Here is a 72,089-nt window from a genome sequence, read left to right as displayed (position 1 = left end):
AGAGAGACAGAGAGAGAGAGACAGAGAGAGAGAGACAGAGAGAGAGACAGAGAGACAGAGAGACAGAGAGATGGGGAGGAAGGGAGGGAAAGAGAGACATCTACCAGATAAGCCTAGTCTCTAATTTTCTAATGTTTACCTAGGCTGAGTGGGTCAGACTACCTGGATCTCAACTCTGGACTAGGACATGAAAAAGCTAGAACACTGAGTTGGTAGCCTAATTGCTCAGGTCCAATGTCCTCTTAGGTAAAATAGGAGAAAAACAATACATTCTCTTGAGGGTTGTGGGTGAATTCCATGAATTCACTCACAGAAATTACTTATAAGAATGCTGGGCTCCCAGTGGGCCATGTGATGAAGTTGATTCTATGATTAATATGGATGTCCATTATTAATGTAAAGACATCATATATATTACAGGACCACAGTTTCTCCAGTAGTAATAGTGCATGCTTTAGGAGTTAAACCATTTACAGATCATCCATGCCTTCTGTTACTAGTCCCCATGGTTCCCAAGTACAGGAAATAGTGATGATCCTTCCATATTACAGAGAGACACAAAAGGTTTTTTCACACTGTGTTGCAAATATTACATGATTAAATATTTTGAACTCTTTTGAAACTTCTTGAGAGCCAACAGGATATTATACACAGAAAATTATACATCTGATATCACTAAACAAGCCAGAAAATATTACTTAAATATTATGTAAAATTATCTTCTATGTATATAAGGTATATACAAAAAATATAGTTTTTGAACATAGCTTTGAGCCTCGCTCCAAGACAACTCACCAAGTATATGCAAATATTTCATAGTTTGAAAAATTCCAAAGTTTGAAAAACTTCAGCCTGAAACATTTTGAATCAGGGACACTCTACCAGCATGCACCTCATTGCCACAACATATGCACACCTCTACCTTTAACTTCTCAAAGTTTCCTCTCTTCTATTCACTATCATTATTAAAGATAAGGATACTTAAGAACGTTCATCATAAAATTCTTTGAGATATAATGCTGTATGGTTTGTTTTCAGTACAAAGGTACATAACAGGTTGACAGAACTTTCATGCACTACAGATCACTTACTTTTAAAAAAATAGTATCCCTCATATTCCTACCCTTGCATATATAAACTAGTAAAAAATTAAAATTTAGAAAGGGTTAAACAAAAATATTTGATCTCTTCAAGAATTTTATGATAATAATATGTTAAGAGATCAGTTTTGTTCTATGATATAATTTTAATGTGGGAGGGTAAGAAGTAGGAAATCATTGTTCTGTGAGTCGTGTTGGTGCCCAGATACTGAAGGCTCTGATTATATTTGGAAAGCCTCTGCCTTATCTAAAACAGCCTTCTTGCACATAGATAGCCCTTCTAGCATTTTCATCTTCAAATAGGGAGGGCTCGATGGCTGTGCAGTATCAAGACAGCACTGGCTGTGATTCCTGACATAGTTTGGCATTCCAAACAACACGCTGGATCCCAGTGTCCAGTTCTTCTGATGTCTCTTTTAGTATCCCTCTTTTGAAATATTATTTTGGGTGTAAAGCTTGGAGCTGATTTCTGGCCCTTGAAGAGATTCTGTGTTACCAAATAACTTTTTAAATATGGTTCACTGTCTTGCCATATATCAGGCAGAGTGAATTTCCTTTTTAGCTAAGATTGCTGACTGATCCAGTAGCCAAATTGGATCTGTTTGAGTTAGACACTTGAAAAGCAAAAAATGAACAGCAATAAGAAGATTCCCATGGACTCTGACCAGTGTGTAGGTCAAAATTTCGTTAATCTCTAAGAGTCAGCCTTTGGAAAAGATATGCTTAAGTTAGAACTTGATCCCAATGGAGCAAGGCTCAAATAATGATGCTGGAAGCTCTATCTGATAAGGAAAACATTGAGGCTATTTCTGCAGATAGATGCCTCTAGGATTGACGGACGCAGAGGAAATTCATGTTCTGATGCCTCTGTGGATCCAGCATGCTCATTTTCTAGGGTCATTAATTAACCTTGGGGAATTACAACATGAAATGCAATGTAGGATGGTATTGCAATGTGTACTTTGCAAGACCTAAACTACAAAGCACTCTCTGAAGTCCATAGAAATTACCTTGAATCAAATACCAACATGCTGTAATACATGTTTTTACTATAAATAAAAATATAATATTTAACATCGTAGGAAGGTGTGTTGGCTTTTTTTTTTTCTCTTTTGAACTTCAAAGTTGTTAGTGAAGTGTATTGAGCATGTGGATAAAAGTCAGCTGAGACGACACTGATTTGCCTTGAACTCTGTCCACAGCTCGTTCAGTCAAGGTTATCTTTTCCAATTTCTGAGCTTATCACTTTCTCATTTCCTTACTCTGTGCTCACCTTCCTGACCTGCTACTCTCTGGGACTGCTTTACTCACTCAGTTGTATGGCTCAGATCCTTATTTCATCTTCACTCTGGGCTACCAAGATTCTTTCCTGACTTGTTTTCTCCTAGTAAGCCTCTCCAACCCATGACTCAGTAGACTTGTGTGGCTGCCTAAACTATATCCTTAGGATAGAATCTCAGAAAATATTCATCAAGTAAATTCACTGTTTCAGAATACCCCATTGACTAAACATAAAAATTATCAGTTTCTAGTATGTTCTATGTATTAGTAAACACATATTTTTAACTTTTTTGAAAATACTTTCTACATTTATATGACTTTTTATTCTGAGTTAAAGAACATGCTTAGAAAGCAAGCTTAAAAGGCCATTGATAGTTTGTAAACTTTGAAAATAATAGTTAATTGCAATGTTGCTGTTCATAAGCTTATCATATTTCTAGCATTACATGATTTAATAATACTAATTAACATTGCTGGGCATAAACCTTGCAAATAGGTGGTACTTCTCATAATACTCAATGAATGTAGAGAACTGTGACCTCATCAAAAGGTACCAGAATTAAGTGATTAGGTCTGGGACATCCCCAGTTTATAAGTAAAATAATGTGTTTTATATTGTAAGCATTGTATCACAGCATTTGAGAAAATAATGTATCATCCTCTTTCTTCACAATTGTCTCATGTATTGACAAAATACAAAGGAATGGATTCATCAAAGTAGTGACAGCAGGTGGCCTTTCAAAATTTAGCAACTAGAAAATTATTTCTATCATTTTATGTTGCTTCAAATATTAATGAATAGTCCCAATGATAATTAGCAATTTCCCTAATTATAGAAAATTGGCACTTCACAAATAACAAACTCTGATACTATTTATTATTGTGCCTGTTTTCCTATTAATCTTGAAATGCAGCAATTATCACCAGAACTAAGTAGGTCAAAGCATGATGGACTTTGGATAAGCAACTGAATATATCCATCAAAAGGTTCAGTGTCAAGAAAGTTCAATGTGAGTGTTTGAAGATAAAACAGTAGTGACCAATCCTACCCACCACAGACACTGCAGATTTGTTTGCTTTTGGCCTGGACTCTGCAGATGACATTAGTTACAAAACCTAGACAATTTGTGTCACCATCAGTAAGAAGAAACCAAAATGAATGTAAGTTTATAAAATGGAAAGAGCATGTACAGTGGAGTCACATTGGACCTTATGAGGCTATCAGTATTCATTTTATTCTAAGCTGAACCAAGTTTAGAAGATGGAAATTATCCAGCATCACGAGGTGAAAAATAATGAGTTCTTTCCATGTTTAATAATTTCTGCCATGCAAAAGTTTTACAAATTTAAGTCATATATATGTGAGGCGGTATGCTTGATATGCATCTTGATGTTAAGACAGAGGTTTAGCAACATTTCACTCCTCACTTCATTATGAAATGGGACCAACAAACATACACTTAAATCTGGAAACTAGGAGGGTGCAAATCACCTAGTTTCCATATCATAATGAATCCATCAGTAGTATTATCAATGTTTCTTAATTTTACTTATGAGAAAGTAGTCCTCATAACTTTATCAGTAAAAGCAGATAAATAAAAGTGTCCTTTAGCTTTCTAAAGTATTTTTTTCAGAACTCAATAATTACGAGTACAGAATCAAGGCTACAATATCACATGCCAAATAGCATTTTTCTGAAATGTGTAAAAATCAATCCACTAAAAGCCAAAACAATCAGAAAGCTTTCTTAAATTAAATTGAAATGTGGCATATATGTCATTTCTATCACAACAGGTAAAAGTGAGGTCAATTGAAACCTTTCATATAACTATTATTGTGATAAATAAAACTACAGTCTCCTGTCCAAGGAGAGTGTTAGCCGAATCAGCAATTGTGATATAACCATATTCAGCAAGGAGAAAATTTGTTTTTCTACGGTTTGAATTACTTACAAAAATTGATAATTATTAAACAATATTCAAAATCTTAAAGAATTACTACTAGTTATGTTTTCTTTTCACATACTATTTTCAGTAAAATTTAAACCCATGTTTGAATTTAAAACAAATTGCATTATATAACTCAGTCATAGAAGAAATACTAACTGAAATGATGCACATCAAATTATAACAATTAAATTGCAAGAGGGGTTGGGAATTTAGCTTGGTGGTAAAGCGCTTGCCTAGCAAGCACAAGTCCCTGGGTTTGGTCCTCAGTTAAAAGAAAAAAAAGTATATAAATTGCAAGAAAATTTCTTCACTAACAATAATTTTGATATAATAAACATCAAAGTTGTGCCAGACAGTGAGAGTATCTCCAGAAAATTTATGTTTTATATTTTTATATTAGAAAATAGAACAAATACAGAAGATTGTCTTATCTGTTATCACTGGGATGGGAGTCCCTTGGTCCTGTGGAGGCTTGATGTCCCAGGATAGGGGAATGCTAGGCCACTGAGTCAGGAGTGAGTGGGAGTGTGGGTGATCACCCTCATAGAGACAGGGGAAGGGAGAAGGAAATAAGGAGCTTGTGGAGGGGAAACTGGGAAGGGGGATAACATTTGAAATGTAAATGAAATAATTAATAAAATCACTCATAAAAAGATGTATATTTTGCATGATAATGCTAGAGGACCAGAAAGTTCAATAGCATGGCGTTGCCATGCTGGCCTCTGATGAAGATCTGTATAGCTTTTTATGGTACAAAGCAGAAGGAAAGACAAAAATGGGCAAAAAATGAAAAGGCATGTGGAGGCAGCCTTGCCTTAGAGTGCTGTCATGATACTTCACCCATTCCAGCCAGAACTGCTCTGATCCCATGAAAAGCCTTCTTGATTTCTAAAAGATCTATTCTCCCAAAGCTACCCCAATACTAACCAAATAGCACCAAGACTTTTAGAAGAAACCCAATCCAGCTGTCAAGGTTTGATATGCTTTTTCTATTTTAGTTTCTTATATTATTAGAATTATTTGAATATATGTACACATGCCCCTTACTTGTTTTTATAAATATATGTAAAGAATCAATATCATGATAGATATCCAAAAATATAAATGTAATACATTCAGTCATTTCTCAATAAATATTTTTGGGATGGGATGTGGTTGGCTTAAATTTTGTAAACTACAGTTGAATACTTTCATTTCCTCATATTGATATAGACTTATTACTAGAACATACAAATAATATTTTCATTTCAAAATGTTAACTAATATGCTAGGAGTCAATTTCATTTATAAATTCTTAATGAACCAAAAACTTTGAAACTTTTAATAGTATAAAACTCTGGAATATACGTCCAGGAATTTTTGTGGATATTAATCTAGGAAAACACTTAAGGAGCCACTATGATCTACCAAAAATCAAAGACACCACCATCATTGTAGGACAACTAAAAGCATCAGAAATTCAGTTGTATTTGAGTGGCTTTGTCTTTTTGCCTTATTATGTGATACGCCAAAAAAAACCCTCTTGTTATTATAATATTGACATTAAATAATGTCCCCAATGTCTTAAAATATTGTTATTTTTTGTGATGAGTTTTTTGTTTTAGTAGGTATTACAACCAATAACACTTTCTTTTTACAGTGCCTAAGGTAAGTATCTTATGTGCTCGGGGACAAAAAAAAAAGCTACAATAATAATTTTTATAATCAAAACTAGACTTTTTTTGAGATTTATACTGAGATAGCAAAAATAATCTTAATTTACTTTAGTTTGTTTGAAATGAAAGAAAAAATTAGTATACTAAAGTAGATACTCAAAAAAATCCATTGTTCAATCCGTATGTTCAAATGCAGTACTTCAGCTCAACATAAAACATCATTTTAGAACCAGTATCACTCGGGCCAGAAGAATGACTGTTGAAGATGAAGAGTAATGTCCTTTTCTCTTGCTGACTGGGCTCTGCTAGAGATAATATATTATTCATTCTACAACTGCTATATATCTTTCAAAACCATTATATTTAAAGAAAGTTACTGAACATAAAATACACAGAACTTCTAAGATCTTCTAGAGCAGTGGTTCTCAATCTTCCTAATGCTGTGACCCTTTAAAACATGTTGGAGGGACCACCCATGATAAAGTTAGTTTGATGCTACTTTGTGAATTTAATAATGCTACTGCTATGAATCATTATGTATATATAAGTGTTTTCCAATGGTCTTAGGTGATCCTTGTGAAACAGCCATTTGACACCCAAAGGGTGCATGACCACCAGGTTGAGAGTCACTGGTATAGACTATTATCTAGATTGTGCACCTCACAATAACTGAACGTTCATTCAGGCTTTTGATTTAATGAACAATGAAGTAAAGCCTAGACTTCAATTTCTGAGTTGTTAGTTAAGAAATTAATCAGCTATCCAGAAACTGGGCTAAGCACTTCCCATTTCATCAGGATTTCTGGTGTTATATACATGTTTAAATAATCCATGGGAATTAGTCTTATTCTAACCTATAACTTACAAGTGAGCATCTAATTACAAAGTTACTTGAAACAAAACTGATGGCTTGATGTTTAGGTCTTGTTCTATATTTTTTTTTCAGCCTCAGCACATTTGACAAAGGGTAGAGAACTGAGTGGTGTATTTATAGTGTGTGTATTTAGCATGGCTCCTGTTTCCTTGCTCTCCCACTTAAATCTAAGTCCTTTGAAAAGTAATTGCTTAGTCTATGAACATGTTGAACTCAGTATTCTTACTATATAATCTATTATTATGTAAGAAAATAACTTTGGAAAATAAAGAAAGACAACACATTCCCAGAGGCTTATAGCTGGTTTCCTTCAGTGTCATAATACAAGGTGTGAGATATCTCTTCTTGCACATAGCAATTTCAATAAAATTATTGAAATTCATGTTGTGAGCATCACTAGTCACCACCTTGCAAATTGTTTGTATGTATGTATTCTTCAACAGAGAAACTATATTTGTAGATATAGTGAGAGCTGCCTATTTATGAAGTCCCAAATGGATTTTCCTATGGCAAAGCCTATTATACTACAATTATAATTCTGTGCCTTTGGGTTCTGAAAACTTTGTATTCAGAAGTTCGTGTTATAGTTGTGTGCAAAGATTCTTAGCTGGTGTTTCTAAAACAGCAGTAGATGTGCCAACTGGCACATGAATAATTTTGTGAAATGAAAGAACTATATAGTAAGTATAAAATTGCTTCCTGGAAAATAAATGTTACTTGATAATTTGGAAGCAAAGAGTAAAGTAATTTGAATTATAATTTAATCTTACTTTGTATTTAAAAATATACAGTTGTTTTGTGAGATAGAATATTAAATGTATATAAATAATGTTGCTAGCATATATAGATATTGTCATTGGTTAGGTCTTGTTAGGCAACCATTCCTAGTAGATACAATCTCAGAGGAGACTTTACGATCCAATGGGCTCTTATAATCTTTTTACCTACCTTTTTTTTTTTTATGTTCCTTGAGCTTTGGATGTAGGAGTTGTGTTGCTGATGAGATGAGCCACCTAATACAAACTTGTTAGCCCTGAAATCATATACACGTAAACACCAAAAGTGGACTAAGCAGGATATGTGTGTGTGTGTGTGTGTGTGTGTGTGTGTGTGTGTGTGTATGTGTGTGTATAATAATCTTTATGTAACAATATGTGTGTTTGTGACAAAAACAATAATAAAGAAATCATCAATTTTAGAGGAAATGGGACATGGAAGGATTGCATAGAAGGGATGTGGGAGGAGTTGGTGTGTGGAAAGTGAAGCAGGTTAAGTAACAAAATTGAATTTTAACTCTAAATATATTTAAAAATGTAAGTTGCTAGGTTAGACCCTATACATTAGAGTTTTGGGGATGCAGAGATTATGTTAATGAATTAGTAAGGATTCTTTGGTTTGCTCATTTTATGGCAGAAAGTATCTAGTGGGGTATAAATGTCTTGCTTATCAACTGCCTAGACAAGACAATTGTGTGAGCATATATTCACAGTCAGAGTTTCTGATTACCCTGAATTTTTAAAATAAGTAATGAGAGAACATGTAATTTATGTGCAAAATACAATTATTTCTATTACATCTCAATTTTTTCTTAAATCACAGCTCTGCTCTGAGCTTCTCCATGTGACTTGGTCCCTTTCTATGTGTTATATGTTCTCCTTTCTTAAACTTGTTTGTGTAGCACAGGGCAGATCATTGTGATGATGTTTGTATTATAATCAAAACTCCACTAATGTTATGAGTAGCTGCTGACTTAGCATCTGAGCTAAATAGAAAGAAGTCTTTAAACTTGAGATTCCATATTGTCTCTATTAAGCTACATGTAAGTGCTTGAAAAACATTTCCAAGATATATATTTTTAATCTCATTTAGAAATTTTATCTCTTCAATGTTGACTTCATTATTTTATCAAAAATGAGTTCCAAGACTATAGATTAATATGGGAAAAATGTCAAATCTGAGTACAGCAGGCAAGAATTTTAATTCTAGAATCCTGAGATTGAAAACATCTGATCCTAAGAGCAAACCACACAGTTGAGAAATTCCTGGCAAGGAGTAGAACACTGAGTAGTTTAAAGCATCAAACGGAGTGTTTTTACCACATGATGCTCCTTTTTCAATACCAGCCCTGAAAAACAAAAATACAATTAAAATTCAAGAGATAAAATTAAGAAGATGTTTATACAAATAATGTATTAGTTTAAATTAGTTAAATACTGGCTAAGTGATAGTTTTTGTTATTATCTTATTCCCAATTCATGTTCTGCTTCTAAGAGAGTCCCAATTTACATTAAATTGTATAATCAATAAAATGAAAATCATATAAAAATAAATATTTACTAGTTTAACTTTGAACATAAATAAGAGTTTCCTTAAGACAAAATTCTCTCTAATAAGATATAAGTAGAAGGATTCTAATTATTAGAAAAAATTGTGTGTGATATTGTCACCCCTTCAAATTTCCAACTGCTTTTGATACATTAATGTTCTATATAGCCTGGAAGCAGCCATTCTGTAAGAATGTAGTGTCAAACACAGACTAAAAATATGTGGTAAGTGTTTCTCAAATGATAAAATGACCTAGAAAAATAACAATACACCTATAGCATCTCGGATTCTAAACTTATTATATAAAACTATTAAAATATATTGAATTGTGCTCCTATTGTGTTTTAACTATCTAATATCCTATATTGTCTCATTTTCTAAGTGCTTGGTGTCAAACTACTGACTTTGGAAGATTCTGAAAACTTGAGAGTCAAGACTTCACTTGAAGAAATAGGTCTTTGGAAACAGGTCTTTAAGGATATATTGTCTTTGGACACTTCTTTTGTAGTCTGATTCCTGGTGAAGCATACAATAAACAGCTCATCTATGTCATGTATTTTCACATTTCTAGGATGTTATACTCAGGTACAAGGGAACAAATGGCCATAACTAACACTTCTCAGACTGTGATATTTTTCATACTTGAGTTTTTATAGCAGGTACTTTATTTGCAGAAGTTTAAAGCTGGTTAATACATCTACCATACATGGGTTTGTTTCTGTTGTGTTTAATCAGACACATTCTTAGCCAATAAAATATCACTTTTCTAGATTTTCCAGTGACTCATAATTCATAAGAGAAGCAAACTAAAATAATTGTTTGCATTAAAATTTAATACATTTAAAGGGAAAAATGAAGAAAATTAGGAAAGAGGATAAGAACAGTATAATGATATATATGTATGAAAATATCACAGCCAAACACATTTCTTTGTTTGCAAAAATAAAAAAATATATATAAAAATTTTCTTGACACAATTTTAAGGCTGTGTTAACAGTGACATCATAGATATTTCATTTAGCACCTTTATTTTTATTTTATTTTTATAAAAATTTTATTTTTTTTATTTTTGTGCATGTTTGCACGTACACACACACATATGTGGTACATGTGTATATATGGTACATGTGTATAACTGCTCCCAGAGTGAAATTATGAGCTTCACAATGTTGGGACTTGGAACCAAGCTCATGGCTATTAAAGAGCAGCAAGCAGTATTAACTGATAAATCCTCCTTCCAGCTCTACTTGACTCTTAAAACTCATCCCTAACTGATGGTGAAAATGTAAGTTCATGTGTTCATTAGAGAGAACCTTGTTAATGGTCCCTAAAAAAAATAGAATCATAAAAGACAGCAACCCATTATGATAGTGAAAGAGAAGGAACCCATTGTGAAATCAAAATAATTGCTCATCAGTAGTGAATGAATGATTGAAATGTCATGTTTTCAGACAGTGTAAAGAACAGGATCCCATGGAAGAGGTGACATTATGGCTGAAGCAAGAAGACATCATGTCAAGTGAAGCAATCTAGAAAGAAAAATACAATTATTGCATGACATCTTCTGCTTGTAGAATTTACAATTTGAACTCAGTGAATATAAAATAAAAGTGGTGAGTCTCAGGGTCTAGAATAGGAAACTGGGAGAAATCTTCATTAAATGATATAAAATTCTATTTAGAAAAAATAAACTCAATATTGTGCAATCTGATTAATACAGTTAATATTATTATGGAGGACATTTTCAAATGTTTCTTTTTTGATTCAGAACAGCCCACTTTTATTGGATATTTTATTTACATTTCAGATGCCATCCCCTTTCCTCATCCCACCCCACCCCAACCAGAAAACCCCTATCCCAAGCCTCCTTTTGCTTTTTGAATTTATACACTTTTTAAAAAAATGTTAATTGAAGGCTTTATAAGTTTGGTAATGCTCAATAAGAAGTGAAACCCAATACCAGTGAAACCCAATACCAAACCTAGATATATCAACTATCTTTGACTGGTGGAAACACGTGAATATCTGTCTCCCTGTCTCTCCCCGCCCCTTCTCTCTCTCATCACATGGCTTCTCTTCTCCTTCTTCTCCTCCTCTCCTTACTCCTTCTCCTCCTCTCCTTACTCCTTCTCCTCTTCTCCTTACTCCTTCTCTTCCTCTCAGTACTTCTCCCACCTTAGCTCTTCCTACATATCACCCTTCCTGTTAAAATAAAACTTTTCTCTCAAAATACAATTAGAGCATTATTATGCTAATTTGTACCAGTGAGGTACAAGATAGTCCTAATACCCAGTCCAACATTTTGTTGACTAACCAGAACCTCTGTCATCTATCCTAACTAAAACACTTAGTTCTGAACCTGACTTTTTTCTTGGCTTTAGGATGAATGTCAGCTGACGACCATCCACTCAAATCTTTTCTCTCAAGGAAAATAGCCAGGATGGGCTATGAGACTATAAGTTTTCAACCCCATCAGGAATCCAGAATGACTGAGTTAACCAAAATTGTGGGAAGCACAAAGCATAGCTTCTAAAACTTAGCCAATTTATAGAGACATCTGAACACCTGGACACTCCCTATACTACAAAATGTTGGAGGATCTGTTCTTCTGCCTTCTGGCCCAGGATCATCTGACAGACTTTAGTGCTGCAGAATTATTAAGGGCTGATTACTCTGTCTAGGCAGATATAATCAGTCGACTATTCTGCAAGTGTGTCCTTTTCTGGACAGTGATTTGTCTGTAGATGGAAAGAGGCAATTCTTGTCTAGTGGCTGTCTCACCACAACTGGAGTAACTCCAAACATGCTCAATTTCTTCTTAGAATTCAATATAGGAAGCTGTCCGGAGCAGACAGGTCTCTAATGAAAATGAACATTAATACTGAAATGTTTGTCATGTCAATTCTAAGGCTTTCTGATGTTTTGAAAACCAACTATCCATGTGAGGTAATCTGGACTGTTGTCTGTTAACTCCACTCAGCTGTTTCTAAATAAAACATAGAAAACACCCTAACAATAAACTCCAAGGAATCCCTTATCCCATCCCCACTCCTTCTGCTTCTATAAGGGTGTGCAGCAACCTACCCCCCACTCCCACCTCCCCACCCTCAGATTCCCTCCCCACTCAGATTTCAGCCTTCATGGGACCAAAGATCACCTCTCCCACCTATGCCCAACAAAGCCATCCTCCCCTACATATAAAGATGGAGTCATGTGTCCCTCCATATGTGCTCCTAGGCTGGTAGTTTAGACCCTGGGGAACTCTGGCTGGTTGGTATTGTTGCTCTCCTCATGGACCACCAACCCTTTCAGCTCCTTCAGTCTTCTCTCTAACTTCTCCATTGGGAAGCCTTGATCAGATTAGCTGTGAGTATCTGCCTCTGGTATGTCAGACTCTGGGAGACCTCTAAGGAGACATCCTTATCAGGCTGCTGTCAGCATTCACTTCCTGTCATCCATATCAGTGTCTATTTTTGGAGACTTCACATGGGATGAATACCCAGGTGGAATGGTCTCCATACAACCTCTCCTTCAGTTTCTGTCCCACACTTTGTCTCCATATTTGCTCCCTTGGGTATTCTGATGCTCCTTCTAAGAAAGACCTAGGCATCCATACTTGTTCTTCCTTCTTCATAAGCTTCATGTGGTCTGTTAGTTGAATCTTTGTTGTTTCAAACTTTTGGGCTAACATCTGCTTACCAGTGAGTAAATACCATGTATGTTTTTGTTGTGATTGGGTTACCTCACTCAGGATGATATTTTCTAGTTCTATCCATTTACCTACGAATTTCTTGAATTCATCATTTTTAATAGCTGAGTAATATTCCATTGTGTAAATGTACCACATTTTCTGTATCCATTCCTCTGTTGAAGAGCATCTGGGTTCCTTCCAGCTTCTGGATATTATAAATAAGGCTGCTACGAACATAGTAGAGAATATGTCTTTGTTATATGTTGGAGCATTTTCTGGGTATATGCCCAGGAGTGGTATAGCTGGGTCCTCAGGTAGTGCTATGTCCAATTTTCTGAGGAACTGCCAGACTGACTTCCACAGTGATTGTACCAGCTTGCAACCCCACCAACAATGGAGGAGTGTTCCTTTTTCTACACATCCTCCCCAGCATCTACTATCACCTGAATTTTTGATCTTAGCCATTCTGACTGGTGTGAGGTGGTATCTCAGTGTTGTTTTGATTTGTATTTCCCTGATGACTAAGGATGTTGACCATTTCTTAAGGTGCTTCTTGGCCATTCGTGTTTCCTCAGTTGAGAATTCTTTGTTTAGCTCTATCCCCCATTTTAATGGGGTTATTTTGTTGTTCGGCATCTAATTTCTTGAGTTCTTTGTATATATTCGATATTAGCCCTGTATCGGATGTAGGATTGGTAATGATCTTTTCCCAATCTCTTGGTTGCCATTTTGTCTTATTGACAGTGTCCTTTGCCTTACGGAAGCTTTGCAATTTGATGAGGTCCCATTTGTCCATTCTTGATCTTAGAACATACATTGGTGCTCTGTTCAGGAACTTTTCCCTTATGCCTTGGTATTTGAGGGTCTTCCCCAACTTCTCGTCTATTAGTTTCAGTGTATCTGGCTTTATGTGAAGGTCCTTTATCCACTTGGATTTGAGCTTTGTACAAGGAGATAAGAATGGATTAATTTGCATTCTTCTACATGCTGACCTCCAATTGAGCCAGCACCATTTGTTGAAAATGCTGACCTTTTTCCACTGGATGCTTTTAGTTTCCTTGTCAAAAATCAAGTGACCATAGGTGTGTGGGTTCATTTCTGGGTCTTCAATTCTATTCCATTGATCTTCCTGCCTGTCTCTGTACCAACACCATGTAGTTTTTATCACTACTGCTCTGTAGTACAGTTTGAGGTCAGGGATGGTGATTTCCCCAGAAGTTCTTTTACTGTTGAGAATAGTTCTCACTATCCTAGGTTTTTTGTTATTCCAAATGAATTTGTAAATTGTTCTTTCTATCTCTATGAAGAATTGATTTGGAATTTTGATGGGGATTGCATTGAATCTGTAGATTGCTTTTGGCAGGATGGCCATGTTTACTAAGTTAATCCTGCCAATCCAGGAGCATGGGAGATCTTTCCATCTTCTGAGATCTTCTTCAATTTCTTTCTTCAGAGACTTGAAGTTCTTGTCATACAGATCTTTTATGTGCTTTGTTAGATTCACTCTAAGATATTTTATTTGTGGCTATTGTGAAGGGTGTCATTTCCCTAATTTCTTTCTCAGCCTGTTTATCCTTTGAGTAGAGGAAGGCTACTGATTTGTTTGAGTTGATTTTATATCCAGCCACTTTTCTAAAGTTGTTTATCAGGTTTAGGAGTTCTCTGGTGGAAGTTTTAATGTCACTTAAGTATACTATCTTATCATCTGCAAATAGTGAAATTTTGACTTTTTCCTTTCCTATTTGTATCCCTTTGCCTTCCTTTTGTTGTCTAATTGCTCTAGCTAGGACTTCCAGTACTATATTAAATAGGTAAGGTGAGAGTGGGCAGCCTTGTCTAGTCCCTGATCTTAGTGGGATTGCTTCAAGTTTCTCTCCAATTAGTTTGATGTTGGCTTGCTGTATATTGCTTTTACTATGTTTACGTATGTGCCTTGAATTCCTGATCTTCCAAGACTTTTAACATGAAAAAATGTTGAATTTTGTCAAATGCTTTCTCAGCATCTAGTGAGATGATCATGTGTTTATTTTTTCTTTGAGTTTATTTATGTAGTGGATTATATCGATGGATTTCCAAATATTGAACAATCCCTGCATTCCTGGGATAAAGCCTACTTGATCATGATGGATAATTGTTTTGAAGTGTTGTTGGATTCAGTTTGTGAGAATTTTATTGAGTATTTTTTGCATCAATATTCATAAGAGAGATTGGTCTGTAGTTCTCTTTCTTTGTTGGGTCTTTTTGTGGTTTAGGTATGAGCTTAATAGTAGCTTCATAGAACGAATTGGGTAGTGTTCCTTCTGTTTCTATTCGATGGAATAGCTTGAAGAGAATGGGTATTAGGTCTTCATTGAAGGTCTGATAGAATTCTGCACTAAAACCATCTTGCCCTGGACTTTTTTTTGGTGGGGAGACTTGTAATGATTCCTTCTATTTCTTTAGGGCTTATAGGACTGTTTAAATGGTTTATCTGCTCCTGATTTAATTTTTGTATCTGGTACCTGTCTAGAAAATTGTCCATTTCATCCAAATTTTCCAATTTTGTTGAGTATAAGACTTTGTAGTAGGAGCTGATGATTTTTTTAAATTTCCTCAATTTCTGTTGTTATGTCTCCCTTTTCTGATTTTATTAATATGGATACTGTCTCTGTGCCCTTTGTTTAGTCTGGCTAAGGGTTTATCTATCTTGTTGATTTTTCTCAAAGAACCAGCTCCTGGTTTTGTTGATATTTTGTATAGTTCTTTTTGTTTTTACTTAGTTGATTTCTGCCCTGGGTTTGATTATTTCCTGCTGTCTACTCCTCTTGGGTGTATTAGCTTCTTTTTGTTCTAGATCTTTCAGGTGTTCTGTCAAGTTGATAGTGTATGCTCTTTCCAGTTTCTTTTTGGGGGCACTTAGAGCTATGAGTTTTCCTCTTAGTAGTGCTTTCATGGAGTCCCACAAGTTTTGGTATTATGTATCCTTATGTTCATTAAATCCTAAAAAAAGTCTTTAATTTCTTTTTTTATTACTTTTTTGATCAAGTTATCATTGAGTAGAGCATTGTTCAGTTTCCATGTGTATGTGGGCTTTCCTTTGTTTTTGTCCATATTAAAGATGAGTCTTAGTCCATGATGATCTGATAGGGTACAAGTATTATTTCAATCTTTTTGTATCTGTTGAGGCCTGTTTTGTGACCAATTATATGGTCTATTTTGGAGAAGGTACCATGCTGAGAAAGAAGGTGCTGAGAAAAAGGTATATTCTTTTGCTTTAGGATGAAATATTCTATAGATGTCAGTTAAGTCCAATTGATTCATAACTTCTGTTAGTTTCATTGTGTCTCAGATTTGTTTTTGTTTCCATGATCTGTCCATTGCTGAGAGTGGGGTGTTGAAATCTTCCACTATTATTGTATGAGTTGTATGCTTTAAGCTTCAGTAAAGTTTCTTTTATGTATGTGGGTGCCCTTACATTTGAGGCATAGATGTTCAGAATTGCAAATTCCTCTTGGTACATTTTTCCTTTGATGAATATGAAGTGTCCTTCTTTATTTTTTTATTACTTTTGGTTAAAAATCGATTTTATTTGATATTAGAATCACTACTCCAGCTTGTTTCTTGGGACCATTTCCTTGGAATATTGTTTTCCATCCTTTTACTCTGAGGTACTGTCTGTCTTTGTCACAGAGGTGCGTTTCCTCCATGCAGCAAAATGCTGCATCATATTTATGTATCCAGTCTGATAGTCTATGTCTTTTTATTTGAGAATTGAGTCCATTGATATTAAGAGATATTAAAAAGAAATGAATGTTGTTTCCTGTTATTTTTGCTATTGGCAGTGGAGTTATGTTTGTGTAGCTATCTTTTTTTAGGGTTGTTGGAAGATTACTTCCTTCCTTTTTCTAGGTTGTAGTTTCCCTCCTTGTGTTGGAGTTTTCCACCAATTACCCTTTGAAGGGCTGGATTTGTGGGAAGATATTGTGTAAATTTGCATTTGTCATGGAATATTTTTCTTTCTCCATCAATATTTATTGAGAATTTTACTGAATATAGTAGTCTGGGCTGGCATTTTTGTTCTCTTAGGTTCTGTATAACATCAGTCCAGGATCTTCTGGCTTTTATAATTTCTGGTGAGAAGTCTGGTATAATTCTTATAGGTCTGCCTTTATATGTTACTTTACCTTTTTCCCTTACTGCTTTTAGTATTTTTCTTTGTTTTGTACATTTGATGTTTTGATTATTATGTGGCGGGAGGTATTTTTTTCTCGTCTAAACTATTTGGAGTTCTGTAGGCTTCTTGTATATTTATGGACATCTCTTTCTGCAGGTTAGGAAAGCTTTCCTCTATAATTTTGTTGAAGATATTTACTGGTCCTTTAAGTTGGGAGTTTTCCCCCTCATTTATACTTATCATCCTTAGGTTTGGCCTTCTCATTGTGTCTTGGATTTTCTGTATGTTTTGGGATAGTAGTTTTTTGTATTTTGCATTTTCTTTGACAGTTGTGTCAATGTTTTCCATGATATCTTCTTCACATGAGATTCTCTCTTCTATCTCTTGTATTCTGTTGGTGATACTTGTGTCTATGACTCCTGATCTTTTTCCTTGGTTTTCTATCTCCAGGGTAGTCTCCCTTTGTTATTTCTTTGTTGTTTTTACTTCCATTTTTAGAGCTTGGATTGTTTTGTTTAATTCCTTAACCTGTTCGGTTGTGTTTTCTTTCAATTCATTAAAGGATTTTTGTGTTTCCTCGTTAAGGGCTTCTATCTGTCTACCTGTGTTCTCCTTAAGTTCTTTGAGAGTATTATTTATGTCCTTTTTAAAGTCCTTTATCATCATCATGAGAATTGATTTTAATTCTGAATCCTGCTTTTCCAGTGTGATGGGGTGTTCAGGGCTTGCTATAATGGGGGAACTGGGTGGTGATAATGCCATGTAACTTTGGATTCTGTTGCTTATGTTCTTGAGCTTGCCTTTCACCATCTGGTTAACTCTAGTGCTACCTGTACTCGCTGTCTCTAACTGAATCTTGCCTTTCCAGTTATCTTGCCTGTGTCTGATCTCCTTGGGGTTCAGATGTCACTGTGATCTTCTCTAGCTGCTCTGAATACAGTGGTACCTCTAGGATGTCTCAGGATAAGGTGCCCACTGTTCTGACTGCAGTGGCTCCTCTAGGATATCTTAGGATATGTTGTCTGTTGCTCTGAGTTCAGTTGTTCCTCTGCCACTCTGGTTTCAGTGGTACCTCTGCCGCTAAGGGTTGAGTGGACCTTCCAGAATGTCTGGGGCAGAATCCGGTGTCCACACAAGAGCAGACCTGGCAGAGGTCTGCTCCATGCCTCAGATCCAGGAGAGGGGCAGAAGTGAAGTGCTATTCTTCATGGGCGGGGATTGCATATCTGGTGGAATCTGAGCACTTCAAGCACCCAGTTATGGGCATAGGGCTGTGTGTGGGTCTTCCTACCCATGGCTCTGGGATCAGCGGAGCCTCCAGGATGTCTCTGGTGGAACCCGGTGTCCACACAAGGGCAGACCCAGCAGAGGTCTGCTCCAAGCCTCAGATCCAGGAGCTCAAATGTTTCTAAAAAGCATATATTTAAGTGTTCTCAACATATATATATCTCCTCTCTTATTTTATTCCATTCTACATGAACATTTTAAAAATTATAAAATATTATATATACATGCTTATAAACCTTTTGCTGAATTAAAACTTTTGTAATTTAAAAACTACTTCTAGTGTTTTTGGTACAGGAAGTTACTCTGCAGGCTACCAAAAGAGAAATGTGAACACCATCTTAGCCAAGAGACCATTGACTTACAATCTGCCCTGCCTAAAAATTATGCTGGAACAATGGTTGCCTAAAACTTGGGGGAGTAACCAACTAATATCTGATTTGATGTCAGGTCGATTCCACAAGATTGAACCACTGCTTTGGTGACTGACTAAAAACAAAAAAACAAGATAGCCAGCGACCTAGTGTAAAACAAATACTACTTTTTTTTTCCTTTTTTTATTGGATATTTTATTTACACTTCAGATGTCATCAACAATAATGACTTCTAATGGTATTCTGATATGTGTATCAGGGCCTTATTCAGTTTTCATTGGAGAAGCTTTCTCCTGGAGCAGATGGGCTCAAATAGAGACCCACAGCCAGAAATAATCCAAAGAAAGAAACACTGAAACACACAGTTCTAAGTGGGATATCTCCAACAAGTCTTACTCCTCAGATCTTATTGAAATGTATAATAGAGGGGCAAGAATGAGTGTAGACTCCAGAGGGATTGGAGAACAAAATGATAAAAAGACTTTCTTATTCTACTAAGAAAAGCTTTTAGGAACTCATAGAAGGCACAAGGCAAACACAAGTGTACACCAGCTTCTCTGCTAATATACTGTAGATCTCAGTTTACTATTTTTATGGGCCTTCTGGGTGTGTGAATTAGTAGGTTTCTGATTCTAGTTTCTTATCTTGGAACTCTTTACCTTCTTTTGATTTGGAATTTCCAACTTAAATTTGATAGGTTTTATTTTATCTTATTATATTTATTTTTCTAAAAAATTTTGAAAAAACCACTTTCTCCTTTATAGGGAGATTAAAGTAATGTTTATCAGATAAAACTATTGTGTGAATTCAGTAAGATAATCTGTGACTATTACCTGAGAGAAAGTAAATACTCTGGAATTTTATCCATTACTATTAGCTGTTAGTCATATCACAAATGGAACATCACAGATTCAACAAATGAAAAATAACTGTAAAAAAGAGTTAACCATTGATTTATTATTTATTATTTATTATTCAATACAATTAGAAAATTTAGACAAAGAAAAAACACCAACTTTAATTCAAAAAGTAAACAATAACTATAAAACAGTTAACTATTGATTCATTAATGAATTTAAGGATCTAAACTGTTTTTTTTAATTCTCTAAATTTTCTAAATAGTATTGAATGAGTGATCTATTATTTCAAATGAAAAAAATCACCTTTTCTTGGTGTTAGCTGCTGTTACATGTGAAGTATAAAAAACTTAATGGCACCTAACTCTATAATGTTTATTCCCATATGTGCATCATGGCTCATATATTACTCATAGTATTTGCAAATATTCATAAGCAGTTAAACACATGACTTTATTTATATAAAACCCCTAAAACTAAGGCACTACTGCAAGTACTGGGCTGGAATATAACAGTGGCAGTCTCCTTCTGCTCCAGCCTAGTGGTTGCAATAGTGTATGTTCTACTGCCATGGAGGGTTTACATGTGCCACATCTGAGATGATTCATAATAAGTAGTTAGCTTTAATAACTGTCTACTACAGTAAATGTTAATCTGTACTTTTGCATGAAAATTGCCTATGTGCTTTTTGACAATGCAAACAAGATGTGGAATTAATTGAATTCCTACTAAGCTTTTACTTTATCTTCTGTCAGAATTCTTCAACTTTCTGACCTTGCCTCATTTGAACAAAGCCAAAGACTTGTACCAGAAAAAATACACCTAAACTTTTCAAGTGATTCCATGAAATTATTTTCCAAAAAAATATGAATATTAAATCATGAAGTTTGAACAAAGGAAAATTACTTCAGAACCCCATTATTCTTTCTTTCACTGCTTCGGCTCTAGTTATGCATTGTAAGTGGCAGGCTCCATAGCATACATTTGTAAGTTTCTCTTTCTCTCTCTCTCTCTCTCTCTCTCTCTCTCTCTCTCTCTCTCTCTCTCTCTCTCTGTCTCTCTCTCTCTTTCTTCCTCTCTCTTTCTCTCTCTCTCTCCCCCTTTCCCTCCTGTCTATATATTTGTTCTTCTTCCTGCACTTCTTCTACTTCACATTTTCCTCTCTTCTTCCTCTTCTTCTCCTTCTCCTTTTCCTCCTTCTCCTTCTGCTTCTGCATCTTCTTTCTTCTGTGTGATTTTTCCTTCACCAGTGTTCAGAATATCAGATAATGCCTAGACATATGTCCACAAACATACAAGCAAGAATCCATTGATTAGAATTCCTCTTTTCCATGCACTAGTAATACCCTTGGCTATTTTCTTAAACTCTTTCAGTTCTTCATATTAGGTTGTAAATGATTGCACTTTCCTCATATAGCCATTGAAACAATACATAAATACAACTTCAGAGAATTACTTCATATCATTTTTTCTGAAATGTTTTTCATAATTTTTTTTCATTCATAAGCTTTGCCTTCATTAAAATGGATCAGATATTACATAAATTTGTTAACAGGCTTTGGTGTCCTGGCACAAGCTGCTGCTCCAGTCTGCGGGTCACGGTTTAGCAAGAGAGAGAGAGAGAGTGGGGATGGAGGGGAAGAGACACGAAGAATGGAGACAAGAAAGAGGTTCTGATCAAGTCTCATTTATTGAAGGGAAATCCAGGGTATGTATACACTTTTGCCATGTGCCTTGTAGGCGTGGACACCACATGCGCCTTACAGGTGTAGATAGTGTGGATAGTGTGTGCCCCATGTGTGTTGCAGGAGTGGATACCACATGTATCTTGCAGCTGGGGGCACTAAACAGCAAAACAAGATATGTAGGAAAAACAAGATATTTATCAGAGTATGCTTAGCTATTGTAGGCTGTTAAAAACAAGTCTTTTGTCAGAGTATATGGCTTGAGATGGCTGCAAAGATGATAGCTGCTCTCTGCTACAAGTCGGCTCCTAACCGGTCCGCCTTTTTAATTTTTTTCAAAAGGGAAGGCTGGGAAAACTTATGGAAACTGTGTCTGTTTTAGGTTGCAACAAAGGACCCCCGCCTCCCTTTCCCATCTTTGGATACTCAACAGCCATTGGTTGAGTTCCTGTCTTAGGATGGTCAGGCCTTCCAGTTAGGGGCAAGGGTCTTGAAGTGTTCTATTACCCGTCATAGACTATCCAGCTTAGCGAGTAAGTTGGGGGTTAATCCTTGTCAGTCTTGATAACAGAGGTCTTAGAATTCCCTACTTCCTGCCTGTAATAATGGACCTGTATGGGTTTCATTTAAATAGCATCTATCTGTTGTACAAAAGCAATCAGTCTGTTGAACAGCATGAACCCAAGAGACAAAAGACTTAACAATGCCTGAATAGTCAGTATAAATGCAACACTCTTTTTTAAGAGTACCCCACTAAATTATAAGTTGGGGAACCAAAAGTCCAATAGAGCCACTCTGGCTGCATTGAGAACTTCCCAAGTCAGATTTGCTGGATGATCTGTTCCAGTTTGAAGGCCTTCAGGTTTTCTGCAAAGAAAAAAACATATGCTTCTCAGGGGTTTTCTCCTTTCTGGATTTGTTATTGTTGTCTATTTTTTTAATCAGTCTCTCTGAAAACCAGCATGTGGCATCTGCAGTTTGGGAATATATGCAGACAGAACCTCTTCCCTAAATAAGCACTGAATCTGGCGATTCCAGGTTCCAGTTAATGGGTCCTTACAGAGGACTGTTGTAAAATTCTTTATGGTATCAGGATGCCAGAATCTATTTGCAGCAGATTTTCCTTCAGAATCCAAAGTTAAAATAAAGAACATGTGATGAAGGATATTCCTGGGAGATCCCTTGGTAGGGTACCATTCCCCATACCTAATTTTTTCAAACTGACATTTAATGGCTTGATGTGCCCTTTCTACCATACCTTGGCCCTGTGGATTATATGGAATATCCATTTTATGTAGTATTCCTAATTTTTCACAGAATTGGTGGAAACTGGAGCTTGTATAATCTGGGCCACTGTCAGTCTTTATCTGTTTAGGAACACCCAATACAGCAATTGTAGTGAGCATGTGAGTGATCATATTTGCTTGCTTCTCCAGTGTGTGATGTTGCATAAATGAAACCACTGTATGTATCTACACATACATGTATATATTTCTGATTTGAAAATTCATTATAATGAATAACAACCATTTGTCAGAGACTGTTTGGTATCAGTCCCTTTGGATTACACCCAAATGAGGAACTGGTAAAAGTGTAACACATAATTCACATTGCTTGACAATTTGTCTAACATGTTCTCTGTTAATTTTAAACATGACCTTTAAAGTTTTAGAATTAAGGTGATGTAACTCATGAGCCTTTATGGCCTGATCCAAGTTAAATGGCTGATCTAATAAAGTCACTGTGGTTACACGCGTGGCTGGGACTAGATCTGCCTTGGTGTTTCCCTCACAGAGAGGACCTGGTAGCCCAGTGTGGGCTCTTAGGTGTCCTATAAAGAATTTACACTTTCTCCTCAAAATTAATTGTTGACACTGTAAAAACAAATTGGCTGCTTCTGAGGAATGCTTTATTTGTGCAGCAGTTTCTAACAGAGAGATAGATTGAACTATATATGAGCTATCTGTGTAAATATTAATGGTTTGGTTTAGAAATGCTTGAAGTACAGCAATAACAGCATGTAATTCAACCAATTGAGCTGAGACAGATGATGTAGCAAAGGAGATTATTTGCTCTTTAAAGGCATAAGCAGAGCTGTTCCTGATGAGGAACAATCAGTGAAAACTAGCAATGCTTTCTTTATAGGCGCATACAAAGTATGAGATGGAAAAACAAATGCATGGCAATTACAAAACTGAACCAATTTATGTGGTGTATAATAATTATCTAGCTGACCACCAAATGAGGCACATGCAATAGGCCAGACTTCAGAACTCTGCATAAGCCAATCAACCTGATATGTTGTATAGGGTTGTACTATGACATGAGGATCTTTTCCAAAATATTTTTGACTGCTATCTCTGCCTAACATAATCATATCCACTACAGCTGCATAGTATGGATAAATAAATTTTTTAGGGGATGTGGAAAGATGAACCCATAATATGGGTGTAGTTTGCCAAAAAAAAAAACTGCAGTAGGAGTTAATTTAGTGTTAAAAATAAGAAAATATAAAGGCTTAGAATAATTAATATGAATTACAAATTGGGATGAAATAGCACTCTTTACCTTCTGTAAGGCTTTTCTACCGTCCTCTGTTAGAGCCCTGTGAGACTTAGGGTCAGTATCTCCTTTGAGAATATCAAACAGAGGCTTCAATTCTCCTGTCGTGAGTTTCAAATATGGTCATAGCCAATTAATGTTTCCCAATAGTCTTTAAAAACCATTAAGTGTCTTAAGGGAATCAGTCCTCAAGGTGGCCTTACTATTAATAATACATGCGCCATTAATCTGAAATACTAAATAAGTATATGGATCTTATAAATGTACCTTTTCTGGTGCTATTTGTAACCCTGCAGTTTGTAAAGCTGTTTTAAGATCATCAAAACACTGGAGTAACTGTTTTCCATCTTTTCCTGCTATTAAAATATCATCCATGAAATTAATCATGTAGATTTGTGTCCACATGGTTCTAACACCATCTATGGTAGAGGCCACAAATTTTTGGCACAAGGTAGGACTTTTGGCCATACCATGAGGCAAGACCTTCCATTGAAATCTTTTCATAGGTTCTTTAAAGGTTATAGTGGGAACACTAAAAGCAAAGCGCTTTCTATCATCAGGATGCAAGAGGATATTAAAGAAACAGTTTCTTAAATCTATAACTATTTTATAATAGCCTAAAGGTATGGTCACCTGTGTGGGCAGCCAAGGTTGTAAAGCTCCCATCCAAATTATGGTTGCGTTAACAGCCCTCAAGTCTTACAACAATCTCTACTTTCCTGACTTTTTCCTAATGACAAATATTGGGGTATTCCAGGGAGAATTTCTCTCTTCTAAATGTCCTGCCTGTAATTGCTCCTGCACTAGCAACTGGGCAGCTGATAATTTTTCAGTGGTTAGGGACCACTGATCCATCCAGACGGGCAAGTCCCCCTTCCAGGTGATGAGATCTGCACAACACCTTAGGCGTGCAGCTGAATCAGTAGCCACCATCAAAAATACCCCAAGCCTCTTCTTCCAGTTTTACCATGGACCTCAATGGGATGAGTAATCACACCTTCACTTTTTCTTAATCCTTTCCCCATTAAGAATCCAGAGTTTATCATATGAGATGAGATTACTTCATTAGGACTGTACATAATCAATCCCAACTGGGATAAAGTTCTTGGCCCTGGAGAATAATTGGAAGGCCTGAGATGACATAGGGTTGTATATTTCCTGTATTTCCTTTTTTATTTTTCCATGTCAGCACCTCAGAGCTTTGTTGTGCGTTTTGACTTTGGTCAATACCCCATAAATTGGTTAAGCTTGGGGTCAGAGGCCAGGTGGCAGACCAACCACTTTGTTTTAGGATAGTCACATCAGCTCCTGTATCAATCAAGACTTGGAATGCCTTCCTATCCAGCCATAGTGTCATCATAGGTTTTTGTTTAACTATAGGCTGTACCCAGTATGCATCAGAGGAACCAACGCCTTAATCCCCTCTCTTAGGACTCTTATATTTGTGATTAGTAGGAAACAATGGCAGTAATAATAGTTGATCTATCTTCCTTCCTGTAGGAATGGTGACTATATTCTGAATTGCCTTGGCCATTATCTTAATCTCACCTTGATAATCATTGTCTATAACTCCAGAAAAAATTTGTAGTCTCTGCATAGTAGCTCTGCTTCTTCCCACTATCAGGCCAAACACATTTGGATAGAGCAGTCCAAACACTCCAGTGGGTAAGGTCTGAGGTCCCATTTCTGGGGTTAATACTGTGTGGATGGCAGAACTGAGGTCCAGTCCTGTGATTCCTGGTGTTGCTCAACTAAGTTCAGAAAAGGATTGTTGTTTGCTGGTATGAAACTGACTGCTCCATAAGCCTGTTTTGGCTTGTGTTGGTTTGAAGCCTGGAGCTGGCCCCTGTTCCCGTTCCCCTGATTATGGGGAAGGGTGTTTCCTTATGCATCATTTTTGGACCGACATTCACTAGCCTAATGCCTTCCACATTTGCAAAGTGAGCAGTGCCCAGGCTGTTTTCTGGGGTGTCTCTGGGTTAACTCATTTTCTGCCTTGCAATCTCTTGCAAAGTGTCTAGGCTTGCCACATTTAAAACAGGCCTTTTTTGTCTCTACTTGCCAAAAAAATTTCTTACTGATTGTCCTTACATGGCAGCCACCATAGCTAAGTTCTGTTGGTAGGAGAGACCTATGTCAGAACAGAGTCTGATATACCCAGTAAGGTCTGTCTTTTTCCTTTAGGGTCTAATGGCCACTTGGCAGGCAGGATTAGCATTTTCATATGCAAGCTGTTTCACATAATCTATACCTGCCTCTGCATTACCAAAAATCCTCCCTGCTGTTGTCATTAATCAATGAACAAAAGCAGAAAATCATTCATCAGGCCCTTGTCTGACTGCTATCAAAGATGCATCAGGGTCTCCCTTTGCCAGGAGTTTACACCAAGCCTTCATGACTGCATTTTGAATTTGAGCAAATAAGCCTGGGTAGTATTGCATCTGGTTATTACTAGAAGCAAATTGCCTTTCTCCTACCAAGGCATCAAAGGACCAACCATTGCCTGCCTGAATATTTCTCCTAGCTGTCTCTTTACAATTCTCATGATACTCTGATTTCCAAATAAGATGGTTACCACTGCTAAGAACTGCTCTCACTAAAGTATTCCAGTCACCAGGAGTCAGCCACTCCTCTGTGACAAACTCTAAAATTGTGAGAGTAAAGGGAGCAGTGGCACCGTATTGTGATACTGCATTTTTTAAATTCTTTAATAATTTGAAAATTAAACCCTGTGTGATGTCTCCAAGCAACCCCTTGAGCATCTCTGGTCTCTGATACAGGGAAAGCCTCAGAGTCTCCCTCCTCTGGTTGATCTGTGGCTAAACTAAAGCTAAAGTACAGGGACTGTCTTAGGACTTCAGGTTGAGGAATGGGACCTCTTGAGACCTTTTCCCTGTCTTTAATTTTTGTAGCTGCTTAATTAAGTCATGATACTCTTTTTCTAACTCTATTTGTTGTTTAAGAAAATATATTTTTTCTTGTAAATCCTTTCTGGGATCTACAACCACCATCTCCATACCAAGTGCATTTGGAGTTGGAGGTGCATAGGGAGGGGGCCTTCAGGAAGAGGGCCATTCAGGGTCATAATATTTGACTACCTCTTCCTCTAGGTCAGCACAATCTGGCTCTGACAAATTGTCATCAATCTTTGGTTGTATTTTGGATTCTAATTTCAGATATATACAATTCTTTTTATTTTGAACACGAAAGACAGCATTCAAACAATGAAACAAAAGCAGTCAATTAACACACATGAGCAGAAAACAACAAAACAAAAACAGAGTTGAGTTCAGACTAACTTATTTCTTGCCCCATTTTCATTATCATGGCTTACCTTTCTCGACGCAACATATTTGTGTTCACCTTCTGAATTTTCAGTCAACACTTCTTCCAGTAATGTCCCTCACTGGGTCTCTCGTTCTTGCTACCTCTCCTTGAGCAACAAAATGTCCCACCCGAGCTGCTGCTCTGGTCTGCAGGTCAGGGTATAGCAAGAGAGAGAGTGGTGATGAAGGGGAAGAGACTCAAAGTATGGAGACAAGACAGAGGATCTGATCAAGTCTCATTCATTGAAGGGAAATGCAGGGTATTTATACACTTTTGCCATGTGCCTTGTAGGCGTGGATACCATGTGCGCCTTGCAGGCATGGATACCACATGCACCTTATAGCTGGGGGCACTAAACAGAAAAACAAGATATGTGGGAAAAACAAGATACTTAGCAGAGTGTGTTCAGCTGTTGTAGGCTGTTGAAAACAAGTCTCTTGTCAGAGTATATGGCTTGAGATGGCTGCAAAGATGATAGGCACTTTCTGCTATGAGTTGGCTCCCAACACTTTAGATTAAAACCAAAGAGTAAAGAGATATTAGAAAAACTATAGCTCCTGGGCCTTCTAAAAGTAAACAAGAACCCAGTCCTTCAAACTATCTAACAATAATTTTTTAAATTACTCTTAATTATTTCCCCTACGTAGTTAAAAGCATTTCTTTTTGACTGGGTTACTTTCAAAGGAAGACTTGAGTATAATTTTGTTTCTTTTCATACTCTATGAACCAAGAATAGAATCTCCAACATTATATTCATTTCCTTATACATCCTATAGTTGCACTTCAATAAGAGCCATGTTAGTCTGCCAGATGACTATAATCTCTAAACATTGAAGATAGAGGTAAGTAAACCCTGGAGCAAGCTTTGTAGGTAGACTATCTTAAATGGCAAGTTTAAGGCTTAAGAGAAACCCAGTCTCAATATATAAGAGAAAAACACTGAAAATAAACTGATATCTATGTCAGGCACCTACACATACTCTCAGACACATCTAATTGCACCCATATACACATGTGTAGGCAAACCCATGTAAATAATGCACTCAAACCTGCAAATCACACACACACACACACACACACACACACACAGCTTATCTAATATGTGATGTGAAATTTTGAAGGCAAGGTATATTGACTAAATATATAATGGAAATGTCAAAATAGTGCTGCTTCTGTTGTTGCTTTATCTCAAGACAGGGTTTTAGAATGTTAGTCTATTTGGTCTGGATCTGTGCACACTAGGATAATGTCAATCTTACAGAGATTTTTCTCTGCCTCTGCCTTCTGAGTGCTGTGACTAAAGATAAGCACTTCTATGACCAGAAATAAAATTAGTATTGAAATAATTCACATTAAGAATTGCTAACCAAAAATGCCAAGTATCATATACATTCAAACTACATGTATATCAAAGGTTTGTGACTTTACATTAGACTGCCTGCCTAGCTTATATGTCTTGAATTCAGTTCTTAGTGCTATACTAGAAAGAACAAGGCATATAGTCAGTGGTGTAAGTTGTAATTTTTTTCTCTCTTAAAAATACATTTCTCAAAACAAAGCAAATGCACACAACAGGAGAGCATGACAAGAAATAATCAAACTTGGGGCTGAAATCAATAAATTAGAAACAAAGAAAACAATTCAAAGAATCAAAAAGCCAAGAGATGATTTTTTGAGACAATCAACAAGATAAAAAAACCCATATCCAAACTCACTAAAAGGCACACACACACACACACACACACACACACACAGAGAGAGAGAGAGAGAGAGAGAGAGAGAGAGAGAGAGAGAGAGAGAGAGAGAATTGTTGAAACTAAGAAAGTCAGAGATGAAAAGAAAGCATAACAAGAGACACCTAAGGAATTCAAAAAGCCATGCATGGTATGTACTCACTAATAAGTGGATATTAGCCATAAGGAAAAAAAAAAAGTACAGAATACCCACGATATAGTCCACAGAACTTTTGAGTTAAACAAGCTAAAGGGCCCAAGTGAAGACTCCTCAGTCCCACTGGGGAGGAAGAAGAAAGCAATCACAAGTTGGGAGGGAGGGAGGGACCTGGGAGTGAAAGAGAATGGGGTGGAGTCAGTAAGGAGGAACTGAACATGATCTGGTATTGGGTGGGAGAAAAGGACTGAAGCCCTGAGGGCCAGCAGAAAGAATAGAAAGAGTCAACCTAGGGAGGAAGGAGGTTGGGATGATCCTCCAGAATGCACCAGAGACCTGGGAGGTGAGAGACTCTCAGGATTCAAAGGGAGCATTTAGATGAAATGTCCAACAGTAAGGAGAAGAAACTTTAGATTTAGAAAAGAAGAAAATTTAGATTTAGATGAAATGTCCAACAGTAAGGAGAAGAAACTTACAGAGCCCACCTCCAGCAGAAAGACAGGGCATCAAATGAGGGAGGAGGTTGCTAACCCACAGTCAAAACTCTGACCCATAATCGTTCCTGTTAAAAAAAACTTCAGGGATGGAAATGGAGAGGAGCCTGGGGAAAAGAAGGTCCAGCAACAGGCCCAAAGTTGGATCCAAACCTAGTGGAGGTCTCAAGGCCTGACACTATTACTGAAGCTATGGAGCTCTCACATAAAGGGACCTCTCATGACTGTCCTCCAAAACACCCAACAGGCAGCTGAAAGTTTCAGATAGAGATATTTGCACCCAACCAATGGACAGAAGCTGCTGGCCCACTCTCTCCATATCTATATAGTATAATATTTAAAATACTAGTTAGAGGATTAATCCAACTAAAGGAGATCAAAGGTATATAATGTTAGACATGAAGAAATAGAAGTATCTCTATTTGCAGATGATATGTTGCATATATAATGACACCTAAAATTCTAACAGAGAACTCTTTCAGCTGATAAACACCTTCAACAAAATGGCTCAATACAAAATTAATTAAAACAAATCAATACCCCTCCATTATACAAATGATAAACAGGCTGGAAAAGAACACCCATCACAATAAACACAATATAAAGCATCTTAGTGTAACTCTAACCAAGCAAGTGAAGACCTATATGACAACTTTATCTCTCTAAAGAAAGAAGTTGAAGAAGATATCGAAATATGGAAAGATCCCCTATGCTCATGGATTGATAGGATTAACGTAGTAAAAATAGCTGTTTTACTAAAAACAATCTGCAGATTCAAAGCAATTCCTACAAAGCCTCCAACATGATTCTTTACAGATCTTGAAAGAATAATACTACACATCATAGGGAAACCCAAAATCCAGGATTGCTAAAACAATCTTATACAATAAAAGAACTTCTAAAGGTATCACCATCCCTGATTTTAAGCTATACTTCAGAGCAATAGTAATAAATGCTGTGTGGATTTGGCATTAAAAAAAAAAACAGACACATTGATTGATGCAATTGAATTGAAAACCTGGAAGTAAACCCACATACCCATGGACATTTGATTTTTGACAAAGATGCAAAACTATACAATGAAAGAAATAATCTTCAACAAGTGATGTTGGTCTAACTGAATATGTGTATATAAAAGAATGTAAAGAAATTCATATCAATTGCCCTGCACAAAAGTCAAATCTAAGTGGATAGAAGACCTAAACATAAAACAAAACAGTAAATCTGAAAGAAGATAATTTGTGGATTAAACCTGAACACATTAGTATAAGAGACAACTTCCTGAACAGAATACCAATAACTCATGCACTATGATCAAGATGACCTAGTGAAAGTAAAAAACAAATGTAAGGCAAAGAAAACTATCAAAAGATAAAATGGCAGCCTTCAAAATGTGAAAAGATAATCATCAACCATACATTTGAAAAAGGGATGATATCAAAAATATATGAAGAACTCAAGTAACTAGATTATTAACAAACCAAATTACTCAATTTAAAAATGGGGTACAAATTGGAACAAAATTTGCAATAGAGAAATCTCTAATGGCTTAAAACACTTAAAAAAATGTTCAACATCTTTTGTCATCAGGGAAATGCAAATCAAAATGACTATGATATTCTATCTTAAACCCATCAGAATGGCCAATATCAAAATCTGAAGCTACAGCATATGCTGATAAGGATGAGGAGCTATGAGAACACTTTGTCTATTGCTAGTGGTTGTGCAACCTTGTACAAACCCTTTAGATATCAATTTGATAATTTCTCAGAAATTTGAGAATAATTCTGACTCAAGAACCAGCTTGCTCAAAATATGTCCATCCATACTACAAAGACACTTGCTCAATTATGCTCATAGCAGCTCTATTCATAATATCCAGATACTGAAAACAACCTACATCTCCCTCAACCAAAGAATGGGTTTAAAAAATATGGTACATTTACACAATGGACTATTACTCAGTTACTATAAATAATGACATCCTGAAGCTTGCAGTAAAATGGATGAAACTAGAAAAATTATCCTGAATAAAATGAGACAGAAAGAGAAAGTCAAACATAAATAACAGGATAACTATGCTACAACCCATAGACCCAAACAAGTTAAGTGACAAAGAAGGCCCAAGTTGGGATTCTTGAATCACACTGAAAAGGGAAAATAAAATAAACATCTGGGTGAATAGAAGGAGAAAATGGGGTGGGGTAAGGATAGTTGAGGGGACCAAAAGGATTAAATTGAGGGCAGACAAAAAGACTATTGAGGAGAAAAACCTTGAATCAGTTGGGTTAGTGGGTATCTCTGGGAAGAGCTAGAAACTTAGGACAACGGAATCTCCCATCAAATTATAAGGGTACCCCTTTCTAAGAGTGCTAGCAATAGAGGGTATGGAGCCTAAAAAGACCATCTCTTATAACCTGAAAAGAGTTCCAATGAAGGCACAGGGATACCAATCCAACTGCAGACCCTTAGACCTATAATGTTTCCTGCCAACAAGATGTTCAGGTATAAAGGTAGAGCAAAAATTGGAGGAAAGGACAAGCCAATGACTGGTCCAACTTGAGACATCACCATGAGAAAGAGCCTAGCACTAACACTATTAGTGATATTCTCCTATGCTTCCAGAAAGGTGCTGAGAATAACTGTCATCTGAGAGGATTCATTCAACAGCTGTTGGACACAGGTGCAGAGACCCACAGACAAACATAAGGTAGAGCTCAGAAAATCTTGTAGAAGAGGAAAAGGAAAAATTGTAAGAGGAAGAGAGGAGAAGGATATCACAATAAAGCCTAAAGAATAAACTAACCTGGGACCATAAGTGCTCACAGAGATTGAACTATCAAAGACAGAACATCAGATGGATCTAGGACACAATAGTAGAAGATGTGCCTAATCTACTACAGCTTGGTAAGTTGAGATTCATGGGAGCTCTCCCCTTTTCTAAGGGAAAAGGAGAATGGGAGGATGGCAGAATATCAGGTGAAAGGGAAAGAATTAGAGGAGAGGAGGAAGGGGAATATGGGTTCAGAATGTAAAGTAAATAAATTAATTTTTAAAAAGATACTTTAAGCAAATAAATTTAAGAAGCTATAGCCAGAACTGGAGAACCACATAGATGTACCTTGATGGAGGAATGGATAAAAAAAAATGTGGGACATTTACACAGCCATTAAAAAAAAAGACATCATGCATTTTGCAGGCAAATGCATGGAACATGAGAATATCATCCTGAGATAACCCCGTCCCAAAAGGACATGTATAATATGTACTCACTTATAAATAGATATTATCCATAAAGTACAGGATACTCTTGATACAATTCACAAACCCAAAGAAGCTAAACAAGAAGGAATGCCCAATTGAGGATGCTTGAGTCTGACTTAGAAGGGGGAAATAACAGTCATAGGTGGCAGATAAAGGGAGGGAACTGGGTGGGAGAGAGAACAAATAGGGGAATGGATGGAGGTTGGGATCAAGTATGGGAAGAGACAGGAGAAAGGGCCAGAGGGCCATGAGAATGAATGGAAACCTGTGAGGGTGACCAGTAGGGGGACCTCCAGATTGTGCCAGAAACCTGGAAGGGAGGGGCCTTCTAGGAATCAACGGGAATGACTTAGCTGAGACTCACAGCAGTGGGGATATGAAACCTAAAGAGGCCACCTCCTGTAGTCAGGAAGGAACTCCAATGGAGCTATAGGAACTCTAACCTACACAGAAAACATTCAACCCCAAATTTTTCCTGTCTGTAAGAAATGCATGTGGAGTAGAGACTGAGAAAATGATCAGTCAATAACTGGTCCAATTTGAGACCATTCATGGGCAAGCACCAATCCCTGACACCCTTAATGATACCCTCTTATGCTTGCAGACAGGAGCCTAGTTTACTGACCTCTGAGAGGCTTCACCCAGCAGCTGAATAAAACAGATGCAGAGACCCATAGTCAAATACTGAATGGATCTCAGGGACTCTTATAGAAGAGTTGCGGAAAGAAATAAGGACCCCAAAATATGTCTCGTTAATGTGGCTGCCTAAAGAAGACCTGCTGAGTGCCTTGCAACCTCATAGGAAGAACAACAATATCAACCAACCAGACCAGTCAAAACTCCCAGGGACTAAACCACCAACCAATGAGTGCACATTGTGGGACCCATGACTCCAGTTGGATATGGAGCAGAGGATTGTCTTATCTGGCATCATTGGAAGGGGAGCCCCTTGGTTCTGTGGAGGCTTGATGACCCAGGTTTGGGGAATGCTAGGGCGCTGAGGGCAGGAGTGGGTGGGTGGGTAGGGGAGCACCCTCATAAGGGCAGGGGAAGGAGGAGGGGATAAGGGGCTTGTGGAGGAGAAACTAGAAAGATGGATAGAATTTAAAATGTAAATAAATAAAATAACCAATAAAAATCGATTTACAAAGAATAGAAAAAGATCTGAACAAGAAGTACACCAATAGACATACTAACAGAGAAGAGTTAAATCTCATTGGGACTCAGTCCTAGACAAAAAACTATAGGCAATTAAGGACTGTTGAGAGCATAAGAAATAATATCACAAAGGGAAGAGCACACCAACAGGTTATTAAATACCAGTACACACTAGTAATATTATATGGGATGAACATTTTGTAGACATACATAAAGAATATATATATATATATATATATGATCAACAATTTTTAAAGTGCAGGTTTAATAAAGAGAAAGTATGAGAAAACAAGAGAAGGGTTAAATAAAGGAATGGAAAAAATTGTCACTATATTTTAATTAAAAAATAATTAAAAAAATAAAAAGTATGATTTAAAGAATTTATGAACTCATAAAAGAAAAATATACAGATCATAGAGAAATAAAATGAGGAGAAACGTAAATATGCAGGGATAGAATTTTAAGAAGACACTTGGGACAAAAGAAGATATTTATTTATGAAAGAAAGCAACAAATACATGCTAAATTTTAAAATATAGAAAAATGTTGCAAGAAGTTTAATATTGACATACAAAGAAATAGAAAGCCAAAATAAATAAAAAATTTGAAAGATGATCCAACATCATCATAGTAAAAACCTAACTACCTCAGGCAGTCTTACACAGTGACTTAATAAAATAAATCCATTATTGCCATATGGTGTTTTTATTTGTTATAGAAGTATATTCTACTATGTTGTATAGGACTATAGGCTTGTTTCATAAAAGGTTGAGCTGAAATTTACTTTACTCAACAGGAGAACTGATTTTTAAATAATAGTTAATTTGGTAAAAAGTATTTTTAGATTTTTATAGCATCCAAACAACTTGGTTGAAAGTATGTAAATCATGGAAAAGGCTAAATGTTACAGATTTGAGCACTTTAAATTTTTGCATGTTTTTTAGAATACAGTATATTTAAATCATTTTTTCTGTTTCTTTCCTCCCTCCAAATAAACCCATGTCCCCTTTGTCTTGTTCTTTTATAAATCCATGGCCTCTTTCTTTAAATTTTGGTATGTGTGTGCATGTAAGTGTGTATATGTATGTGTGTATATTGTAAAATACATATTTTTACACACAAATGTATATAAATATGTATTTATATGCATATATACATATGTTTTTACTAAATATGTATATACATGTACATGTATTTCTAAATGTGTAAATGTGCCTGGTCAGTGTATAAACTGTTACTTACAGACTCACAATTTGATATAGAATAACCAGTTGATGTCTTCATCCCTATGGTAGAAGTTTTCCTCACTCTCAGTGTTCCTTAGTGGCCTTTAATGTTCTTTTTCTAGTGTTGAGGCCTGATGGTCTTTTTTTCTTGGTATGTTAGCATGTTTCTTGGTGTTGCCTGGTTCAGATAGTTCTAGGCAGCCTCATAGATAAGCGGAGTACTCTCCCTTTACTGAGATCTGAGCACTTTAATCTTACAAAATCAGTTAAAGAAAATATACCTAATGTTTGTTTAAAGACATCAATCACAATCACAGACTAAAGCAAATATCACATTTTATGCCAGAATATGTATCTTAAAAATTAGTAAATCTTCAAAACCCCTAGAAATTAAGAATTATATGAGTTTTCTCGACCTTAAAGCGATTCTTTCAGAAAGTGTCAGACCAATTAATTTCAATACATTCTACTAACGAGACAAACAAAATCACATATTTAGTGATTAATAGTTTCTGAAATATTGTAATTTCTGGACACTGAATTAGGAATGCTGAGAAAAAGTAATTAGTCAGCAGCATGATTGTCTTTAGCTAATCTGAGAGAGCTGCCTTCCCACACATTGCTGTTAACCTTGATACCACCTGACCAAGTGAGGAAAGGTTACAAATGTCATCAAAGGTGCATTTATAGATCCGACGAAGTTGTAAAATTTTTCAGATATGAAGTTCTAAAAGTGAACCACTCATAAATAATGTTAATAACTACTGAAAAATCTCAATAAAAATTGTAGTACTTCTGTCCTAAATATGCAGAGGTCTATGGTATATTCTTATGAGAAGCGTCAGCATTGTAAAGCTGTAAATTACATTGAAATTACTACCAGAATTTTTAATAAACCCACACACTGGATATTATGCACCTATAGAAGAATGATCTAAAAAGAGCCAAGGACTTTGTTAAAAAATAAAACATTCTGAATACTTTCATTGTGGATATAAATATGCATTAATTACTTACAACAATATGGAATACTCATAAAATAAATACATTAAAAATAATAGCCACAGCCAGGCAGTGGTGGCGCACACCTTTAATCCCAGCACTTGGGAGGCAGAGGCAGGTGGATTTCTGAGGTCGAGGCCAGCCTGATCTACAGAGTGAGTTTCAGGACAACCAGAGCTACACAGAGAAACCCTGTCTCAAAAATCAAAAACAGAAACAAGCCAGAAACAAATTGTTATGATATAGAACAACCAAGTAATTTGGGGGAAAAGTATAATTAAGAATAAACTGATAAGGGATTAAATATTTGTTTAATAAATACTTTAGGAAATTTTTCTTCTCTATTTGGAATTAAATTATGCCAGACTTGTTTTTGTTCAAAAGCACACTTGTCGATTCTCTATCTGACCAGCAGACAGGAATGATGCAACTTGGAGTTCTCAACGCACTTTATTCAGGATTCTTAACCATTCTCTCTTTCTTGAAACCTCTCTTTCCTCTCTCTCTCTCTGGAAGCCCTTCTGTCCTCTCTTTCTAGAAGCTCTTCTGTCCTCTCCTCTCTCTGGATGCCCTTCTGTCCTCTCTCTGGATGGCCTTCTGTCCTCTCCTATCTCTGGATGCCTTTCTGTCCTCTCCTCTCTTTGGATGCCTTTCTGTCCTCTCCTCTCTCTGGATGCCTTTCTGTTCTCTCCTCTCTCTGGATGGCTTTCTGTCCTCTCCTCTCTCTGGATGCCTTTCTGTTCTCTCCTCTCTCTGGATGCCTTTCTGTCCTCTCCTCTCTCTGGATGCCTTTCTGTTCTCTCCTCTCTCTGGATGGCCTTCTGTTTCAGCCCCTTAATGGCGGTCATTTTATACCCCTGCCTGTCCCAATCAGCACCTTCCACATGGGCATGCCTCACTGGTGTACCTGAAACAGCCCTATCCTGCGTGGCAGTGGGTCTGTGCAGTAGTTCTGCGGTTGTGGCTCAGTTAGGGAATAGCGCGCGGTGTGCAAACCACCAAGAAGCGGAGCTCGAGTGCACCCGCTCCTCACACACACTCTAATGAATTGAAGTTAAAATAAGAGAAATATAAAGAACACAAAAACTGTTCTTGAGTTAAACAAAACAAGAACATTACTATAGGCTGTTGGAGAATAGCAAATGTCCTCAAGCATCTGCATATAGAGTCAAAAACACTAACTTTTCTATGAATTCTGGACATTGACTGAATGCAAGACACAAATAGAGTATTGTCTTAAGGAGCAATTTACCTCCTCTGTACTACAGAAGAAAGTTCAAGTCAATTATAGAAAATGCTGAATAATTCTCTAGCTTTTAAACAGACATTTCTGTGGGGCCAGTCTCTCTTCATGTACTTACATATAAGCACATTTTACAAGGCACTACATGCAAGGGAAGCTGTACAAATTCTATTGTCTTTTGTTAAGCTAACCAACCTGGAAAATATTCCAGGACACTCTTTTCAGAAACTTTTCTGAAAATAAGTTATTTATTTTTCAGATTTATGTACATTAACACGATGTATTTTCATTATTTTAAATATATTAACATATATGTTCTTCTTTGCTTTATAATATAGTAAATGTCAATAAACACATGGTTCATGTAGAAGTGATATTGATAATCTGATCAGAAAGTTTAAGAATCTGTGTCCGGATGCTTGAAAGAGATTTTTGTCTAAAAAACAGGAGCATATATATTCTGTTATACATATGTCTATACCCCCAATGTGCACATGTACACTCTATACCATATATGTGAAATCACCTTTAAATGAAAAGAAACCTAGCGATAAAACTACATACTACTCTAGCAATGAACTGAATAACTATTTGACTATGATAAAATAATACAAAATACACTTACTTTAAGAATATCAAAAGTACCAGTCACCACAGTGAGATAAAATAAGTAAATTACCAAGATAAATAAAAGGTATGCGATTGTCCTAAGGACATAGAATTTCTTATTTGCATATATTGTAATCATCTAGTAGAAAAAAGAAAGGAACATTTGGTGGTAGACTTAATAAATGAATTTAGAAAATGATCATTAAAAAAACTTGGTAAAAAGACATCATTCTTATTTCCGTGTACCAAAAAAGGCAATGTTAATTGAAGTAAAATTACCACATATAGTAAGTTGCAAGGAGATGAAACACTTAGAAGAAAATTAAAGATTCTCATGTTTGAACTAAAGCCTTAGTGTGTCTTTGTATAACAGCTGAATATGTGGAACAGTAAAGATAGTCTAAACTAGATGGTGATAGAGTCAATTTATTATTAACAAAGTGCTACAGTAATACAAGATATCAAATGGGAACAAAAATGATCATGTAGATGGACTGTGTTAAAATGTATACACATGTAGAAAAATAGAACATCAAATACAGAACTTAACTCAATATAAGCCATATTATAAAGGTAAACTTCATGTGTAAGTAAAAATAAACAACTACCTATTCATGTTGTATGAAAGGAGAGAAGGTTAGCACTCCCCTTGACAAGGATGGAAGAGGCCTTTGGGGAAAAAAAAAGAAACTACCTATTCATTTCAGATAGGTCACAAGAGCCCAAAGACACAATGCCACCCAGTGTAGCTATCTTAGTGAATCAGCAACTTTAATTTGGGTTACTTATAAAAGCATGGGTGAGGTATATTTTACAGGATCATGGCTACTTGTGAGCACCTACACTAATGAAGAATATCACATTTTTGCCCTGTACTCAATCATGTGTATGTGTGTGTATGTACTCTGTATCCTTGGAGAGGGGTGGAGATTCATTGCCTCCTCCTCTCCCTCCATGACAAACATTAAGAGCTCAATCTTGTACAAATCTTGGGGGGGTTGAATTGAAAGATTCAAGAAGGCAATGACCATAACACGTGCTGAAGATGTGTGCCACTGTAGAAGTTATAATGCATTCTTCAGCTTGTCAACTATTTTGGAGATAACCCCATATTCAGATGGTAGATCCCATTCATCAAAGTAGCTTACTGCTCTGTACCATGTTGAGGAAAATGGCTACTTTTGGATTACTCACTTCAGATGAAGTAGCCTAAATTGAATCTGTTCCCTCATTTCATAGACACTGCAACTGCTACTACAGTAAAAAAGATACGTATGAGATGCCATATGGGAAAAGATGGCCATATCAGCACCTCACCTGTAGATGTTAACACAGCTTTCCAGCTATGCTCATCATCCTCAGCAGAGATGATGTAAACACTCTTTCCAAATTCATGCTTAGTTCTGTTGTACCACAGGTTGAGTCAGCAAGTATGATATGAATATTTTCGGGGTGACATGAACAACATTTACTCAGCCTAGATAATGCAGCAACAACAGAAATAAAGCAATGTTATCATGTTCGATATATATGAGGAGTTATTATCAATTAAGTCTAGTTGCTATTACCAGTAGTAGTTAAGGAATTAAAAGTTAATATAATAATGAAATATGACTAGCTAGAGCCATTCCTATAGCTAAATTTTAAAAGACAGACCATTCCAAGTTCAGTGAACCATTAGAGTCATGAGGCCTTCACACAGCTGGTGGGATTTTTAAAATGCTATAACCATGTTAAAACTCTGTTTGAGAGGACTTGTGTGTGTGGAATTAAACATACATTTGGTGTTCAACCCAGTCCTTCTACTACTATAAAATTAAGGAAAAAATGAAAATATAAGCTCTGAAAATATCAATAATATATCATGAACCAGCAAGTATAATTATCATATATTTATATAATGGACTATTCCCTAGCAATAAAATGGAATTTCTGAAACATGCAATAATACAGATGAATATCTAAAGCATTTTTCTAACTGAAAATGCCAGATACAAAAGAGGACATGCATTACAAATTTGTTTATATGTCATTCTATGAGATTAAATTTGTTCCCCAAGTACATTTATTGATATGAAATGTATTTTAAACACTAACTGCAAAATACAAATGTTCTGCAAAGTGCATCTTGTGAACCTTTCAAGGACAGCCATGACCCTGTCTTTTCTTTATATATGTTTGATATTAGTCTCACTACACACTGAACTCAATATGTCTACCTAGCTGTCTATGTTGAAAACATGCTTCTGCCTGTATCTGTTTAATGAAATCAATACATTTGTGTCTAATTTATTTTATAGGCATTGCATAATTACATGAATTAATACAAAAATGAGAGGAGGGTCGTTTTAAGAATGCTTCACAGATTTTTAGTATAAAAACAGATTTGTTCAATAACAAATACACTTTTGTAGAATTTTTTCTTGGCTATTTAATTTTACTTATATCTCTGTACCCTCCCCCTTTTCTTTTTTGTAGTGTCTGTGTGTGTGTGTGTGTGTGTGTGTGTGTGTGTGTGTGTGTGTGTGTGTGCGCGTGTGCGCGTGCGTGTGCGCACGAACATTTTGCAGGAGTCAGTTCTCTCTTTTAACCATGTGGGTCTTAGGGATCCAACATAAGTCATCAAGCTCAGAGGCAGGTGCCTTTATCACTGAGCCATCCTACTGGCCCATTTTTTTTTAATGGCTATTTTTGTTTGTTTGTCTTTATTTTTTCTTCTTTCTTAATTAAAGTATCTGTCTTATTTTTTTAAAATGAGATCATATTTTCAAAAGGCAAGTAAGATAAAACCATCTATTATGTTGACATTGTGAAGATTTAAAGAGTTAATACAGAATGACACTGGCAATAATAGTTTCACAAAAGCATTTGTCATTGATAAATAAGCAAAATGCAACCAAAAAATGGGTGGTGTTTAATTTCTGTTCTCTCCCTTTTTAAATTCTCTATCATACAATTCATCCTAAACACAGTTTCTCTTCCCTCTACTGTCCCCAGTTTCCCTACACACAGTTTTTCATTCCCCCAGTTCCATACTTCCTCCTTTTCCCTTCAGAAAAAAAAAAGCAGGATTCCCTGTGATATCACCTAATGCTGAATAAAGATCCCCCATTTTGGCTGTCTCTTGCTTAATGTTTCATTGAAGATCTCTGCATCTGTTCTTGTTAACTTCCAAAAGCCTCTCTGATGACAGTTGAGTTAGGTACCAATATATGAGTATGTCTGAGTAGTATATCATTAGGAATCATTTTATTGATTTTTTTTCTATGCTAGGAACTCAGGCTATCCATCTTCCAGTTTCTAGTCATCCAGGCAATGTCAGGTATGGGATACCTCTACTGGTATAAGGCCTTGAATTAGAGCAGTCATTTGTTGGCTACTCCCACAGGTTTTGCCCCTCCATTGCCCCAGCCCATCTTGCAAGATGGAAAGACTGTAGAACAAAGGTTTCCTATGGGATGGTGTCCATCCTTCCACTGGAATCCTTGTCAGGTTACAGAAGATGGCCAGCTCAGGCTCCACAGCCTCCAATTCTATAAGCCATCCTTAGAGCCATCCTCTTAGAATACTGATAATTTTCCCCTGACAACTCCTCTCCCCTTCCTGTCTGACCATTCCCATTCCCATCCCTACCACTTCTCAGTCCACCAACAAAGTCTATTCTATTACCCCTTCCCAGAAAGATCCATGTGACCCTACTTGGGGATTTCTTGTTACTTAAAATTTTCTGGGTCTGTAGATTATACTATGATTATAAATTTACTTAACATTAATATACACTGATAACTGAGTAAGTACCATGCTTATCTTTCTGATTTGGGGTACCTCACTCAGGATGATTGTTTTCTTGTTCAAAACATTTGCCTGAAAATGTCATCGTGTCACTTTTTTGTTTCTGTTTATTTCTTTTTCATTAGATATTTTCATTTTGTATTAGATATTTCATCTTTTTTATTAGACATTTTATTAGATTATTTACATTTCAAATATCCCCTTTCCCAGTCCTCCCCCCAATAGGAGCCCCCTATCCCATCTCCCTCCTCCTGCTTCTATGAGGGTGTTCCCCCACCCATCCACCCATTCCCACCTCCCCGCCCTCAGATCCCCCTAGACTGGGGCATCCAGCCTTCACAGAACTAAGGGCCTCTCCTCCCATTGATGCCCAACAAGGCCATCCTCTCTACATATGTGGCTGGAGCCATGAGTCCCTCCATGTGTACACTTTGGTTGGTGATTTAGTCCCTGGGAGCTCTTGGGGTTTAGTTGGTTAATATTGTAGTTCTTCCTATGAGGTTGCAAACTCCTTCAGCTCCTTCAGTCCTTTCTCTAACTCCCCCACTGGGGATCCAGAGCTCAGACAAATGGTTGGCTGTGAGCATCTGCCTCTGTATTTCTCAGGCTCAGGAGACAGCTATATCAGGCTCCTGTCAGCATGCACTTCTTGGCATCCACAATAGTGTCTGGGTTTGGAGACTGTATATGGAATAGATACCAAGGTGGGGCAGTCTCTAGATGGCCTTTCTTTCAGTCTCTGCTTCACCCTTTTTCTCCATATTTGCTCCCTTGAGTATTTTGTTCCCCCTTCTAAGAAGGACTGAAGCACCCTAACAGTTGAATAGTATTCCATTGTGTGTTGCAGGATATTTAATCATATTTTGTACCTTGAGTTTGTGAACTACAAGAATGTGTTTCTAATTGGGGTTCAGCCTTTGATCCTAAATCTTCTGGTTCACTGAAAACAAGTACTTGGGGTGTGGCTCAGACCTAGCACTCACCTTTCATCAAATAACTAAATAAAGTCAAGCACAGGCCAAGAGGCAGGGCAAGCTCTACGCTGACACGGAGTGAACATAAGTAAACAGAATAGGAGGGTATAGGAGTTGAAGGGTATTGATAGTCTGGAGAAGAAGAAAGGGTGTTTTCCTTCTGGGATACTGGATGAGTAGAAAGGTCAGCTGGGTGCTTTTTTTCACCTCTCTGAGTTATCAAGTTTTAATCCCAGCATGTGGTTCCTGAGTCTTTATTGATAAATTGAATGGCTGGGATTTTTGTTTTATAAAACAACAATTATGTACACTAGCACATTTTCTTTCCCATTCTTCAATTGAGGGACATCTAGGTTGCTTCTCACTTACTGGCTACTAGAAATAAAGCCACAATGAACAAAGATTAGCACATATCTCTGTGGTAGGATGGAGTGTTATTTGTGTATATACCCAAGAGTGGTACAGGGGAATCTTGAGGTAGACCGATTCTCAATTTTCTGAGGAGCCACAATGTTGTTTTTCATAGTGACTGTACAAGATTTATAGTCTGCATGCCAGAAACTGGTATGTGTTCCCCTTATTTTATACCCTAGCCAGCATGACCTGTCACTTGTGTTGTTCATGTTAGTCATTCTGATATGTGAAAGATGAAATCTCAAAGTAGTTTTGATTTGCATTTCCCTGATAGCTAAGGATGTTGAACCTTTTCTGAAATGTTTCTCATTTAAGATTCGTCTATTGAGAATGGTCTGTAATGGTCTGTACCGTATTTTTAATTGAATAATTTTTTTATAGTATGTAGTTTCTTGAGTTCTTTATATACTTTGTATATTAGCTCTCTATCAGATATTGAGTGGGTGAAATCCCCCCTCACAGGCTGCCATTTTGTCCTATTGACCTTTGCCTTAGAGAAGATTTTCAGTTTCATGAACTCCCAAATATTGATTGTTCATCTTATTGCCTGCACTATCATTGTTCTCTTCAGAATGTTACCTCCTGTACCAATGCATTCAAGGTCACTTCTAACATTCTCTTCTAACAGGTTTATTATATCTGGTTGTTACCTCCTGGGCCAATGCAGTCAAGGCCATTTCTAACATTCTCTTCTAACAGGTTCAATATATCTGGTTATATGTTGATGTTCGTTCTCTTAAAGTTGATTTTTGTTTAGGGTTACAAATATGAATCTATTTTCATTCTTCTACATGCTGAGATCCAGTTAAACCAGCACTTTTGAAGATGCTTTATTTTCTCCACTGTTTAGTTCTGGCTTGTCAAAAACCAGGTGTCCATAGGTGTATGAATTTGGTGTCTGCATCTTTGATTTCATTCTATTGATCAATCTGTCTGTTTTTATGCCAATATCATGTAGTTTTATTACTACTTCTCTATAGTACATCTGGAAATCAGCAATGATGATGCTTCTGGAAGTATTTTAATTGTAAAGGACTGTTCTAACTATCCTGGCACTTTTGTTTGTCCATATGGAATTGAGTATTGTTCTTTCAAGGTCTGAAATACTTGTGTTATAATTTTGATGGGAATTACATTGAATCTATAGATTGCTTTTGGTAAGATGGCCATGTTAATTATACCTATCTATGAACATGGGAAATCTTTCAATCTTCTGATATCGTTTTCAATTTATTTTGTTAAAGATTTGAAATTATTATCATATATGTCTTTCACATTCTTGATTAAAGTTACACCAAAATATCTTACGTTATTTGTGGCCATTGTGAAGGGTGTTGTTTCCCTGATATCTTTCTCAGTCAATTATAAATTATTATAAAATTACACACACACACACACACACACACACACACACACACACACACACACACATATATATATATATATATATATATATATATATATATATATATATATATGGGCTACTGTTTTGTTGTTTTGTTTTTGTTTTGTTTTGTTTGTTTCTTAAGTAATCTTGGATCCAGCCTCTTCTTTGAACATGTTTACCAGTTGTAGGAGTTACCAGGTTGAAGTTTTGGGATAATTTAAACATGCTATGGTATCATCTGTGAATAGCCATACTTTGACATCTCTCTTTCAGTTTTTTGTCACATTGATTTCCTGTAATTGTCTTACTTCTCTAGCTAGAACCTCAAGTACTATATAGCGTAGATATGGAGAGAGAGGACAGCCTTGACTTGTTCCTGATTTTAGTAGAACTGCTTTGAGTTTCTCTCCATTAAATTTGATGTTGACTATGTGCTTGCTGTAAATTGTCTATATTATATTTAAGTGTGTCACTTCTACCTCTGATCTTCCCTAGATTTTGTCATGAAGCAGTGTTGGATGTTGTAAGCATCTAATGAAATAATCAAGTCATTTTTTAGGTTCTTTATATGAGAAATTACATTGGTGGATTTTAATATGTTGAACCATCCCTGCAACTCTAATATGACTCCTATTAATAGTGATGGATGATTTATTTGATAAGGTTCTTTGATTTGGCTTGTGAGTATTTTATTGAGTATTTTTGCATTAAGCTTCATGAGGAATAATAGTGTGTGTAATTCCATTTCTTTTTTGAATCTTTGTGTAATTTGGGCATCAGGATGATTATGTCCTCATACAATGAATTTGATAATGTTTTTTCTGTTTGTATTTTATGGAATTATTTGAAGAATATTGGTATTACCTCTTCTTTTAAGTTATGGTAAAATTCTGCTTTAAAATTATCTGATTCTCTCTTTTTTTGGTTTATTGTTTTTTGTTTTTTCTTTCTTTTAATATTTATTTATTTTATGGTTGTTTGGTTTTTGTCTGTTTGGGGTTTTGTTTGTTTGTTTATTTTGGTTGAAAGAATTTAAAGACAACTTCTATTACCTTAGAGGTTATAGTTCTATTTAAATTGTTCATCAGGTCTTTATTTAACTTGCAAAGTAGTATTTATTAAGAAAATTATCCATTTCTGTTCTATTTTCCATTTTTGTGAAGTACAAGTTGAAGTATAATCTAATGATTCTTTGGATATTCATGCTGTCTACTGGTATAAGCATTTTTCTTTTTCTGTTTTATTTATTTGGATATTCTGTGTGTGTGTGTTAATTCCTTTAATAAGAATTTGTCTATCTTTTTGATTTTCTTAAAGAACTAACTCGTTTCATTGATTCTTTGTATTGTGCTATTTGTTTCTACTTTATTGATTTAAGTTCTCAGTTTGATGATTTGTTTGCCATCTGCTCCTTTTGCCTTGTGCTTGATTATTTTTGTTCTAGAGCTTTCAGCAGTGCTGTTAACGTTTTAGTATGAAGGCACTTAATGCTATGAACTTACATCTTTGCACTGCTTTTATTGTGTTTCATAAGTTTGTATATGTTTTGCATTTGTTTTTATTGTATTCTAGAAAGTCTTAATTTCTTTTTTGATTTGTGGTTTACCCAGTAGTAATTGAGTATAAAGTTGATTCATTTCCATGACTACGATAGCTGTCAATGTGTGAGGGTTGATACGTGATTTAATCTTAATAATGTTTATTTTACAAATGTGAGCTCCCTTGTGTTTGGAGAATAGATGTGTATTTGTTGAAAAAATATTTTTGGTGGATTTTCTTTTTGAATATGAAATATCTTTCCCCTTCTCTGTTGAATAATTTTGGTTTAAAGTCATTTTGTTAGATATTAAAATGGATACACTAACTTTCTTCTTATCGTCATTTGCTTAAAAAACCCTTTTTCCAATCCTTTACTCTGATGTTGAGGAATATCTCTGTGTGTGTTAGAAAGATGTATCTTTTTGCATACATTCTGTTATTCTATGTCTTTTTATTAGGAAACTGAGCCTACTGATATTGAAAGATATTAATAAGGAATGATTATTATTATTTTGCTTGTGATGATAGTGTATGTGTGTTTGTAAATTGTTTGTGTGTGTATATGTTTATATATGTATGTTTATATATCTGAATGTATGCCTCTCTTTGGTTTTGTTTTTGTGAGATGGCTTCTTTCCTATGTTTTTCTGGTTGTAGATAATCTTTCCTTGTGTTGGAGTTTTCTTTTTAATACACTCTCTAGAGCTGGATTTGTAGATAGATATTGTTTGAATTTGACTTTTTTGTGAAATATTTTTGTTTTCTCTATCTATGGTGATTGAAAATTTTGCTGGATATAGTAGTATGAACTGACATCTATAGTCTCTTGGAGTCTGTTGGATATCTGTCTAGGCCCTTCTGACTTTTAGAGTATCCATTGAGAAGTCAGGTATAATTCTAATAGGTCTACCTACTATATGCCACTTGTTCTTTTTCCTTTGTAGATTTTAATATTTTTCTTTGTTCTATATGTTCAGTGTTTTGATTGTTATGTGGTGAAGGGAATTTGTTTTCTGGTCCAGTCTATTTGGTAATCTATATGCTTCTTGAACATTTATCTTTCTTTATGTAATGAAATTTTTCTTCAATGATCCTGTTGAACATATATTCTGGGTCTTTGAGTTTGAGTGGGGATTCTTCTCCTTTACCTATTATTGTTAGGTTTGCTCTTTTCATAGTGCCCCAGATATGCTTTGTGACCAATTATTTATGAGTTTGTCTTTGTTGAATGGGTATTTTGCTCCTTGATTTCTGTTTTTTCTCTGTTCATTTTTCCTTTGTGCCCTGTAGTTGAGCAGAAAATCTCGGCCACATTTAAAGGCTAGAAAATGTTGATGAGGGTGGAGGGAGGGATTGGGCATAGGTGAGGTGCACTAAGAAAGTCAGAAAGGTCTGTGACCTACCTTGAGTTCTTGCAGATTGTGGCCTTCTGTTGAACCTAATTTCCATTTTCAATCAAATTCCTAATTTTAATAGCTTCCTTAGAAAAGAAATGTATGACCTTTACTCCTTTGCAGGGACATATGTCTGCCTTGCTGCTGGGATGCCAGAATGCTGCAATATGCCACTCAGGGAAGGTGAAACGCATTGCAAGATAGGGTTCTTAGTGGTTCCTCTGGGCGAGAAAAAGCAAATAATGAAATCTAGGCTAGATGCCCTGGTTTTCATTCTCCTGTGTACCCAGACATTGCTGTGGACCATGAGGAGTTGAGAATGGTGTTTCTCAGCCTCCTATATATCCAGATGCTGCTTGGTACCATGAGGGGTTGGGAAATGAGCTCCACAGGCATGAGCTTCCCAGTTCTCACTAGGCAGGATGGGGATAGCAGATCAAGGAACTGAGAGAATTAGCTTTGTTCTGAGTGAGTGCCAAAAGTACAGAGGGCCTGGAAGAAAGGCCTTTTCCGGGAGATTTAGGTGTGACTTTTTATGATGACAGCCTGTGCCAGCAGCAATCCTTTCTGAAAGAGATACTCTTTGCTTGTCCAAGCTGCTTTATTCATGGCATAAATGAAAGCATGACTCATACTCAGGGTGAACCAAGGATTAAATACAAAATGCCCAGAAAGAGAAGGTCATTATAAACACTCGGGTCCTATCTAGGTACCTCATTAGCATAGAAAACTCTAGGTTTTTAATGCTATGTGACTGGTTTTCATGGCCCTCTCAATGGGGTATAATGGTTAACTGTTCCAGTACAGATAGACCCTGGACAGGAGCTGATTCTAATGCTTGCCAGTCTCAATTATGGGAATTCCCAGTATTTTGAAGCTGTTCAATCTTACCATGTCTTCTCTCTGGTGGCAGACACTGCCCCCACACTCCTTAATTTATAATAATTAAGTTAATTGTTTGAGAAAAAAGATAAGAACTGTTAATTCTTTAATATAAAACCATCTATATGCTTCCATAGGCATGATTAAGAGAAGTATACATGAATAAGATGACTCTGAGAGTTTATTAAAAATACTTTTACATTTCTTAAAGTTAAAAACAGCAAAACTATAAAACTGGTGACAGTATTTGAAGCAATGATCAAGAAATCATTATTAAAAGAACACAAAAAGAAACATGAGGTCAAACAACAAAAACTGTCTTGCAATGCACTTGTGCATACAGTGTACACACACACACACACACACACACACACACACACACACATTTTTATCACTGAACAGAACCCATTTAACAAAATTTACTTCCCAGTGTGAAAATAAAACAAAGAAATCTTAAAATACGGGGTCTTTACAGCTTGATCTATGATATACCACATCTTCTAAGTAGATAGCCTTGGACAGTCTCACAAATGTTTTTGAACACTGAAAGAAGACTAGATTAATGCAACCTTGCAGTCAATAATGAAGTAGAATTCTTTTCAGGATAAAAATTCACAATCCTTTATTAGTCTTTTTCTATTTGTTCTCATAAACTCTGGAGCCTTTCCAAGCCATACCTCCAGAATCAGCTCATATCAGATTATCAGATCAACACTAGTGCTTTTTCTGACTCTCCCTATAATCAGTAATCCTTGCTTTGTTCAGCCTATGTCTTTCTGATTTCCTCAGATCTATACCAGTAAAAGTCTAGTTTATGCTTCATACTGTACAACCCAGCTCAAATTATTGGACGTATGAAACAACCCTCATCTGTAGGATGTACAGACCCCAAATCTATGATACTGTTTTAAACAGCAAGGGTCAGACTTCACACTCCTATAAGAAACAGAAAAAAAAAATTTTAAAAATGTCCAACAGTTGCTTGATTCTTTTCATGTCTTTGAAAATAATCCTAAGACATGTGAAGCCACATTACATTCCTGTGTCATACACAGGCTAATTGTTAGGAATTAAATATAAAACACAAGGAAGGTACAGAACCTGGTAAGAAGCATACATAAACATGTACAATCAAGGACAAACTTCCTCCACTTAAGCTTTCTCTAAAATATTCATAGGCATGAATATCATCAAGTTGCCTGAGATGCTTTGGTTCTTAGAAAGCATTTGCCCTAGATGGTAGCTAGGGGTATCCTAGAGGATACCCTTAATAGCTGAGGAAAATTTTGATCAGAGTGAGCTCTGAGAAACAACCTATTGAAAAAGAAGAAGGAGAAGAAGGAGGAGTAGTAGGAGGAATATGAGGAGAAGGAGGAGGAGAAAGAGGAGGAGAAAGAAGAAGGAAAAGAAAGAAGGAGAAGGAGAAGGAGAAGGAGAAGGAGAAGGAGAAGGAGAAGGAGAAGGAGAAGGAGAAGGAGAAGGAGAAGGAGAAGGAGAAGGAGAAGGAGAAGGAGAAGGGGAAAGAGAAGCAACAGCTGGGGTTAAATGATTAGAACTGACTCCGAGAAAGGCATGGGCATCTGATTAAAGGTTCCTTTTTATGTTATACCTACTAGTAGGAAGCAGAATTTTAAGGCAGAACTTGTGTCTATACATTAAAAAGATTAATTTAGGGAAGCATTTAGCATGTTGCATCTCTTCTTGGGGCCTAATCCCATGGCCAAGGCATTTCTCAGGTCAGCAAGTCATTTTAACAGTCTCAAAGAAAGCTGACAAGAAAGTATGCCAGGGAAAATTATTTCTACCACAAATAATAAAAATGTGTGACCTGAATCTTACCCAGGCCCAGGGCATAAATAGCATAACAGACTCAGATTCATCAAGTCTCCCAAAAGTGTCATGATTAGATAAGTTTATAGCATTACAGTCTTCTGATTATAACATAAAATGTTAATTACCATTAATCTGGTGGCTTGTGGAACTCTGAGGTAAACGAGCTTCCTAAATTGATAACTATTCTGAAAAACACTTTAAGAGTTGCAGTTAAAACTATTACAAATGAGTAGAAAGACAATGCTCTCCTATAGGTTTCAAATGCTATAATGCAATGCCTATAGCTAATACAAAACAAATAGTTTTATTTTTGACTGATATTTATTCCTCATCATTCTAAGCTTTTTTGAATATTCTTCCTTAAATATGCGCAAATTCATATTTAAGCGACATAAATTAATATAGTCCATATCCCTATTTCTATCATAAGTAAGGGTTGGGAAGAGAGATCACTTATTATTTAGAGACAATGACTGCTACACAAGTCTTAACACCATCGATATGGGACAAATAGATCAGGAGAAACCACATTTGAATAAATCAGAGATCCAGAACAAAGATTTAATATCAAACCAAAGAACATCTACCAAGTAATTTCTTTGGCTATGTTCATTACATTTGATTAGCGTCTCTCCATTTAGAAAGTGCTCATTCAGTTACTGCTTGAAAGCAAGAATTTCCATAGTTAATTTGTGTACAATTACTCCTTCAAACACTGAATACTTCTTAATGTGTTCAAGAACTCAGAAAATTCCCTGAGGTGTGGCTAGAAGGCAGGGTAGCACACAAGAAATGATAAAATTGCCTCTGGCATTTAGGTTACCAATTTACAAGATTTCCATTTGGTGTCAGGCTTCTGGTTACTAGGAAGAAAAAGACAAACAAAACAGGATAGAATTTGCCTCAAGAAGCTCAGAGACAGACAATCACTTGAGTTCAATACCCAGTAGAACCAAGTGCTATTATAAAAAAAAAGTGAGAGGTGCCAAATTCTTCTATCATTGGTATTAGATAGGTGACCATTTCTATGAAGTACTGTATGAAAGTCTTGTTGAGTATAACAAGTCAAATGAGCTTTCTGGAAGTAGACTGTCAGAGAATAGAATTTAACAGAGGACATAAATAGTTAGTAGTAGGAAATAGAGACCCTTTCTTATCCATCTTAAGGAAGCTAAGAACTCTAACTTTGTTCATTAGGGAGCTACTAAAAAATCTAATACAGAGGAATATCATGGTCAAACTTAATAAGACAGATAATTCTAGTAATTCATCCAAAACATAATACCCAGATGTGTGGTCCTTGCACTAACACAAAGTGCATTGTTCTAAATCTAGAATGGAAGTATCTAGTTTGGAAATGATAAGAGAGAGTAGAAACACACAGAAGTAAAATACAATGAACTAGATCACTTCTTATATATAAATGAGAAATAATTGAGTCTGAAGTTCATTATTTGAGATAATAACATTACCAACAGGCAAGGCAAAATGCACATAATTCTTATTATCCAATAGGGATGTCAAAAAAACATAGGGTATAAATAAAGCAAAGTACACAGCCTTTTGCATCAAAGCTATTGGGCTTAAGTTCCACTTCTATTGTTGGATGAATACATGTATATACATTCAAGGTGAGGAAATAAATGGTACAAACCCCAGATTTCTTTAATAAACATAAGGTTTAAAGTCATTAAAAAAGCTGATGTGTAAGATGGTCACTGGGGAGGAGGAAGGTGAACAATATTCACCAGGGTGTCCAAAGTACAGAGTTTTTCAGGGTGTAAAAAGTGTCAGACATAATTATGAGATAAGCAGAATAGAGATAATAAAAGCTTTCAAAAATAGTAGTTAGGTACAATCTATTTCCACAAAGGCACTATTATGCTTTGGGTTCAAACATTATGAACATTTCTAAGTTGTTGCCAGTTTCATTCTACCAAACAAATGAAAGACATGATTAGAAATCACTAGCTAGCAGTATAGGGACATTAAACACAGCTACATTGAATGCCATCACTAGTATGATCAAAATAAATCCTATATTTGTTGAAAAAGACATGTAAACATAAGGTAAATATATGCAATAATCAATAACTATTTTGTAACCCAGGGGTTAAAATGTAACCTCTAAAATCTTCCAGAATATTCAGACATTAAGTGCAAAGTTACTTGTAACTTCTCCAAAGAAAAAAATTTAGTTACATAATGAAACCCAAAACATATACTGTGAACTAGAAATATTTACTAAAATGTATATGGCCAAAATCTCTGATGAATAAGTAAGGAATTTACTAAAATGTACAACATAGGCTATCAGTGAGTAACTCAAAATAAAAACACAAATCAACTGCAAATGATTGCAGCCAACCTTCAGACTGAGCCCTGGGAACCCAATGAAGGAGCTGAAGGGCTTTGCAACCCTATAGAAAAAATAACAGTATCAACCAACCAGAATCCCCAGAGCTCCCAGGGACTAAACCACCAACCACAAAGTATAGATGGAGGGACTCATGGCTCCAGCTGCATATGTAACAGAAGATTGCCTTATCTGGCATCAATGGGAGGGGAGGACCTTGGCTCTGTGAAGGTTCAATGCTCCAGTGTAGGGGAATGCTAGAGCAATGAGGTTTTAGTGGGTGAGTGGGTGAGAAAGACAGGATGGGATAAGGAGGTTGTGGAGGGGAAACTGGGATTGGAAATAACATTTGAAATGTAAATAAATAAAATATCCACTTAAAAACACACACACACACAAATCAACAATAAATCTTTAGAAGGATTCACAAAGCAAACCTATTCTCATGATACAAGTGATCAAAGTTGCCATTGTCTGTGTTAGGACTATAGATTATTAAAACAAACTGGATAATTTGAAGTACACGCTTAGTGAATCCATCCACAAGACACCTAACAGTCCACCTTAGAACTTCCAATATGAGAGGAAACAAGTCTGATTGAGAAACCAAAATGACAAAGACATCACCACTAAATACAAGTTGGTAACCTGAACTGAATTCTGAACCACAGCAGCAAATTACATTAGTGTAAATCTCATATTCAAACCTGAAACTTTGATTAAAATATATCATAATCAATTCTTTGCTTACAACTAAGTGTAGCTTATTATATTAAGATGGAAATGTTTAGCAAGTTTTTATATAAATGAAGTAATCTTCAAATCAAAGGCTGGTTTATAAAAACAGCTAATCAGCAGCTTCATTTCAAGGAAAGTTATTCTTTTGGAAATACACCAAATATTATAAAGAAATAAAATTTAGACAAAGATATAAAATGCACATCAATTATATCTTGCCAAAACTAAACAAAACAGAAAAATGTTTTGAAAACAGAAAAAACAGAAAAACAGAGAGTGGTATGAAATCATTTTATGATGCTCTGTCAGAAAACCTATGTATCTATTTATTATACAAGATCTGTGCGAAACTTGAAAATACTTGATAGAAATACATCTATGGTGAATACACCAATATGTTATGTATAGAAATATAGCTAGTTACAAAGTAGGTAAATGTGTTTATAGCTGAAACATAGATTCTTGTATAAATTTGTCTACATATAACACAAGAAAAATACATGGAATTGCTTTTCGAAAGGTAAAAAAATACTAGAAACCTGAATTTTTAGGTCTATAATATTTAAAATTTTATTTTTAATTTATAATTTAATATTATAATATGTAATATTCCACAGAATATTATTACTACACAAATCGGAATTATATGATATACACCCATTTTTAAAATGAACTATAATGAGAAAAATAATCAAGAAGACCCAGAATATTTAGGCCAGTCCCAGCTGCCACTTCAAATTATATATGAAGCTTAAATTAAGTGTGCTTAAATTTCTGTGAAAATGGGGAAATGGGACTTAGTCCTGCAATTTCTTTCTCAGACCTAAATTGTTTTTGTCTATGATCTTAAAAACTAGATAACATTTGCACTTTGTCATCTATAGACACTCATGTGTTTGGTGTCATTTAGCCTTTGTTAGTGGGTCATGGATGTTAAAAATTACATTTTAGTTGATAAACAAATTTGTGAAAACCAAAACAAAATAAAGCAAAAACAAATGAAACACCCAAAAAGTTGTGTAGATAGAGAAGATAGAAAAAAGAGAAAAAGAAGATTAATCTTTAAAGGCAGAGTGAATTTGGTAAAAATACATTGCATGAAACTTTTTAAGGTAAAGCAGAATATCACTTTTAAAGGAAGTTTGTAAAAGCAACTAGAAACATTTCAATTAGAGCCTAATAAACATAACAGACATGTTGGAAATGTGTTAACTATTTGTACTATTTGTCATTCACAGTTAGAAAACAGGTTTGCTTGAGTTGTGGGCACTGGTCCAAGGCATTACAAGTGCTCCTAGTGGCTAGAACACCTATCTGAGTTACTGCAATTCAAACTTTCCTTAAGCTCTCTCAGGAACTTCATAGAATTGCTACTAGCCTTAGACACATTTATTGCCAAGGAGAATTCAAACACATTCTTTCAACCCCTGACAATGAGATTTTTTTTCTAAAATCTATTCAGTCATTGTAGGTGGTATAGGTTTATCAATTGTCTCTCCAAGCTATCCATTACCTATTTTGAGAGTGCAATTTGTTTCCAGCACAGAGTATTTAGTAACAGCACAATTTATTCTACATTTATAATTAATTTTGAACTGACAACATAGGTAGAAAAATATTTTTCCCATAGGTAAAAGTAATGGATGCGAGTATTTAAACAAAAGATCCTAGCAATTTCCAGAAATGAGAAAGAAAGGGAAGGAGAAAAACAGAGAGACAAGGAATATGTACTTGGTCTGCTCAATGTTGAAAACTAAAATAACAAGAGATTGTTCACTCTCTCTAGATGACACGCAATATTTTGAAATTCTAATTCTAAACGAGATAATAAATGATGAGTAGACACACTACATTGAATCTGTGAAAGAAACTGTTTACTTCTCAATAAAATTAATCATGCTGGTTAGACTACACATGACTAATTGCTTAGTTCATACAAAATTTTATTAGAAAATCATTTTGTATACATAAATTCTAAGATGAAACTAAATATTTTGCTACTCTTAGCACTTTTGAAATGAAAGGGAGCCCCAAATTAAATTACACTAAATGGCTTTATATTTATCTAGCATTAAACCTTATTTTCCTTACTCACATTCTGCCAGCATGACATCACCGGAGCTGAAGAGGGATGCTAATACTAGTTATATTGCACTGCAATGTCTTCTAATTGACCTTGTTTGTGCAATGGAATGACTGCTTTTCTCTAGCTGCCAGCCTTTTATTGTAGCATTTTGACCATGCACTAGTAGCTCTTTGTGTTGCTGCTGGGTTCAAGAATCAATACTGGATTCCCAACAGCTAATAAAGGCAACTGACAGCATAAATTAACTGAGTGTGGCCAGTTGCATGGTGGGCCATTGTCTTTAAGAAAAATCTGGCTATGATTACCAGCCACCATCTCTGAGTAAAGGTTTTAATGCAGAGTGCCAGGGTGCTGTAATTTAATTTTGGCCTGCTGCTCTGTCACACTCCCCTGTGCTACTGCTGCATGAGATCCAAGCTATTAACGGCTACAAACTAAAACATACACGGAGACAAAGGAAAATACTCACAGTCATACCGCAGTGTGCTTCCACCTGACCTGGCCATTCTTCAGACATTGGAGCCTCATGATAGGATCTGTTTCCTTAAGTGGATCTTTTTGCCACAGTAATAAGTCAAACCAAAGCTTAAAATCACACAGATTTCTTGTGGTGTGTGTGTGTGTGTGTGTGTGTGTGTGTGTGTGTGTGTGTGTGTGTGTAGCTATGGGAGGTGTTTCTGACATATATGAGTGAAGCTTTTATAAGTGGCAGGTTTGAAATAGCTGTGCACACACCCAAGCTTATGGCTTTTTATTACAAACTGCTAAGATTATGAAAAAGGCCATCAATACTTCCTTTTATCTGTATACTACAAATGATGGCTACTTCTATATTACATTGAACATATTTTCCCCTAAACAAAAATTCCATCAATCCTTTATTCTCAGCAGCACTCAACACAGACCACATAACCCTCTGTGAAACATGCTCATCTTTCAGAATGTGTTTTCTCTGATCCTGCTCTGCCAGTGTCCATGTTGCTGCTCCTCTCTCTATTTCACAAAATCTCATACTAATTAACTTCAGCAAAAGCTACTAATTTCTATTTACTGTCACTCAATTCTTCATTTGGCTCAGATTCTTGATTAGTTTGCCCATCCTGTTGATGCACTGAACTTCATGTTGCTCAAAATGAGATCATTCTCATTTGCTGGCCTTTCCAGCTCTGTAAATATGTATCTGACAAATGTATGGATATGTGGGCCTTAGCTTTGAATCTAATCATCTTCCATGCTTGGTCCTTCTACTGGACCTCTTAATTTCTGGGTCTAGCTATCTACTAATTCACATAACTTCCTTTGCATCTTGGCTAATTGACACTTTGTTCTCTTCTTTCAAGACTGTTCTAGCTTGAACGTCAAGTTGGCCTGCAGGATTGAAATCTCCCTCCTTGCAGCTGACCTTTCTATCTGTATCTCAACCCTGTTTACTTTCTCCCATGTTTGGGACTTTATTTCTTCTGTCAGTTTCATATTGTGTTATTTCTTGCTACTTCTCAGTGTTATGCATTTTCTCTTCACTTCCATTGAATAATTTCAATGCAGGACTATGCCTTATATCTGAGACCAGTTTATAACAAATCAAAGGTAAGTACCTGTTTGACCCTTGCCTTCATTTCTGAGATCCATGCTTCCGTTAGTGCTTGAACTCCCCAAGGTATGGCAGACAGAATGAAAACCCACCGAGTAACAAAGTGGGATTTATGTAAGCCTGTAAAGGAAAAAAAAAATGGCATGTTATTTCTTGTTTTATCAAAAAGCCTATATTTCTGAAAGAATTTTGGTATTGAAAACATCAGTCCTGTTTATAACAATGTTTTTGGCTAATATTAATTCAGGTAGAGTTATTCAAGGGACAGTGCATTATATACAAACCATTTAATTTGAGTTTGAAAATGATTTTTTCATGTCTCAGAATTATCAGAAAGGTACCAGTTTGGATCAACATTCATTTTCTATGAACCAGAACAAAGCCTGTGGTTTGTTTTCAGAGCATTTTTTTGCATTTTTGTGAGACTCTTAAGGACATAGTGTCTATAGTATCTGATCTATTGCATTACGAAGTAAGCATCATGGCCACAAATGACATGAATTGAAAAGTGTAACTCATACATCTCTTTTTCCATAAATGCTGCAGTGAACATGGAAATGTTAGAGCCTCCACAATTGTCTCATATATTATGTAGAGATAAACTGAGAACCATGTGTAGTAAATTTCATATTTGCCTTGGTAGTCTCCTAGAGTGTTAGAAGAAAGGAGGGAGGATGTTTTTTATCTTGCTGTCCTATCAGAGCTTTTCTTGTAAATCTTCTCACTTTATGGCTTGGCAGTTCAGTAGCACTTGAGTTGCTTTGTAAGGGGAGAAGAGACAGGGAAGGGGAAACATCCCCCGTACCTTAGACCTAAGCTCAGAAGGCTCTGCTGAAGAAATTTCCATAAAGCCTCAATGGCTCTTCTTTAGAGTATAGGATGACATGCTGAAATCCAAGGGACATTTTCTGATACATAGCAACATTTGCTCTGCTCTTGTTATGAGAGGAAATTTGGACCAAGGAGGAATTGACAAGCCGTATTTCTAAAACATCTCTGCCTTTCTGTTAGTGTCCTGGTTATATTAAACACTACAATTGCACTGATTAAAGACAATGAGCATGAAGGAGACAATATCTCTCCCAGTCTGTATTCAGAAAGATGCATTTGTGAGGCTGCCTCAAAAATTTCACAGTGATTAATTAAGCCTGTTAGGCACCTTTGCTACTGCTCTATTTCATCTACCATGATTCTTCTGACGAGAAAGATCATTTTTACCAAATTCCCTAAATGAAAGCATCAGTTTCCGGGTAGAACCTGAATTAAAAATAGACGTATAAGAGCTTTCATACATTATACTTTCCTTCAATAACCCTACATTTTATGTGGTAATTGTGTTTGCTTAGACCACTTCCTGGTGAAAGGGCAGTAGCAAACTTGACAGCATGCATATCTGAAGGAGTATGCAGTGGAGGACCATTTACCAAAGTCTGCACAATAAACATGAGAATTGCTGTTTGCCAAACCAAATTTATATACCCACCCTTTTTTTTTTTTTTACCATGAAAAAGTCTCTGTGTTTATTTGTTTTCAACCCACACCCCAAAAGTTTTGTGTCCCTTCATGGGGTGATTTGGCTATTTTTTTTCCTTCAGTCCAAGCATCACCAGCCATACAAAGAGCCAGAGGGCCCTCTGGATGTTTGTGATGATTTATGAGAAGGCGGTGTGGCATCAGCTGGGAAAACAGCAGCTTGTGTTGGAATAATCAGAAGTGACCACATCTAATAATAGTCTATGTGACAGTGAAGAGGAGACACCAGGAAGCAGATGGACTTTATGAAAGAGGATCAATACTCCTGTAGAGGGGATAAATAGATTCCAAATGGAAAATAAACACTTGGAGAATAGAAACAGGAAGACAAGAAAAGGTGAGGGAAGACAGCCAAACATGCAGGAACCATCATGACAAGAGGAGTATAGGGGTGTAAGCAGGGCCCACAGCTGACTGTGGAAAAAGCTGCAGAGGTATGAAAAACAAAGCCCATAAATGTGAGTTGGTTCCCAACACATGGAAGAGAGCAAGTCAAGCAAATCCAGAAGCTTGAACTCCCCAGAATAGCCAGGATCTTCTGCATTGTAATTTAACATGCTTGTAGGGGGAAAAATGTGCGAAAAGTGTTAACACCTGAACAATTTGATTCTGTTCAGTGAGGCTTAATTTTTAGTAGGAAAACAAGGACAATCCATATTTCATCTCTTTTGAAAAGAGATTTCAATGAAAAGGGATATGGACAGAGGTAAACTTAATTTCTATTATCTAGTTCAAAACGAATGCTGTGTTGATGTCACAGTGTATTTGCAATGCTTTCTTGCTCCCTTGGGATCTTACCTATATTAACAATTCTTTTCCTCTTTTTCATTATTTCTATTAAATATTTCAAACACACACACACACACACACATACACACGGAGGGGGAAGAAAGAACCAGAGACAAAGAAACAGAGAAGACAGAGAGACAGATAGAAATAGATTTAGCTGGCACACCCATAACAACAACCTTCAGTGAGTACTTTCTGAAACATAAATAAAACTAAATATGCTGTAATGTTAATAAAATCTCATTACATTAAAAGAAGCAAACATTGGAATTGCATGACTATCTGTTCACGTCATGGACTGTGTGAATCTGTGCTTTCAGGATGTTGCACAATTCTAGTCAGTCCTGCGAAATGCTGCAAGTCTCATTGAAACTGTTAACTATTTCATTGTCTTCAGTGTGACTGCGATTTCACTATGTTATTTTGTATAGGTGGAGCTGACAATACATTGAGATTGTTTGCTATGGAAAGGCGGGGCTGGCTAGCACAGGGCGAGAAACTTTCTCCCCACCACTGAAAACGAAAGTGGAAATCAGAAGAGCTGTAATCTTCCAAAAGAAGCAGCTTAAGAAAACTCTAGCTATTCTTGCAATGCAGCAGATGTGTTTGCTGCTGCCAAGCTCAAACTCATGCTGAAAAATGCTGACATGAGGGCTTGGACTCTGCAATGATCCAAAGTAGTATTTACAGCAAGCTGTTTGGGTTCATCAGATGTCCTCCTTGGAGTGCCCTTCAATGCATCTCTGCATCCCTGAAGCTCAAAATTGCTCAAGATGCCAATACTCTTTCCACCTGCCTGCTTTCTTTGCCTGGATAGTGATGAGCACTGTGTGGACAGGTCTGAGTGTCACTCACATTCAGCACAATGCTGGGTACACAGTTAGGTTACAATTACTAATTGAATAACAACTCATTTGTGATGTAGTGATGAAGATTATCAAATGAAGGAACCATATTCTAACTTAAGAGAAGTGTCTAAGTTTTTAAAAGCCAAATTTCTCACTGAATGTGGCAAGTGGCCTTGTGTATCTAATATAGAAGATGGCAGAAAAAGAAAATCCAAGTGGGTCCACGTTCCCAGAGACAGAACTCTTCCTAAGAAAATCTTGAAGCATTCATCCTGTGTTTCCTGACAGTGATCTTCTGGTTCTCTGCTACCAGATTGTAGACTTTGTTTCCTGATGAGAATTTTGTTTCTAAACATGAATTTCAGACTTTATCTGATAGTTTGCAATCCATCAGTCATAAAGCTAACATGATAATCTCTGGACGCTAACATCACCCGAGCATCTTCTTGGTCCTGTTATAATAATCTTTGCTAAGAAAAAGTAAGTATAGGCGATATCTGGACTATTAATGATCCGCACATCTCCAGACACAAGTATAATGGAGTGCTAACCTCTTTGCCCCTTGATACAAAAGGTCCAGGGAGACTGTGACTCCTTCCGGTGGCTTTTCAAACGTTCTCAGTAGCCAGTATTCAACTGAAACATAGGTCTGATTTGTGGCTGTGCCTCATTCAAGTGCACAAGGTCTTCACTGTAGTCGGCACGTCTACTATATCCCTAGAAGCTTTCACATAGCAGGAGACTTTCCCTTTGAGGATTATAAGGTACCTTATGCAGCAGAGCCATCTCTTCATCCAGCTCATCACTTGGATAGGGCTTGTAAAAAGTCTATAGTAACTTTAACTAAAATTTACTGGTACCAGGAGGATTACTCCATTCTCCAACATAATGCACCATATGTTCTTCTATGAGAATAAGTGAATAAAGCCTTGAATTTATTTTTTAGTTGAAAGATAGTTAAAATGAGTTGTTAAACGTCTTTGATTTCATATCAAATTCGACTCTTTTTTATCTGCCCTTTGGATAATTAGGATATATATATATATATATATATATATATATATATATATATATATTCACCTACTTTCCTATAGGAAAGTTCTAACACAACTGTCAGGGGCAGTCAAAGACAACTAATACCATGATGCCTTCCATTATTAAACAGTACATCTTGCCCTCAGCACATTTAAATAGTTCTTTTAGTCTGGGACAGGTAGACAACGGTGGTTACTTTCCTCACATGAAAAGATACAAATATGTATCTTTGTATTTTATTTATACATCCACACATGCATGCACTCAAATATATTTCAACTTTCTGACGATTGCTGCTACCCAATATACTGTAAGTAAAAGTGACAATAGTCTTTGTACTGAGTTATATGGTTTATTTACAAAAAGAATCAGAATTTTACTTTACTTAATTCCATCTATATTTCATCATACTAAATGGGCTTTTGGTGACCTAGATACAAAATTCTTAACTCTCCAAGTGCAATCTCAAAGCAACCTCTGAAGACTTCACCTGAGACAATGTGAATGTGTCAAATGTGATTAATAAGGATTTTTTTAGTTGAATTGTTTATTCTTCTGAAGTTTACAGTTAGAAAAATAGAGATTTTCTGTAGTATTTTAATAATTTTTTCACTATTTCTTGGAATTATAATTTTATTTTTGGGGTTCTCTTTCCTCACTACAATCCCCACCAGACACCCTCTTACTTTCTGGGGATCATTCCCTTGGCCAAAGAAGGAAGCTTCTCTGAATTGACACCAGAGTGTTTTTATTTTTCACTGGCACCAACATACTGCTGCCTCAAATAACTAATGCAGTCCATTTCCCGAAACTCCAGTCTCATTCCTGAAAACAAAATAAGTTTTCTAAAGAGATGTCCTTGGAAATCTACTCTAATGAACGGAGAACGCAAAAAAAACAAACAAACAAAAAAAAAAACAAAAAAAAAACAAAAACAAAAAAAAAACAAAAACAAAAAAACAAAAAACTTATGGAGAACAAGGGGCTGGGAATGAAAACAACAAGTAGCATTAAATAGCAAGCCTTTCTGATTGGGTGACACATTTCCAGGTGAATTTGAGTTTTGGAAAAGACACAATAGACAGTCTAAACTCAAATAGCACAAAGACTCTCTGACAACTCCTTGGAGAGGCTTTGAAGCTGATAACATTCATTTTTTTTTCACATCTAAACATTGTTTATTGTCTTTAGTTGCTTAAATGTGAAACTAAACAATAAACAAAAATGGCAATTACAAAAGAGAAAATGCATCATCATCCCTTAAACAGTATTGGCTATAGACAGCAGCACTGAATGTCTACTAAGTTTTCCAACTCTGCAAAAACAAGTGGAGATACCCTCATTAAAACAGTACAATAATTTATATTATCAAAAGAACAAATCAATTCACAGGAAAAACTAGATAATTGTCCTACTGGTGATGCCTTAAAAGAAAGGTGTGACAATTGAAGAAATAATTTTTCTTAAGAAAATAAAAAAAACAAAGAAAGAAAATATCAGCCTAAGAAAACAAAGTCAAAATGATATATAAATCACAGAATAATATTTTGAAGGGTTGGAGAGATGGCCCAGAGGTTTAGGGTTTAGAGTACATCTCGAGTGTAACGACAGAGAGAGAGAGAGAGAGAGAGAGAGAGAGAGAGAGAGAGAGAGAGAGAGAGAGAGAGAGAGAAACACACAGAGAGACAGAGAGAACTGGATATCTGTGGAGAATTAAGTGAGATAATAGTAAAGGTGCAAGTACACAAAACAGACTCATTTTCAGATTAGTGTGTATGTGTGTGTGTGTGTGCGCGCGCACACACACACACACGCACTCGTGCGTATGCACGTGTACATGCACACACTGATTATTTAGTCAACAGAACATTCCAGAGTAATTTTCATCATTCTGTGAATAGTTTGAGGGTTTCTATAAATTTTCAGTGTTCTTCATTTTATTCTTGTGTGGCTTTCAGGAATCTTCCCTAGGGATAAATGGTTCTGACAAATGCTTTGTCTTCTCTGAATAAACATTTCCAAACCATTACGTGTATTTTTAACATCCTTTTTCATCTTTTTGCAAAACGTGGTCTGCAGCAAAGACTACTAACATTAAATCAGGGAGGGTAGAAATAGATTTTTATATAACTCTTGTCTGTAAATAGCCCAAACCACTTTTCTACATGGAAGTGTTGATGAAGAGGGTTGCATGGCAAGGCTGCTTCACATAGAAACAAGTTTACCATATAAATGATATTGAAATCTTTTTGTTTTGTCTGAAAAAGCTATGCCACTTTCACTCCCTTAGTTCCAGTTCTTGACTAGTCTAGAATTGGTTTGCTCTGTCAAGAAAAGAGAAAGGATTATATTCACTTTTAAATTTTTCATTACACTAATCATTAAGAGTACATGGCAAACATGTTTATGTGGGAGCCTAGATGAAGATAATGGGCCCTCAGCTGTCCCTCTCTGTGCCAGAAGGACCAAAGAAAGACCTAGACATGAAAGCCTGTTTGTAAACTTCAAACTGGCCTCCAAATCTTTGTTATTCTTATTACCTAGATAGTGTGTTAGTTATATTTGAATGCTGGTATGGAAAAGAAAATTAGATTCTAAACTTTGAATTAAAGGGAAATTATATCTTTTTAGAGGTCAGTTCAAAGATAAGAAAACCAAATGGACTTTTACGGCTATTTCTAGATCAGGGACACAGTCTTTATCTGTTGCAGTTATAGCAACTGGCACTGTTTTTCTCCTGCATCACAGTGGACACAGACTGTCTGCCTCAGGTTACTCTGCATATCCAATGCTGTAGGAGGTTGGCAGTAGGAGTCTAACCACATGTTCAGTGAATGAGTGAGGGATTCGTTTTGAACCAGGCATTGGGTTGAGGCTTCTTTTCCAGGATTGCCTTCCAGAGCATTTTCTCCCTGCTGTTCAAGTTTCATTGCAGTCTGTTTGGCCATTTTAGCTCTGTATTTCTTCATTTTCCTTCAGGTTAAAACATTTTTTAAAAAAACCTTTCTTTGTCTGGGATGACATTACAGAAGTGAGGAAAATAGAAGTCCCACATCTATATAGAAACACATCGATGCTTTCTCTATTTTATGTCTGCCCAGTGTTTCCTTGTGATTAAATTCAGTTCATACATTCCAGATTAGGACACAGGTTAGAGATCTGTTCCATCTAGTCAATGATATTTCCACTCACCTTATATGATTTTGGTATGAGTCACTATTATAATCAAACTAAACTGTGTGTAAGTATGTATTATTTTATATGTAATAATAACATACAATATATCTTAATACATATTTAGTAATTATGTAGAACTACTATATTAGGTATAGCTATTATATTGATACTACTTTCTCTCTTATAAGAGACTTTTCTCTGGAAAGAGACCTTGATTCCACACACAAATTTTCACTAGCTTTGCTCAGAATTGCTAGCTTGTACCTGACCCCATCTGTAGCATAATAGCTTCAATATACTTTTTTTTCCACTGCAATATTTCCTCCATCCTTGCAAGAAGACACTTAGAATTCTCCTGTAACTGAGAGTTTTTCTCCTTTATCTACTTATTTATAATAATTTCATCACAAATGAATGCTTTTTAATAGGTAATAGCTATATGTAATTTTTCACTATGTATAAATGGTCTTAAGTGTGTTCATGGGCCCTATGAGTTGCTCTTCTGTTGCTGTCATGAGCATTATAGTTTTGTGGTTGTCTTGCTTCATCAATTGTAGAATGCCAATAGATTTCTTAAATTATACATAACTACCTGTTGCCTAGGGTGAACCTTTTCTTTGAAGAGTTCTAATTCCATTTCATAATCCGACATTGGCCAAGAACAAGGAAATGGGATATAGGCAGGAATCTAACATTAGGCTAGAACAAAGAATTAATTTCAAGCAGGAATCTAAGTCCTAGATTAATCAAAGAAGTAATTTCAGGCTGGAATCTAAATCTTAGGCTAGAACAAATGAATAATTACAGGCAGGATTGTAAATCTTAGGCTAGAACAAAGATGTAGGTTTTAGGCATAAAAATGACTTTGAGCCAGGACAGGGAAGTAGGCTCAGATATTTTGGATATCCTGGTAAGCCCTTAGAAATAGTGATCATGGGAGTGATCACAGGACTCTGTTTACCGCCTTGCTTGTTCTTTGATTATGTGTGTTTATTGTCTTGCTTGTTCCTTGACTATTTACATCTATTATATTGCTAATTCCTCAACCTAGAACTGACCTTAATATTTGCATAAAATTAAAATGGTATAAAAGCAAAAAAGAGGAGCCAGAATGGGATAGGAGGTTTATGGGGTGGTGGGGAGGAATGGCAAAAGAGAATAACATCTGAAATGTAAATAAATAAAATATCCAAAAAAGTCACAATAAACTCACGTACAATTAATTTAAAAAATTAGTATCAGTGACCAATATTTGGGTGATACTATAATCTACATCATTTTTAATTTGGGGTTACTTCTGGAATTTAATAGATGTTATAGGATGTTTTACAAGTGTTAGAAGTGTGTCATTCCACTACTTACACCATAAACTCATCCCCACTTCACAGGGCCTCAGTAGGATTTTGAAAGAACAGTCCAAGGGTGGTTGATAGGGAAGCATAGAGATGAGAAAGGCATCAAGAGTTTTTTTGAGTCCTTGTTCTAAACTTCTGAAGATGTGATTTTCTAATCCTAAACTTCATAGAAGTATCAGTTAGATGACCTATGTTAAATATATCATAAAAAAATTTCACTATATCCTTTTATTCTGTTCTGTTGTATGAGAACTTTTATTCAGTGGAAACTACCTTTATAGAAATATTTTTGGAAAAAGAAACACACTGTGTCCAAAGGAGTTTCAGTAATGTGTCCGGTAGAATTCTGTATAAACTAACAACAGACCATAACAATCCATGCCACTAAACCCTGAACTAGCCTAGTAAGCTTACATCGAATTGAAGCCCCCAGATATTGTCTAGAAATGTTAATTTGGATCTTTTAAAGTATATTTAACTAATTTTTCAGGTCATCTTCTTCTATCTTCCCATTTTCATCCATAACTAAGCGTCTCTGTATGTAGCCCTTTGCTTATTGTTATACCCCATTGCTTATAAGTTTCACTTGGCAGAACTATCTTAAATAATGAATTTATTCTCTTTCTTTTTATTAACATCTCTTAGTCCTTAGCAGTCATTCTACAATATTTATGTACTAAAACTCCCAGAATAGTATTGGTCTTTTGAAAGCTTGTCTTAGTTTAGAAGTTGCTTTTCCCTAACTTCCATACTCACTGATTAAATTATTTTTCAACACTTTTACTAGTTCTTTGAGAGGTTCACTTAATCTTGTTTGATCATATTCCCTTCTCCCCTACCTCTGCCTAGATTCACCTCCCTTCTCTACTTACTTTTCTGAGTACCTAAAGGACAACTAAAATGAATCGGTTCCTGTGTCCTAGTCCTTAAAGAACTTGTCAGCTGGAAGACAAATGGGAATGCAAAGGTGAGTGAGGCCTACTGATGGGCTTCATCTGCTATAGATCTCTGCCGTCAACAATTAAATACAGCGAGAGCCTTTTGGTATTTCTGCTTCTAGCTCTCTTCTCTGAAACCCACTTCATATTCTGCTTCAAAATTAATCTTCTTGAATCACTGCTCTTGTGAGTTTCTGGGCCAAAATATGTATCCCAAACCAGAAGCTACGTGTAATGTGAGGTCCTGGATAAGATCTTCTTACAGGAAAAGAATATGGTGAAAAAGACTGTTGAAAACCAAAGGCCTCCAGACTAGGGGTGTTAAACTAGTACCCACTTCCGAGCTATGATCATTTTGCTGCTGTGCTCACATAAGAGGTTGTCAAAAGCAACACATGTGCATGCTATATACTTTCTGAAAATTTCTGTAAGTCTAATGATCACTTAAATATTAGTTATATATCTGTTAATATTAGTTTTAAGCACACTCAGTTGTTCAAAATATTCATGAATGAGAAAAATGGGATGTTTTAATGACATTGTAGTAATAAGGTCTAACATCGTGTTATGTTAAAAAGAAAAATGTAAATGAAGTGATTCATCAGTGATAGAAATCAGAGGACTATAACTTCTGACATCATCAGAGGCAACTTTTGAGGAGTGCAGAGCCACAGAAACAAATCTTTTGACAATTTGTGATATTTGAGTTTGATATCTGTGCCGTGGGTCTGTTGTGTTGGTGGTGGTGGTTTTGAGGGGTTTATTTTTGGTTTTTTATTGAAATATGGTCTCACTATATATCACTAGCTGTTCTTGAACTCACTAGGCTGGCCTTAAACTTACAGAAAACCTTCCTTTGTTTCTGCCTCCCAAATGCTGAAATAAAAGATGTGCATCATGATACTTACCTTATGTCATGCATTTGAAAGCAAACAAAAAGCACCAAGGGCTAGCGAGGTTTTATTCTTTGTGATAAAATAGCTGAAAAACACAACTGGAGACATTCGTTTTGTTTCCTTGTTTAGAGTCATTAAGCCATGCCCACTTACTTGATTCTGTCATGTCTGTGTTTGTGGTGAGGCAGAGCATAGTCTTGAGCAGCATGTTCTGGAGCACAAGTGTTTATCTCATAGCAGCCATGAGCAAAGAGGAGAGCCCAGAAATAAAACATAATCCTCAAAGTCCCATTCCTAGATCCTCCACTGCCAACAGCCCATCCATCTAGAAGCCCATTATTGATTAATATAGTCATGAGGTTAGCACTCTCATGATCCTATTATCATTCACTATACAAGAACCAAACTGTTAATACACTCACCTTTAAGAGAAGCACTCCATAGCCAAACCAAAACAACATACATGAGTAGTAAGGCAGGTTAATGATGACTACACAATCTGATTAAGAAAGGCAGTAACGTAATGTGGGAGGAATTCTGAGAACTAGGTCATGGCTGCATGTGTCTCTTATCTTTCTTTCTTTTGCAAAGACATTTTATTATCTTTCAGAATAAGTACTGTGCCTGGTGGTGCTAAGTAAATACATAACTCATGCATTATTCAAAAATTAATGCATGCTCTAGTGCTAGCAAGCTGTGTGACTGTAGGCAAGTGACTTTGCTTGCTATTTGTTCTCTACTTGTTGTGGTAACACGATGAAGAGATAAAAGGGTAACTTTTCAAGCTAGAAACAAGCCACTTTTGCAATGATTATTTCTTTATAATTGTGGCCTTAAAGGAAGAACAACTAATATTTATTAAGCCAACAATACACGGTAGAAACTAAGTCCAGGAACCTGAATGTTTACTCCCTTAAGTGATTCCGTTGTAAATGATCCATTGGTTACAGTTGAAGAGGTGGAGCTCTGAGGTAGTATTGGCCCCTGAATACATAGTAAATGCCTTTTAATGTAGAATGTTTATTTCATTATTACTGTTTTTTACATATGTTTTATTTTATTAAAATAGGTTTTTTTTTCATGATGACTATATTCTGATGACAATTTCCCCTTCTCCAATTCCTCTAGGATCCTCCCCACTTTCGTATTTACAAATTCCACACAATGTAGGGTGTCTCTTAATTAATAATTGCTTAGTTATCACATAAAAAAGTAAGATTTCTTGTGAGAGTTTCATACATATATCTCATTAGATATTCTTAGTCAACATTTTCTTCACTGTCCTTCCTTGTGTCCTCTCCTTCCCTTGAGCTCCATACAGTTTCCCTTTTGGTTAAATGTTCATGCATTCAACTCCCCTCTTTTATTTTTTATCCACATTTCCTTTAGATACATTCTTCCTTTAACATAGCCCCCTTCTTCTTTTATGTTGCACACACACACACACACACACACACACACACACACACACACACACGCACCCACACACCCAGACCCACCCACCATACACAATCTAAATTTCCCATGATATTTATCTTTTGGGGTTTATTAGTATTCATATATGACAAGGCCAATAATAGATATGGAGGCTAAAAGCATTCAAAAGAGTCACCGAGAGGAGGCCACAGGGATGGCCCCAGGGCCAGTCAGTGGCAAAGGCCTGAAAGAACAGAAGCAGGAGTTTTCATTATGGTTTCTCTGGAGAGAGCAGAGAAAGCAGGTTTAGTAGATCCAGGACAGCCTGGTTTCCATAATTCCAGTCAGTTCTGGGCACAAGACCTCTCCTGGTTGTGTGACACATGGCCCTTGGGTGATTAGGGAGAACAATAGAGGCTAGAGAGGAAAAGCCCTAAGTGGAGGCAGCTGGGAATAAAGGCTCTTGACTGGCTGGTCTGCATATGAAAGCCAGGACTGCACCCGTTAGCACCTAAAGTGTCTTGAAACTGACTCCTTGACCTGGTTATCCTTGCAGGGCCAGTGACATTCCACTATGTTCATATAGAAACTCAGAAAGGTGATAGTGAAAGCTAGTCACAGATAAAACTATATAAGCATTTTGGTAGATTTTTTCCTTTCTTTTATTGTAGTAAACAATCAAAAAATCCCAATGAACTATTTTTAATATATCTATGACGTTAGCATTTCTAACACGCAACTCATATAAGGTTACTAATGAGATACTTATTTTGTATTAAGTTTGAACTAGTCATTTCTAATAAGTGGGTAGGTTACAGGACAGGGCAGAATTAAAGAGCTGCAGATAAATTCATTGGGCTTGATGGAGACTTTGAGAAATCTCTGAGCATCTGTTTGAAGGTGCAAGCCATGTGGCTCATTAAAATGATCTCTGTTCTCACCCGTTGACCCACCATAGCATATCCACAGCACTGCCCTTGTCTGACTGGCTGTCCTACCCTCACCTCATTACCATGTCTCCAACACCACTGTGATCTGCTTCTGTCCTTTCACTCCCTATTAAGTCATGTTTCTTGACTTAGACAAAAGAAGATGCTGCTATTGGCACTCTGCAGTTTGTGACTTCAAAAATAACTGTTTGTAGGGTGTGGACTAAAGACCTTGGATAAGAAAAAGAATGCTGAAAGATTACTTGGTTAATTTTACAGTGGCAAGTAAAACTTGAAAATGCTAAAAATGGACTTTTATCATTCATTATAAATATGAGCAATACACACAAAAGAGCAAAGCTCCCTGGTGACCTGGAGGTGAAAAGCAAAACAGATTCATTGACACTGCTTTTGTAATCTATGCACCATATAAAAGATCATAATGTGTGTGTGTGTGTGTGTGTGTGTGTGTGTGTGTGTGTGTGTGTGATATGTATGTGCAATTACAGGATAAAACGCATGAGTAGCTTCTTAATCTGAAAAAAGAATTAGAAACAAGGAACTGTGTATAATCTTTGTCTGGAAGTAATGGTTTCATCCCTGATCATTTGTCAGCTTTAACTGTTCTCTTGTTGAAATTTAACATAAGTCAAACCGTTCTAATTCCTGACTCAACAGACCCTAGCAAGGTGCCCTATGACAACCTAAATTTGCCATTAATGTTGCCTAGATTCTAAGTCATTTTGCCTGCCTTTGCTGTATTCAGGTGTAAATTTAACATATTAAACAATGAGGTGTGTGAGGCTGTGTCCTGAGCCGAAAATACACAGAGCTCAAGAGAGGTACTGTGGTCTATGTGTCTTCCTGTGTTTCCTATAAATCCTGAGTAACTAATGAACTTCACAGAAAATGTCAGCAGCAGCAACATTCTTCAGAACCAAGAATTCAAGCTTCTATTATCATCTTGCCAATATGTTATCAAATATGGACAAAAACCTAACAATAAATGGCTATCAACTCTCTAACCAAAGTAGCATGTAGAGAAGAAAAATCATTGTTCATGTGTATTACTGTCTATCATTACTTCTTGTGAACTCTTCATGTGAATTTTCCTGAACAGACAGACTTATTTTGAAATTTAAATGATCTTGAAAATTATATGTGACTTATCAAGTATTACCTCAAGGACACATGGGTTATATTCAAAAAAGAAAGCAAAAACTATGGATCAGTTTCCATTCTTAATTGACCCAGTAACAGAGCATGATATTTCCAAATATTTCTCAGAAATGCTGTAAGTCCATGATTTCTACTGAAATCACTAGTTTGTCTCCAAACTGTTAGGTTATAATAGTGGAGCATGTCTAATAAAAGGCCACAACCCAGTACAAGATAGTCATTAGAGAAACATTATTATTATTTTCTAATTAGTAAAAAATTATTGGATTTCCCGTGGCTTCCTCCTGCTGAGCAATCATTTGATCTTGCTTATGTTGACAAACACACATGTCACCAATTCTGCCTCATTTATCATTTGACAGGGACAGTATTTGCTCCTTGGTGTGCAAAGAAATAAAAATTTAGGGCAAGCAAACAGGCAAGAGGAACCAAGCAGCAACTCAAACTCATTTTGCTGGTTAACAATAAGGGAGTAAACTAGTGACTAAGGTAAAATCATTTACTATCTGTTTTATAACACAATGACTTTTGAATATCTTCTTGGGATAATACTAACCTTGATTTCACAGACCTTAAAAATAAGCCGAATTGGGGGGGGGGGGGGAAGGAGAACTGATGTGCTTAATATTGAGAAAGAAGATACTTGAAAAAGTAAAGGAAAACTTTTGAAATTGATATTAAATTGAACATATATTTGGCTAAGAAAAAAAGAAAGAAGAATTAGCTTCCCTTTGTCTGTATTTGATAAAAATAAAAGTAAAACTGATATATTCTATGCAAAACAGACTTCTCAAATTCAGTGTGATGATTTTATATTTCAATCTGGCTCCTTAATTTTGGTTGTTGCCCCCCCCCCCCTTTTTTTTTAAGAAAAAATCAGTACCTAAATAAAATGTCTAACAAGTACTGTGGAAAGATGAACTTTTTGCTAAAGAGGACCACTTAGGTCAGAGCTTTCCAGAAATTTACACTTTGGAGCTCTCCCTGGATCTTCTGGTTGGTTGA

General features: G+C 36.1%; 1 long non-coding RNA gene and 1 pseudogene across 1 annotated transcript; one reads left to right on the top strand and one right to left on the bottom strand.

The window, feature by feature from the left end:
* Positions 1–21,210: 21,210 nt before the first annotated feature.
* Positions 21,211–55,532, bottom strand: LOC143441858 (uncharacterized). Its single transcript, XR_013109595.1, has 3 exons — positions 55,408–55,532; positions 27,125–27,625; positions 21,211–22,095 (listed from the first exon to the last, which is right to left on the bottom strand). It is a non-coding gene; the product is annotated as an uncharacterized LOC143441858 (long non-coding RNA).
* Positions 38,618–38,705, top strand: LOC117708057 (U6atac minor spliceosomal RNA; annotated as a pseudogene).
* Positions 55,533–72,089: the final 16,557 nt, after the last annotated feature.

Source organism: Arvicanthis niloticus, chromosome 4 (genome assembly GCF_011762505.2).
Source record: "Arvicanthis niloticus isolate mArvNil1 chromosome 4, mArvNil1.pat.X, whole genome shotgun sequence".
Classification (NCBI taxonomy): Eukaryota; Metazoa; Chordata; class Mammalia; order Rodentia; family Muridae; genus Arvicanthis; species Arvicanthis niloticus.
This window is presented reverse-complemented; position numbering and strand designations above follow the sequence as displayed.